Genomic DNA, 72,089 nt, shown 5'->3' with positions numbered 1-72,089 from the left:
CAATTTGAGAGTCAATGAATACAATGAAGTAGAGTTTTGTTTTGTTTTATTCAGTAAGAGTGTGGTAAATAAATCAATAACAACAAAACAATTTATCCAAATAAATAAACAGTAAGAGAATTTTAGCCAGAGAAGAACTCTTAAAGTATTTTTTAAAGGCACATTATTGTAAAGCCATCGCTATTTTTTTCAAATATAGCTATCCCTAACCACGATGCAAAATAAGATCACTGTGTTGCAGGCTCCTCATGAAAGTAGCACCAATGTAAATACTTGGGGAGAAATGTCTATTATATGCCACCATCTCTCTTTTTTTGTCATGAAAAATTTCCCCAGTATTATAATAGTGTGAAGAAAGATCAAACTTATAAATGTCAAAAATGTTTCAAGTGAGTCACAGCACCAATGAGATATACTCATAAAAGCTTCCTGAAGAATGGTTAAAACTGACAGGGCTAGATATACCTTCTGAATTGCTCTTTCCTAGCAGTAACATGTTTGAAAACTCAGCAAGCATCTTTGAGTACGTTTGACTAGATGCCAAATTAACAATGGAAAGAAGGGGTGCCTGGGTGGCTCAGTTGGTTAAGAATCTGACTCCTGATTTTGGCGCAGGTCATGATGTCACAGTGCTGAGATCAAGTCCCGCTTCCGGCTCTATAATTGGTGTGGAGCCTGCTTAAGTTTCTCTCTCTCTCTCTCTCTCTCTCCCTCCCTCCCTCCCTCCACCCCTCCACTGCTCACACATGCGCTCACTCTGTCTCTCAAAATGAATACATAAAGAAATGAATAAATTTAAAAAAAAGAATGGAAAAAGAGAATACTCCCTAACCTGTATCTGGTAATTTTAATTTTCAGTTCTTACATTGTTAAAAATAAAACTTTTAATAAAAAACTAAATTAACTAAAAAAAAAAAAAATAGGAAGCACTGATCTCTTGTTGACTGTCAGTCCTCCTAGCAGCTATAGCAGAAGACTCTAAATCACATGGCCTTTCCTCTCTCAGGAGCGCCATATTCTGTTGCTAGATGGCAATGAGGATTAATATGACATGATTTAGATGAAAAAAGAGAAACCAACAGAAAATGGAGGAAAAATCAGGTGCCAGGGGCAATTTCTGATGAACAAACAAGTTCAATTCAATCACCAGTGAAAAATCAATAAGTGAAAATGGACTGCTAAATCACGCTCTGGTCATTTTAGAATGTCCCCAACAACACTTGGAATCCCTATCCATTATCCCCATCTGTCCAAGTAATCTCTCTCTTCCTCCCCCACTGACTTGGTGCTAAAATACAGTATTTTAAACTGTCTAAAGGCTTACAAAAGTTTTACAGTTCATGTTCCTACATTAGACCTGTACATGCTCTACAAGAATTCTAAAATGTCCAGCACTTCTCCCTTCCATTCAAAAGAAAAAAAAAAATCCTCAAAGCCATTTCTAAACAACATCTGACTTCCTGGCATTTACCTGAGTGCTCAATCCTGAAACATTCTCAAATTCACAAGTAGAACATTTTTACCCTTGCAATTAACCGGAGAATAACCATTTTTTGGTCTATGGATCACTTTACCACTCTTATAAATCCTGGACTCCTTTTCGGAATAATGTTCCTAAATAAATAAACTACATAGAATTAAATACAAATGAAACTATATTGAAATAAAGTTTTGAAAATACTAACAAAATTATATTATTTCTTTATTAATGTCTAAAATAACAAATTCCACTAGTATGCCAAAACTGCAATAATTTTGGAATATTAATGAACATAAACTGTATTTCAAAATATCTGCAGTAAGTGCCTTGTGATATATAACATCTCTGATTTCTATTAGGGTCAAAGTCACAGGCACTGCTGATACTATGACTGCAGTCATATATAATTTTCCCATTCATAATTCATGGACCTCTGTATATGGACCCTTGACCCTTGGGAGTCTATGGATTTCAGATTAAGAATCCCTCTTCTTGAGGCACCTGGGTGCCTCAGTCAATTGAGCTTCCAACTTTGGCTCAGGTCATGATCTCACGGTTCATGAGTTCAAGCCCTGCGTCAGGTTCTGTGCTGAGAGCTCAGGAGAGCTGCTTTGGATTCTATGTCTCCCTCTCTCTCTGCTCCTCTCTCTCTCTGTGTGTCTCTCTCTCTGTCTCTCTCTGTCTCTCTCTCTCAAAAATAAATCAACATTAAGAAACCAAAAAAAAAAAAAAAAAAAGAATCCCTCTTCTTCTCAGAAAAAAAAAAAAAAAATCCCTCTTCTTGTAAGAGAGGCATAATCTGTTACCTAAGAGAGCTACTTTGTGCATTCTTTCCTGGAGAGCTCACAGTGATTTGACTATTATCTGATATTACTCTGCAAATTAATGTCCAAATACTCCCACAAGCTACCTCTTCTCTATAAACATTAATGTCACGTTCTATTTATAGTATCTTTGAAAAAGTCTAGGAAGAGAGACTATCGCTGCTCGGATCCTGTTCTCACTTTGTGGAATATGACCTAATATACCTTGTTTTGTGTGCTTCAGGTGATAATAGGAAAAATATGTTTGTTCATTTTTATTACCTACCTCATGAGCCACTACCCGCATGTATGGAAATTGATTGGCATCATATTATTAGTAACAAGAAGAAGACTAGCAGTTTTCATGCCACACTGCCTATATCTATTATGTGAATGCATTACTATAATTGACACTCTGATCATTTGCGTCTCTTTCTGCATCCTGAAAGTGTCTTTTTAGAAAAATTATCATCTAAAACATTTAAATCTGTGGAGTAAAGAGGCTATAAAATGCCATTCCTTTCACTGCAAGCAGACAACTGTCAAAGTATAATGATGATAGAAATAGCTACATATGTGGCAAATTCATTCCTATGGATGCCTCTATTATTCATGCAGCAATTAATTTTTGCAAAACACTAAATAGAAACATATTAATGGAAAATATCTATGTGAAGCAGCTAGGTAGGGTTATATTAGAGTATGCTGGCTGCACTGGAAATAGAATATGGACAGTCAAGAAAGGCATCCTTGCTTACTCTTTAAAGGAGCTCTTCAGTCATTAACTAGATAACCAGTGCATGATCATTTGATTGTGGAGAGTGAAATTTAAGAATACTTTTATTAAATTGCAACCATGAGATTCTCATAACCAAATAGTCCTTAGTTTTGGTATTTTATTTAGTTTGGGATTCATCACTGAGGAAAAAAAGGTGTGAGAAGTACTTGCCATTCATTCCTTCTCTGCTCCCTTCACCACTTTTTTTTACCTGATAGAAATAAATGAACTATATATTTCCTATAGTTATTTTTAAATTTACTCCATTTTAAATTAAATAAATACCTGTCAGTTTCAAAATTCAAGTGGTTTTATAATCTTTAAAAATACAGTAATTGGGGGTGCCTGGGTGGCTCAGTCGGTTAAGCGTCCGACTCTTGATTTCGGCTCAGGTTATGATCTCACAGATCCTTCCTTGGGCTCTGAGCTGACAGCGCAGAGCCTGCTTAGAAATTTCTCTCCCTCTTTCTCTGTCCCTCCCCTGTTCACATTCCTCTTTTTTTTTCTCTCAAAAATAAATAAATTAATAAATTAAAAATTAAACATACAGTTATATGCCCCACTCCTCACTCACTTTACTAAGTCATTAATCTTAGAAAATAATAATTTGCATTTTTTCAAAGTGATTCTTCTTCTGATGCCTCTCAATTTGTAGCTAACATACAAATACTCCTCATGTTTGAGTTTTTAATATAACATTTCCATAACTGGAATATAAGAATTTAGACCTCTCATATACAGCATTCTCCACTCATACTCATACCTCCCTTCTTCATTCACTTCTGATATAGAAACATCCCAATTTCAAGGATTGGTATTTAGGACAGACAATATTTTAACTTGCCACCACCAAGGATTTAATGTTCAACGAATCAGCATCCATGGCTGTACGATTTTTAATTTCACTGGAAATTAATTTTTTTTTGTTTTCCACTTTTCATCACCAACAGAAACATAAGCCTCTTCTCCATGTTGAGATTAATATATTATATGTATATAATATATATTTATATATAAAATTATTATATATAAATATGCTTATACATATATAATTTATAAACATATAAATATGTATATACATATGTGATTTATTTATTTAAGTGTGTTGGATTTTTTATTTTGTTTTGTCTCCTGAATAATATCCCTCCCAGACTAATTTTCCTCCTATTCCAATGTTCCAGTATGGCTGCTGCTCTCTAGGTATGCTGCTTAGCTGTCATTCTGGAATTTCTCTTCATGTTTCTCCAGAGCATCACCTTTACCTGTAAGGTGTTTTTTATTTTCTGTTTTCTGAATTCAATAGGATGCTCTTTCTTGGTTGTAGAGCTTATCCTCTAGTAGTTAGTGAATTGAGTGAGTTTTGAAGATATTTCATGTGTGAAAAATATAAATATTCTCTCCCTCACACTCATACTGTGACGGCGTATAGAATTCTAGTTTAGAACTTTGGAACAAGAAGTTTTGAAGACTCCACACTAGTGTGTGGATTTACCATATGGAGGTCATTCTAATCCTTTTCCTGATGTGTTTTTATTTCTCAGTAATTTTAAGAGTCTCTTTATCCCCATACCTCTGAAGTTCCATGATGAATTATAACTTCATAATGGAATTTGTTTTCATTAATTGCTTTATGAGACCTTTAATTCTAGAAGCTTACTTTATTTATTTGATAAGTTTTTTAATCTTTTTTTAATGTTTTTTCTTTGTGCAATGACTTTATAGGAGTTCCAATAAATCCTATAAATTCTGTATCCCTCCAATTCTGTGTCTTTTTTTCTTTTGGTGTAATTGGAGATATTTTGTTAAGTATTTCCTCTGAGTCTAATGAATATTTAGTCAATTTTCATATATTTGAATTTAAAAATATATTTTATTTAATATATGACCTGAGTATTTCAATTTTGCTGATTTTTAAATAATTTGAATATTTAAATTTTGCTGATATTAAGGTATCTATGATTTCATGACCTTATCTTAAAGTTTACCAATTTAGTTAGAGTCTAGGTAATTATTTTATATAGCCTTACTATAAAATATACTAATAGGTAATACTTGGCCATGTATATTTTGCACTTAATACCAAAATTATTGATTTTCTTATTAATAAGTTTAAACTATTATATAGGGTGAGTTACTTTCATTGAAAGGAACAATTTACCACTTAAGTATATGGTCATCATTTTATCAGAAATGAGGAGTCTACAGATAGGATGTGGAGATCCTGGAATAACAATAAGCCACATAATAACAGCAAGTGTACATACTGATTTTCTTCTCTCTTGACCCTAATATCTAACCCAGGGAACCCTTCCAACAGACTCCACTGTTACCATCACAATACACATAGAAACGTATGCATATGTGCAAATGTTCATGCAGTATTTTTTTTTAAGACAAAATACAGATATTTTAGAATAATTTCCTTCTTGTTTTTAAAAGTAAATATGAGGCACTTCTGTATTAGTAGAATCAATGTCTGCCAACTGATAAATGGATAAATTAAATGTCTAATATTATTTGATCATAAACGAATAAAGTACTGGCACACAAACAGCATGAATGACCCTTGAGAACATTATACTAAATGAAGGAAAGCCATTACAAAAATACCACATATTGTATGATTTCGTTCACATGAAATGTGTAGAACAGGGAAATGTTTAGAGACAGAGTCAATTAGTGGTTGACTAGGGCTATGGGGCAGAGAGGAAATAGTGGCTGACTGCTAATAGTACAGGGTCTATTTAGGGTGTCATGAAAATATTCTAAAATCGGACTGTAACAGAGGTTACACAACTTTGTAAATATAGTAAAAATCACTGAAGTGTAGACCTCCAGGTGAATATTATGGTATGTAAATTATTTCTCAGTAAAATTTCTTAAAAAGCAAATGTGTTTATTACAAAAAATGAAAAAGTTACACAAGTTCTTCATATGTAGCTCCTTATGCAGTATAGCACTGTCAACATGTTTAAGTATTTATAACTTTCTTTTTAGTCACCTTTTACCTGTGTTCACATTGTGCCAATTCTATATTCTAATTTTACACATTAAACACTAAATTTTTTCCAACTGAGAATGTTTATTAATATAATGTATTGGCTTACTACTCCATGAATTAAACATTTGTCATTTGTCTAACCAATTCAACAGTGTTGGGCATTTGGTGCTTGGCTCTCTATACTGACTACAGAAGATACCCTAGAACTTAAGGGTGTCTAAGACATTCATATGTTCGAGTTCTCTGGAAAGTCACTATGTGAATTCAAGAGTTATCTGACATAGAAATTAAATAGATTTTCCTGAACTTTTATATGCTCAGTTTCTCCATTTTTTAGAATCCATCTTTTTATAGTTATTTCTAGAAAATTTGTTCTCATTTTGCACTTTACAAGTACTTATCAAGTTTATACAAAGCTAATCTGTCACATATGTGTTATTCTTAGTTCTCTGGATGCTTTCTTTTTTAGTTATCAAAAAGGCATTTTAGAATTGTAAAGACAAATCAGACACACAGACACAAAAAATGCTACTGTGGTATTGGCAAAATAAAACACAAATAGATCAATGCAGCAGAACAGAGAACTAGAAATAAAACCAAACAAACATACTTAGCCGACCTTTGACAAAGGAAGAAAGACAATCAAATGGAGAAAGGAAATCTTTTTAACGAATGGAATAATTGGCATCTAGTTAACGTGTAGTTGTAAAACATGAACCTAGTCACTGACCTTACACTTCTGCAAAAATTAACTCAAAATGGATTATAGATTCAAATATAAAATGTAAAATTATAGAACTTCTAGATGATAATATAGGAGAAAATCTAGATGACCTTTGGTTTCACAATGAATTTTTTAGATACAACACCAAGAACATCGTCCAGGAAAGAAAAAATTAATAAGTTGGAATTCATTAAAATTAAAATCTTCTGCTCCACGAAAAATACCATTAAGAGAATGAAAAGACAAAACACTGACTTGAAGAAAATATTTGTAAAACATATATATGATTTAAAAAACACATATCATCAATATACAAAGAACTTAAAACTCAACATTAAAAAAACAAACAATTTGGGGCACCTGGGTGGCTTAGTTGGTAAGTTTCTGACTCGAATGTGGCTCAGGTTATTATATCATGGTTCGTGAAATCAAGCCCCACATCAGGCTTTGTGCTGACAGCAAAGAGCCTGCTTGGGATTCTCTCTCTTCTCTCTCTCAAAATAAATAAATAAGCATTTAAAAAAAATAATAAAAAGTAAAAATCAAAATACAACCCAATGGAAAAGTGGGCAGAAGATCTGAATGGACACTTCAACAAAGAAGACACACAGATAGCAAATAAGCACATTAAAAGATGCTCAACATTATATGTCATTAGGGAATAATCAAAATTACATACCACCACATACCTATCAGAATGAATAAAATCTAAAACATAAAACCAAATTCTGGTGAGGATGTAGACCAACAGGACACATCATCATTGTTGGCAGGAATGCAAAATGGTACACCCACTTTGGAAACTGTTAAGTTTCTTACAAGACTTAACATACTCTTACCTTATAATCCAGCAATCACATTCTTTGGTATTTATCCAAAGGAGCTAAAAACACATCCACACAAAACCTGCATACAAATGTTCATAGCAGTTTTTATAACTGACAAAAATTGGAAGAAACCAAGATGTTTCAATAGGTGAACAGAAACATTTCTCTAACAGAATGTGATTCAAATAAAAAGAAATGGCTGCCATCAAGCCACAGAATGACACAGGGCAACCTTAAATGCATATCATTAACTGAAAGAAATCGGTCTAAAATGCTACATAATTGTATAATTCCAACTATGTTATATTCCGGAAGAGGAAAAACTATAGAGACATTAAAACAAAGAAACAAACAACAAACAAACAAACAAACAAACAAACAACAACAACAACAAAACAGTGGTTGCCATTGCCTGAGATGAGGAAAGTGGTTGGAGGGAGGGATGCATACATGAAGTATAAGGAATAAGGCAGTGAAACTACCAGGTATGATGCTGTAATGGTTGATACATGACATTCATTATACATTTGGCAAAACCTGTAGAACTATACAACAAAAAGTTAAATTTAATCTAAACTATGGATGTTAGTCAATGATAATGTACCAATATTGCTTCATCAATTGTAACATATATACCACATTAATAAAAATGTTAATTAAAGGAGAAACAAGAGAGATGGGGAGAAGGAAGATATTGGAATTCTACACTTTCTGCTCAACTTTTCTGTAACTTTAAAACTGCTCTTAAAAACAGTCTATTGCTGTAGAACCTGGATGGGCTCAATCCGTTAAACATCTGACTTTGGCTCAGGTCATGATCTCGCGGTCCATGAGTTCCAGCCCCGCATCGGGCTCTGTGCTGACAGCTCAGAGCCTGGAACCTGCTTTGGATTCTGTGTCTCCCTCTCTCTCTGCCCCTCCCCTGCTTTTACTCTGTCTATCTCTCTCAAAAATAAATACACATTTAATTTTAAAAAAGTCTATTGTTTTTTAAAAATTGAACAATAAATCAAGTTTTGCACCTAAAATTATTTTTGCAATTTGCCAGACAATTCCTGAAACCTCACAAAGGATTTTTCATTTTGTAAAAAGAGGGGTGCCAAAAATAATTAGGTTTATTTGATATGTTACTATTGATGAGTTTCATGGACAGAGATGTCAATCGGGAGAGAGACTTAGATTCCCATGGATTAAATTATCGCTAAAGTAATATTAATATAGATAAGGTATGCTATATGGGAAGTTCATAGAGATTTGTCATTGTCCTTGCTGTCCATGATATGTTTCTATTTATTAGAATCTTGTGGCTACTTTGCTTATATTAGATGACGTATAGTTTTTTCAGTCATAAATTCAGTTAATTTTAAAATGTTAACCTGGTTGTAACTTCACTTCTTTTATTTAAAATAGCATCATATCATTGGTTTCGAATTTAAAATTCGTATCACTTAACTATGGAGCATTACTAATATATAAATGCTTAGGACCTTTCCAGAATTACAGAATTTCTTTACTTGATAGTCTTTATATATTCTTGGTATATACTAACTATATGGTTGGTATATTTGTGGCACATTATGTCACTATATTGTTATGCTATATCTGAAGTTTTTCTCTGTAAATATGATTGTTTTTTCATTTTTGTAACTGAGATATAATATATATTATTTGTAGGCTTACAAATCATGTTTATAAATATCCAAAATTTGGGGGGTTGATTTTTGTCTTCTTTTGCATACCACAAAAACAATCAAATTTCTTTTTCAGTTGTGTTATTCTTATAATGAATTTTCAACCAATCTTTCAAATTTTGAAAATTATCAGTATTAAGTAAACCACAGCCTTTTAAAATCTTTTATCATCTGCAGATAGTTTTTGTTTTGTTCTGCTGTTGCCCTGAAAGCATTTGTAACTAGCTAGAAGCCAAAATTCTTTACCTTTAATGAAGAACTATGTCAGAAATCCATGGAAAAGGATTTTGCAAGGTAATTTTTGATAGCAGTGTTTATAAAGCTTTATACCCACTTCATTGGACTGAGTCAGAATTTCTAGAACTCCAAATAAGAAATAGATGAGTTCATGAGATGCCAACCCAAGACAGACCATTAAAAAGGATTAATTAAGTAAGGCTGAGTGAATTCATAAGGGATGATTGTGGATTATGTTCGAAATCTTTTTCATGTTTTTTTTTAATGTTTACTTTTGAGAGAAAGAAAGCGCAAGCAGGGAAGGGCAGAGAGGGAGACAGAGTATCCAAGGATCCAAAGCAGGCTCCACGCTGACAGCAGCCAGCCAGTTACAGGGCTCGAACTCCCAAACTGTGAGATCACCACCTGAGCCGAAGTCTGATGCTCAACCAACTGAGCCACCCAGGTGCCTCTTCTTCATGGTCTAATGTGCTAGTTTCCTGGACATATAAGGAATCTCTATACCTTTCCTATTAAGCTATCTATAATTCATAACAGTTTAGTAAATTATGCTTTTGTAAACTGAAATTAAACATTTGTAAATGATATCTTTTTCCTTCTATAATTCAGAAAATCTTACTAAGTATTCCTATTTTTGTGGAAATATGATTATTTGAATAGATTCAATAAGATTCTGTCTTCCCCAATCAACTATCCTAGAAACTCACCAGTGAGAAACCATCATTACCCTGAACTCTTATTTTCTCTGGAGTCACGCTTGATTCACGCTTAAGTTCAAAACTACCCCTCCCAACTTTCTCCTTCTTCTCCACAAAATATTCCTCTCCTTAATCTTCTGGACTCATCTGTAGTTTGTACCCTAGCTTTCTTGCTCCAAATTACATCTCTACTATTCCCAAATCAAACCCATTTTGGCTGGTAATAGTCATATTTCCTGTTAGTAGGACATAAATGGAAACATATGTGACCAAGTCCTTGCCTGGAATATCATATTTGATATGCTCAGTTAATCAGATGTGACCAGATAATTTTAAGAAACTAAGGTTGAATTTTATGAAACCAATGATCACAAAGCCCTCTTGGGAAAACTGCCCTGATACCTGGTTTATAGGATTCCCAGCCATAAAGATGAATAAGGAAGGTCACTTCCTGCCAAGCCTAGGAAACTTGGTACATTTGGGGACTATAAGAATAGAAACATTTATCCAAATTTATAGGTATTTCAGGTGATGGCCAGTTTATGGGAGTTTTTTTATTGCTGCTGTAACAAATTACCATGAATTTTTCAAACAACACAGATCTATTACCTTACAGATCTGTAGTTCAGAAGTCTAAACTGGGTTTTCCCCAGGTGAAAACTAAGGTATCAGCAGGTGTATGTTCCTTTCTGAAGGATCTAGGGGAAAATCCATTTCCTTACCCTTTAGAGCTTCTCAAAGCTGCCCACATTTCTTTATCCTTGGCTGGTGATCACCCTCATCCATCTACAAAGTCAGCAAATAAATGTCAATTTTCTTTCTTTCTTTCTTTCTTTCTTTCTTTCTTTCTTTCTTTCTGTCTGTCTTTTTTCTTAAAGAAAAATAATTATAGTAAAATGTGTATAATATGTAATTTACCAAAATTACCATCTTTAGTGTTAGGTATATTCACATTATTGTTCAACCAATCTCCAGAACAGGTATGAAAACTTTATTACAAGTATGCTTTTTTTTTAAGTTTATTTACTTTGAGAGAGAGGGAGAGAGAGAGTGTGTGCATGCAAGTATGGAAGGGAAGAGAGAGAGGGAGAGAGAGGATCCCAAGCAGGCTCCATGCTGTCCGTGAAAAGCCTGACATAGAACTCAAACTCATGAATGTGAGACCATGACCTGAGCCTAAGTCAAGAGGTAAATGCTTAACTGAATGAGCCATCCAAGCACCCCTACACTCTTACCAAATTTAAAGTATTCAATATAGTATTATCTGTGGATACCAGGTTATACATTAGATTCTCAGAACTTTTTTTAGGACTTCAAGTTGTATTGTCAACTGTTTACCACCATAAAGTTAGTTAATACTTCCTTCACTGCACATAATTACTATTTGTTGTTGTCATTGTGGTTAGGTATTAAAGCTCTACTCTCACAGCATCTTTCAAGTGTATAATACAGTATTGTTAACCATATTTACTATGCTATAACTTAAATCCTCAGAATTTATAACTGGAAGTTTGTAGCATTTGACCAAGATTCCCATTTCCCACACTCCCATTCTATTCTCCAACAATCATTCTATTCTATAAGTTTGTTTTGTTTTTTTTTTTTAGATTCCACATATAAATGAGATCATATGTGATTTGTCATTCTCTGACTTATTTCACTTAGCATAATACCCTAAAGGTTCATCTATGTTGTACAAATGGCAAGATATTCTATTCTATATCTATATCTATTGGTATACATTACATTTTCCTATCCATTTGTCCATCAGTGGACACACAGGTATAAATTTACATTGTTTATTTGACTTTTTCTCCTTTATTTTAAATATCTTACAATTTTATTTGTTAGTTATATCTCAATAAGATAGGGAAAAATATTATTTGGTGAATTTTTAGAATAAAGGATAAAATGTCATGATGCCTGCTACTTACTCTCAAATGATTTAGAAGAAAAAAAAGGAAATTAGAGAGAGAGAGAAGGAAGAAGGGCAGGGGAGAAGAAAAGGACTAAAACCAGAATGCAATCATCAAACATTTACATTAGTTCTATGTCAAAAATAAACAGATATTCATTGTACCATTCTCCTAACTTTTCTATAAATTTTAATTTTTTTAAAAAAAATTGGGGTTTCTCAAAAAATTAAAAATAGAATTTCCCTATGAGCCAGTAATGGCACTACTAGGAATTTATCCAAAGAATACAGGAGTGCTTATTCATAAGGGCACATGTACCCCAATGTTTATACCAGCACTATCAACAATAGCCAAATTATGGAAAGAGCCCAAATATCCATCAACTGGTGAATAGATAAAGAAGATATGGTTTATATATACAATGGAATACTACTTGGCAATGAGAAAGAATGAAATCTTGCCAATTGCAACAATGTGGATGGAACTGGAGGGTATTTTGCTAAGTGAAATAAGTCAGTCAGAGAAAGACAGATATCATATGTTTTCACTCATACATGGAATTTGAGAAACTTAACTGAAAACCATGGAGGAAAATAGTTTCAAACAGAGAAGGAGGCAAGCCATTAGAGACTCTTAAATACATAGAACAAATTGAGGATTGATGGGGGGATAGGGAAGAGGGGGGAATTGGTGATGGGCTTTGAGAGGGCACTTGTTGGGATGAGCACTGGGTGTTGTATGAACATGATGAATCATGGGAATCTTACTCCCAAAACCAAAAGCACACTGTACACACCATATGTTAACTAACTTGACAATAAATTATATTTAAAAAATAAAAATAATAATAATAGCTCATTCTAGTTGTTAAAATTTATAAAATACAAAAAATAAAGATGCCAATAAATATCATAGGAAATTTGAAAAAAAATCAGGGGCAGAGATCATTCTAGATCCCACTGAAATTGAGTGTTGTATAATCTTTTCCAAAGTTATTACATTTTATGTTCTTGATTCATGCCAACTTCACCCAACAATTTTAATACATGAGCTTTTTTTTATAAGAACTTACTTTAAAATTTCAAACTTAGATACACTGGTTTACTATAGGTAAGTGCATTTCAAACCATTTTCAGTTGTGAACATGCTTAAAAAGAAAAAAGATTGTCAACAGAGGAAATAAATATCCTGCATAATAAAGTTAAAAAACCAAATCTGCCATTTATTAGCTATGAGTTTTTGGATAATTTACTCAACATCTCTGGTGGTCAATGTCTTCATCTATGAAGTGGGAATAGTAGACACCTCGGGTTATGGTGAAGATTAAATTAGATAATCCATGTGAAGTGCGTAGCAATTTCTGACACACAGTAAACACTCTAAATAATGATAGCCTATGGCAGAAAAGAATATCTCTAGACAAAAGTCATCCTTCTGCATTCTGCAATTTTCAGAATAAATGTAATTACATCCCTTATACCCAGTTCTTCTTTTTTCTTAATGTAGGCATTTATTGCTATAAGCTTCATTCTTAGAACTGCTTTTGTTTCATCCCCTAAGTTTTGGATGTTATGCTTCCACAGCAATGGCTATTGGATACCTCAGTGGCAAAATCTGCCCATGTCCTCTGTGGCTGCTGAGGCCCATGCTGACAAACACTAGGAAGCCCTTTGCTGTGTGTGAAAGCTTCAGAATCTGTGACTTCTGTGGGGGCTGGTGAGGTGCTCAGGGGCAAAGGTTGCAGGGGGTGTCTGCAGAGCAGGCCACCAGCAATCAGGGTGGTACCCCCTCCATGGCTAATGCTGATAGTTCCTGCCCTTGTTCACAGTTCCTCACTGTCTTCAGACATTTCAGCTAAGTCAATCTCCTCAGCAATCCTTTCTGTGCAGTTACTGATTTTTGCTCAACTGCATTGCTGTAGGTTAATTGTTCTTGTATTATTTCCCTGATTTCATAAAATTGTTTATCTGTGTTTTCTTGAAGCTCTCTGAGCACCTTTAGGACAACTTTTTTGAATGTTTTGTCACATAATTCATGGATCTAAATTTCTATAGAGTCACTTATTGGCAGTTTATTGCCTTCGTTTAGTGGTGTCATGTTTCCCAGTTTCTTCCTGATCCCTGTAGCCTTAAACATGTGTCTGTTAGATACAACTAGACATGAGCAGTGGTGGAATGTCCTGAGGCAGAGTCCCAAGTCCTTGAGGAAGGAATGATGGAGACTTGAGCAGAAGGCAAGTATGGTGATAAATAAGCTAAACATTAAAAGCGTGGGAGCACAAAATCCTGACCTTGACATTTCCAAGACTTTGGGCTTGACAGATCAAGAGCCACAGGTGTGAAACATGCCCTCTCCTCTTCCACCTTTTCCCCAGGGTAACCCCTAGGCTCATTATAATGCATTTGCATTGCAGGTACAGAACCCCCCAATCCCTTCACTTCCTCCCCTGCCAACCATGGAGAAAGGCTGCCATGACAGTTCTGATACAAACCTTATAGGGTCAAAAACTCCCCCTCCCAAACGGTGGGAGGAGTTTCTCAAATGATTAGAGGCAGCCTCCATTGGAGACCAGGCACTGTACTCACAGCTCCTACCAGTCCAGAGAGACCGAACAATAACCAATCCCAAAACAACCGAGGGTCCAGTTCCACCTTGCAGAACCTGCCTGCTATCCCACCTTGAGAGTGTACTTTCATTTTAGTAAAGTCTAGTACAGTGATACAGGACACCAAATGCAGAGGTATGTGGTGGCTCCAGGTTGAAGGGTGTCTGGTGACTTGTTGGCTCAGGCATCTGGAGTCCACAACATGGACAATTGCAGGATCCTTGGTGAGAGCTGTAGGGGGGCTCACAGTAGATACACAGGCTATTGGGGTCTTCAGCAACACCTTCAGGTCCAGATCAGGGCCGTCTGCAATGGTGGCCAGAGATGGTTTGGGGCACACACTTGGCTGTGGGAGCTGGCTGCTGATGTATGGTGGTGGTGGTCAGCTGCCATAATAAGGAATGAGCCCAACTGCGAGTACACAAGCAGCTGCTGGGACATAGGCTGTCCATGTGCACTTGAGTCAGAGCCAGTGATGTGCAGGTGCCTGGGTACAGGGGCTAGCAGCAGGACTACGTAGCATTGAAGACCAGTGACAATAGGGAAACAGGCTCAGAAGCAGCTGTGGGCTACTTGACTCCCCACTTGCAATTGTATGGCTGTAGATGCTAGCCTCCTGCCTGCACACGATGGTCCAGTCAGCATATTGCACATGTACAGCTGCAGAGGCTGGGGCTTCTCTTTAGGTATGGATCCTAGGCTCCAGCAAAAGGTGGGAAGAGACAAGTAGGGAGGGACTCAGGCAGCTAGCATCTGTTAATGCAAAAACCTGTGGCCTGAAAATCTTAGCAGTGAAATCTGCAGAGGATCCCCAGCACTGTACTGGCTTTTTATTTTCCCAGTAGCAAAAGCTGCCAGGGTTCTCTGCAGAGGGGATTGTTGGGGTCCACAAGGAAGTCATCAGTGATGAAAACTTGGGAATCTGTATCATCCACAAAGGCTGTGGCAGTCCTCAGCAGTGAAGGCTGCTGTGAATCTTTGCAGAGCAGACCTCTAGGACCACTGGAAACTATGGTCATTCCCACCACCTGGCTGATATTGATGGTGTGAAATAAGATTCCAAGGTGAAGTAAGCATTGCAAAGACAGTCATTTAAAATGGGGTGGAAGGACATTGAGAAAGCAAGACCTATGCATGTCTCCTGTTTCAATTTTTGGAATACCATGGAATTTGACCTTTGTCCATAACAATTCATCGGTTTCATCTGGGCCACTTTCTGGAACACATCCTTCCACTCTGGACTGAAATAGACACATCTACTAACTAAATAGGCAGTCATGCATTAGATAGGCAGTTTACTCGGTCAGCATCCATCATAATTCCTTAAAAACAAGCTACATAAAACTTGTGGTTTTTGCCTTTATAAACTTACACTCCATTGGCAATTTGGATAGCACCTTCAGTTTCAGTCCACTGAAATTGTAATCCCTAAGACCTCAGATAAATGTTTTTGGTTGCTTTATAGTCCCCTGTTGGTGCACAATAGCCTCTGCCTTTTCCCTTGTTCTTAACCATCTCTAGACATCTCAGCTTTGGGCATGGACGGGAGCTGGGGGAACAGAAGTATATCCTTCATGCAGGGCCCAAAATGTTGGGGAAGCCAGTTGCTCACCACACTCTTCTTTTCCCTGGAGAGCAAGTCTTAGCTCTGAGAAGTGCCTATTTGGGGGATGGAATGATGTAGGCAAAATAAAACTGTTCTCCCTACCCTTTTGTGTGGTTATTTTTAGGATTTTTGCTCCACTGTGTTGCTGAACTTTATTGAGTAGACATTTGAGCTCCCTCAGAGCTATTTTTGTTTTGCATAGTTGTCTAGTTGTTCTTTTGGGGGGGATAGAGGCTGGGTTCTCCCATTCCACCATCTTAGTGACATTCTGTAAATTATTAATTGTACTCTTGAGCTCCCAAGGCCTATTTTCATTCATGAATAGCTGTCTTATTCTTGTTTCTTTCTTTTTCTTTCTTTCTTTCTTTCTTCCTTCCTTCCTTTCTTTTTTTTTTTTGTAGGGGATAAAGGTTAGTATTTTCTATTCCACCATCTCACTGATGTCATACTGCAGTTTTATTTCTTATCACATCATATGACTTGGACACTTTTTCTATTCTTTCTTCTTCCATATGAAAGGAACTTTTGATTATTGGACCAATCTAGATAATCCAAAATAAGCTCACTATTTTATAGTCAGTTGATTAGCAACCTTAATTCCATCTGAAATCCTAATTCCCCTTTCTCATATAAGGCAACAGATTCACAGATTTCAAGGATTATGATGTAAGCATTTTACGGGGAGAAAGGGGCATTATCCTTCCTACCACCCCAGTCATTGGCTTCACTTCTAGGCTTATGAGGCTTTTAAAAGTCCAATCTGACATTTTTTAATGAAAACATCCAGCAAAGCAAATTTATGAAGGTCAATATGGTAAATTACTGTTTATTTCCTTTTGTAAATAATGAAGCCTAATCTAGTGAGGCCATCCTTATTTTGCAATCAAGAATAACCTTTCTTTGAAATTCCTTTTGACCAAAGGATTTTGGATTTTACTCTCCAAAAAAATTTTGTGTTTCAACAGTAAATTATGCATCATCTATAGAATACCCTTCTGTGTTAATGGATTCCATTCCTGTTCATTGTCTTTTGAGATGTTTTGTACTTCCTTTTAAATTACAGGTAATTAATGGATATGTAAATGGTCTTACCTGGTAGAGATTTAGTTGACTTCCACCAATTTTGGTACCTACTGGTAAATTAGACTAGATCTAATTACTTTGTCCAAATTGTCAATCCCTAACAAAGTTTCAATTTTACAAAGTTTCTCTAACACTGTCTACAATCCTCCCAACTTATTTTTCCAGTATTTCTCTTTCCTATCTGACTTGATGTCACAGAGGAGTAAACATGACTGCCCAGATCTCTGTTATGACTCTGGGTTGACTTGGGGCTGGCCATTTTCCTCAGGCTCTGAAGAATTCTTCAAGTTGAAACATAGCTACTTGCTATAAATCTTGAAGGATTCACCATTGCAAAAGACCATGCATGGGCCAGAATCCTTTTTGGACAAGATGTTGTCTGGGCCATAAAGAAGTCTGGCAAAATTCTGGGGCCATTCAAGCAAGAATTAACCAAGACTGTGGTCAAGATCACCAAGAAAACAATTTCGTAACTAAAGAGCTTTAAGAATTAAACTAGTAGTGCTGAATAACCTCTAAGAACCTATTAGAGGGTGGCTCAGTCAGTTAAGCGTCTGACTCTTGATATCAACTCAGGCCATGATCTGGAGGTTTATAGGATTGAGGTTGGCATGGGGCTCTCCTCTGACACGGAGCTTGTTTGGGATTCTCTCTCTCCCTCTCTCTCTGCCCCTCACTCACTTGTTCATGCTCTCCCTCTCTCTGTCTCAAAATAAATACATAAACATTAAAAAAAAACTCTTGGAATCTGCTAGACTAATTAATCTCAGGGTTTAACACCAGATACTTTAAAATAGTCTTATAGTGATATTTCTTTTTCCTTTTAAGCTTCCCTCTTATAAGATGCCTGATTTCTTCAACAAACCTTTGACATGATAAAAGGTCCTCAACTTTGAACCACCCATCAGATAATGAAACTAGTTTTACATAAGAAAAAAAAACACCACCACCAATAAGAATCCTCCAGAGACTATTTCTTATATGTTACTTCACCTCATTCAGAAAGTTTATGATCAACTCAGAATTGTTCATCAATTAACAACATTTGTCTTAAACAAAAGAAAGGGCTGACATATTGAATTCTATTATCTATCCATAAAACTCACAGATCACTTACTTGTTTACATGCCTGTATAAAACTCCAGATTCCCTCTTTTTATTTGAGACATTCCTCATTAAGAATGTTTTTCTAATACTATAACCTAAATAAAATTATCTTCTTAAGTGTTTGCTGTTCTTTTACAATGTAAACCTTGGTTCCTGAGTTCAAACCCCACATCAGGCTCTGTGATGACAGTGAGGAGTCTGCTTGGGATTCTTTCTCTCCCTCTCTCTCTGCCCCTCCCCTGCTCGCTCGCTCTCTCTGTCTCTCTCTCTCAAAATAAGTAAATAGACATAAAAAACTTACAATGTAAACTCTTTACAGCATACTTTTCCATCAATGGATTATTATGTGGTAACATAAATATGATACTGACAAGATGGAAATAATAATAATAATAATGAGGAGGAGGAGGAGGAGGACCATGATGACAATGGTATCTAATACCTATAATTGCTCTTATTTTGTTCCAAACTCTGTTCTCAGTATGTTATATGGAGCCATGATTTAACCTTCATTAGAAGTCCATGAAGTAGATATTATTACTATTTCCCTTTAACCAATGAGAAAACCCAAGATGTTGAGGAACTAGCCCGAAGTCAAAATAGTAAATTGTACAGTCAGGATTCAAACACATGCTGACTTGTTCCAAGGTCTGTGTTCTTAATACTTATGTCAACTACCTTACTGTTAAGCTTCTAAAAATAACTTTTCTTCATCTAGAAATCTCCTTCTACATGATTCTACTCCTTTGAATCCCTGTTATAATTACCTTTAGCTTTATTAAAGTGTTGATACACAATTGCCTACGCATTCTATTCACTGTGGTAGTTTTTAAGGGCACAATGATAGGAATTTTATCCCCAAAATAAAATCCTTCATGATGTTATCTATGTTTCTTAACTTTTACTTTCATGATATAGTTTTATTTCTATCCCATTTAATTTGAAAAAAAAAATATTGTGAATATTATCTCCAGAGCCCACCTGCCTTGGTTTGAATACCTGCTCCAACACTTACCAGTTTTGTGCCACCTTGGGCATATCACTTAATAGGCCCTGACTCCATCCTCTGTAAATGGGCAATGATAATGGGCCCAGTTCCTAGAGTAGGCGCTATACTGAGAAAGGCAATGAATGTAAATCACTTAGTACAGTACTTGGAACATAAAAAGTACTTCATCACTACAATTACATTTTTAAACTCTACTTTTCACTGTAAACTCTTTGAGGTTAGTGATTAGTTTATATTCCTCTCTATATTCCATTTTTAAGACAGCAACTTAAACTTACTTCATGGTCAATGTTTTTTTACAAAAAACAAAATTATTTAGGTCCATTTGACTGACAGCACAGAGCAAATTTCTTTTTGTCTTACTTAAATATTGTATGATTTCCACCATTTTTTCATATGCCCACATTACCTTGTACAACACCCTGGTGTTTATTACTTATTTAATTACTTGAAAAAACTCAGGTTTTCCTGAAAATTTGATGATTTCAGTGTGCACAACCTCTTCTAGATTTTACAAAGATATATAATATAATTTCATATATGTATAAATATATATAATGCTGGTCCAGGCATAGTGATGCCCGCTGTCTGTACTTCATAGGTTTGTTAGCATAATGAAATTTGATAATGCATGTGAAAACACTTTATAGACTACTATATCTAAAATTTGATGTATTACCGATATTTAAATCATTAATGTGTAAGGATGAGGATGAAATAGAATTGAATTGAACCACATCTGGGTATCTTCTTCACCTGGATGTCTAATACCCCAAAGATTTCACAAAATTGGAATATTCTTCCCAACTAAGCAGTTCATATGCCTAGCTTAAACTATAAAATGTACAGCAAAAAATAGCTCTTCTCAATCTACCCTTACCTAACTCCGAGTCCTATAAATGTCTTTTAAATGTATTAGCTCTTTTTACTTCCTTTTTTCTAAAACTCAAGTTTTTACTGCTATCTTGATCTTTAAATTTAAGTCACTATCTGTTATGGAAGAGAATTTAGCTCTCCTCTAACTTCCACCTCTGACATGGTCACACGTGCCCATTTCCCAAAATCTATAGGATTTTGATTGAATTAATATTTGGCATTTTCATTATAAATGATACATATTGCTTAAAGTTCAGCCACAGAGTGTTATTATTCTATTTCTTTACTTTTATCTGGAGTTAATAATATCTTTTACTTTAATATTCTATGTGCCTGTCATTGATTCTTAGTCCAGCCTTAGAACTAAACTCTAACTCTTCTTAATACATTTAAACACAGAAATCAATATAACAGGTTTTGTTTTTGTTGTTCAATATCTGTCCTGGAACCATTGGACCTGCTATTCCATTCTAGATTAATGTTCTCCAGGCATCTGTAATAGATGTATTTTAGGATTTTGTTCACTACTAGCCTGGAAATTCTCTTCATCTTGCCTGATTGAATCCATTGTTTTCTGAAGCTCAAGCTTTCCTTCCTTTTGGTTTATTCCCTCATTTACATATTGTAGAAGGTCCTAAAATAAAGGCTTGAATTTAAGGGATCTGGAGATTTTGAATGGCTGAATAAGCTTTTAAACCAGTATAGCAATCTGGGGCACCTGGGTGGCTCAGTTGGTTAAGCGCCCGACTTTGTCTCAGGTCATAAGCTCATTGTTCCTGAGTTTGAGCCCCGCAACGGGCTCTGTGCTGATAGCTCAGAGCCTCAAGCCTGCTTCCGATTCTGTGTCTGCCTCTCTCTCTGCCTTCCCCCACTCATGCTCTCTCTCTTAAAAACATATAATAAACATTAAAAAAATAAAAATAAATAAACTGGTATAGTAATCTGTGTCTAATCAGAAGATAGAAACTACCTATAAGTTAAACAGGAGAAGTTAAAGATAAAACTCTCAGAGAAGAAGATATAAGAAAACTTTATATCGTACCATGGGAATGAGGGAGAATACCTTAGAAGGACAAACTTAAAAGGGGGTTGGACCTTTTTAGAGAATGTACAGTTCAACCCACTGGATAGCTAAAAAGTTTGTGGATTTGGCCAGGCTGGTCTTGGTCTGTAGTCACAAGGCAAGCGATAGATAAACTGTCTGTGTGAGATAGAGAGCAGACAATCAGCAACTGGTGGTGTAGGAATGCACTGAGGCACAGAGGGGTTATACTTTTTCTATAGCTCCGTATTGTCGGCTTGCTTTTTACTAGAATTTGTTAGATACTGAAACTCCTGGATTGATTTTCTGATTTTCTTATTATTTCTCTCTCAAGTCCAATGGATTTTGTTGCTTTAGTTATGTTTTCTTGCACATTTCTCAAGTATATTTTCATACTCTGACTTTCAGTGCTGAAATATAAACTCCATGAAGTTAGACATCTTCAGTTCTTTTGTTCACTAGTGTATTCCAATTGCTGAGAATAGTCTGTGCCATAATAAGAGTGTAATAAATATTTATTGAGTACTTGTTGAATAAATGCTGAATCTTGTATTTTTGGTTTTGCCATTTTCCGTTGCCAGTATTTCTTTTTTATTATATGAATTTCCCTCTTATAAATACTGTCCTTGCTGCTGGGACACATTACCTTCCATTTCTTGTGCATCATTAATCATGTAACTTAAGTTCATTTCTGCCCTCTACATTGATTATTTCCTCCAAATTCCTTCTTTTCATAACATTTTTGTCTGTGTTCTGTTACATTTGATGTTTCCTAAAGTAACTGATAATCCTTGGCTGGCAATGAAGCCTGCTGGAAGTTCAGTGGGCAAGAGAGGGCTTATAGGCAGATAGAATTCACTCTAAGTTAATATGTTAAGGAGACTGAGGGCAAGGGAGAGCAATACTGCTGTAGAAGAAGAAAGAGAATATACTGAGGTAGGCTGTGTAAGTCACATTTCCTAATATAGCTTTACAATATGTTACTGAGCTTGGCTTTATAAATAATGTGGGTCTTTAATTTGAATTCTGCTACATTTTTTATATGTAACTTTCTCGGTGGGGGAAACTGGTAAGATTAATTTTTAGGAAAATCCTTAGATTCTATTATCCTAAGATCATTTAATGACTCTATTATCCTAAGATCACTGAAACATTTCCTAATAACACCTAATACAACCCAAAAAAATGAAAAGAAATTTTTGCACATTTGTAGCCACATTACTGAAGGTGAGTAGCCAGGGTTTGGCAACCTAAGGGTGCTATTGAGGGAACAGAGGGTGTATATATATATACACACACATACACATGACATTCAGATTAAATTTCTGGGCTGGGATACATATTTTCAAGTCATAAACGTAGATGTTACATTGTTATAGGCTGAATGTTCATGTCTCCCCAAAATTCATATGTTAAATCCTAATGCCCAATGTGATTGTGTATGGAGGTAAGGCTTTGGGAGGTGATTAGGTCATGAAGGAAAGCCCTTATGAATAGGATTAGTGCCCTTACAAAACAAACTCCAGATAGCTACTTTGCCCTTCCTCATGATGTAAGGACACAGTTGGTAAACTATGATAAAGAAGACTAAGCTGTCTCTGAACTAGAAAGCAGGGCCTCACACAACACTAAATATGTTAGTGCCTTGATCTTAGACTTCTCAGCTTCCAGAACTATAAGAAATAAATTTCTGTTGTTTACAAACCCCCTGTCTACAGCAGCCAAATAGACTAAGACACATATTATGCATTGGAAATAAAGTGTGATTCCCAGACAGTGTCTAGCAGAATGGGTAAATATAGATGTCTTTCAAAAAGAGAGGGAGTACAGTTGGGTAAGCAGGTTTCTTTCAACAAAGGATGAGTTAAGTTTTGAGCAAGGTGAATTTGAGGCCCTTTGTAACACCCAAGTGCATATGTCTAAAAGTTGGATAAAAATAGGGAAGAAAATCTATGAACTAGAGACACCCAGTAAAGCCTCATTAGCATAGAGACAAGGACATCACCTCCTTCAGGAAATTATTTTGGGTCTCTTTATGTCAATGTAAATATTTTCTTTTCTCCTGTCCTAGTTAACTTATTTATGTGTCTGTTAGGAAAGACATCACATGATGTAATTGTTTATATCTATCTATATATATATCTATACACACACACACACACACATATAATCACTAAATTTAGAATTTCTCATGAAAATAGAATATTTTTCTGTAGTTTTTATCACTTTTGTATGTGTTTCTGAATATTATGTGTTTAAATTGTCTCATGTAATAGTAAATTGAGTGAAAGACTAAAATTGCAAATAATCCAACTTTCCATAGGTTGTTTACTATGCAACTTATTTGAATAGCATGAGCAATATTCCCTTGAGAAACTTGTAGGGTCTATCTTTATTCCAGCGATCAAAAGTGTTATTTAGCATAATATTACCTTCTAGTTTATTATGTTTACTCTAAGAAAAAGATAATCATTACAAATTTACAATAAATTTGATCTCATTTAAATATCTTAAGTAAATGATAGTACTGTTTTGCACAGTTAATGATATTAAATAGAAACTACATAAAACACTTAGTATTCATATCATAGATTACTTCTGCATTAGTTACCTGTTGTTTCTATAAGAAATTACCACAAACTTAATGGCTCAAAACAATGCATATGTATTATATCACAGTTCTAAAGCTCATATATCCCAAGGTATTCTAATGCAGCTGAAATCAAAGGTTAGAAAAGCTACATTCCTTTTGGAAGCACTAATGGAGAATTCATTTCCTTGCCTTTTCTCGATTCTAGAACTTTCTGGCTCATGGCTGTTTCCTCCATCTGCAATGCACATCACTCTAGAATCAGCTTTCTTTATCACTTTATTTTTTCTTCTCCAGCCTTCCTGCCTCCCTTTTACAATGACATTTGTGATTCCATTAGGCCCAACTGGATAATCCAGGATATTCCTCTGACTTGAAGATACTTAATTTTTGTTTTGTTCTGTTTTAAATTTTTATTTATTTATTTTGAGAGAGAGAAAGAGAGAGAGAGAGAGAGAGAGAGAATCCCAAGCAAGTTCCACTCTATCAGCACAGAGCCCAACATGGGGCTCGATCCTGTGAACCATGAGATCATGAGCTGAGCTGAAATCAAAAGGGTTAGACACTCAAGCAACTACGCCACCCAGGCATTCCGATCTCTATTTTAATCACATATGCAAAGTCCCTTTTGTCATATAAAGTAACATATTCAGATCTGGGGTTAGGATGTGGACAATTTGGAAGGGGAGCATAATGTCTTTTTAAACTACATTTTAGTCATTTAATTTAGGCAAAATTCAATTTTAACTAAATTATCTAGATATTCTTTTACCTTCATAATTCTTAGAGGTAGACACCTAGAGACCCAGACCAGATATGAAGGGAAGGCCCAATGATGCAATTTTTCATTGCTCCTTATTCTTAACACTTTATACCAACAACTTTACTGATAAAAAATAAAGTACAAAGATAGTAATGGATTGAGTACTTTCTCTTTAGTTTTTAGCATGACTCAAGTATGTATTCTTTAAAACTATACTATGAAGTTAGTGTATGTCAGACTTAGTGCTGGGGTTGAGAATGCAAATATAAAAGACGTATTCGACGTATTCGAGATACACATCACCAAATGAAAAATGAAAAATTTAGACCAAAGTTATGCTGCAATGTAATTAATATTATAAGTATGAACAAGGTCATCTGTTAGCCTATTAGTCATGTTTTTGCTTCTTTCTTTTCATTTTGAATCTTTGTTTTCAGTAAGCTGAATATTTTGTTTTGATACTAACATTTGTTTAAATGTTTCCTATAGAAAACTCTTCTTTATATAAAAATGATATGTTTAAATAGTAAAAACTATTTACCTTAGCATAAAACATATCTGCCTCTTATTCACTAGCTGCATGTGTGAATTATTACAATCATCTTCTATTGTGCATCATCAGTGCTACCCTTGAGATAACAGTAGCTCATAGAGTTAAATATCTAGGACAGATTAAGAAAGCAGGAGAACTCCTACAGGGAAATTTAACAGCTTATGTGTACCTAACTCTCACAATCAACTCAGATGATTGTTGTGTTCCAACCAACTGTACATTTGGCCTAACTGCTCAACACCTGTCCTACTTTCAGCCACCCCTGCTGAGTGTGTCCATGCTTGAACCACTCCACAGATTAATTATTGCAATTCCTTAATGTCTTGTCTCCAAAAACAAGCTTTAAGGATAGTGCAAACTTATACAAATTCAAGCATTACAGTGAAGTAGCTAAAATATATAAACAAATGCACTGAAAATCTAAATGCTCATTTACAATCTAATAAGCCATATAGCAGCACCTTCTATTGTGATTATCAGTTAGGATTATTTGATGGCAAGAAGCAGAAACTTGTTCTACCCAAATCAAGCAAAATGTATTCTACTGGAAAGATATTTGGAACACAGAATCCAATGGATGCTAGAAAATCAGACTTAAAATTATAGACATTAAGATATCTCTAGAATCAAAAAAAATAGAAACAAAATAACATCCCCTTAGCAAGATGATTATGGTCAATTTTATAGCCTTGGCATGACTGAAAATTCTATCTGTTTTAATTCTCATTTGCCTTCTGCTCATGATCCAATTTTCAACAAGTGACAGTATATTAGTCTAGCCTAGGAAATATGCCATTGGTTGGTGGACATTGGTTAGTGGACATGGGGGAAAAAGAAAAAAAATTTAAATGAAATTGGGCATGATAAGAAGTGGAATACAGACATGGAAAAAATTATTACATATTCACCACAGACAATGCATATTTCTGTTTTCAGTATTACTCTCCACTTAGATAAAAGAAAGATTCTATTTGTCTGTGGCAGTAAGTTATGCTTCATTATTTATGTAGTATTTGTAAGTTTTAAGATACCCTAGCATGACTTCCAGTTTAAACTTAGAGATGTAATGAACTAAAAAAGAAGTTTTCACACTTGTAAAAAAAAAACTGGACACATAAAAAATGATTTACAGGTGTGTATGTGTGTAAAACCATCAAATATTGGATGTCACAAGACAAGTGGTCATCCCAAAGACATACACTTGCAAGGAGAGATAGGTGCCAAGCACTTGCTTACCTGTAGAAGGAACCACTGGGCACCATATAATTTTATGGGAACATTAAACTAGAAATTTTGAGATTATGAGCTAGAAATAGAGAAATCTCCTGGGTGATACAATAACGGGAAAATTCCCATTCTTTTGTGTTTTTTGTGTCTGTGTGTATGTGTGTGTGTGTGTGTGTATGAGTTGTTATTGTTTAGAACTCTAACAGGCTCTCACAGATATGAAGATCCAGCTCTCACAGGATGATGAAGAATCCTGATGGGCACCTGGGTGGCTCAATCAGTTGAGCATCCGACTTCCACTAGGGTCATGATCTCACAGTTCCTGAGTTAGAGCCCCCCTTTGGACTCTGCACTGACAGCTCAGAGCAGGGAGCCTGCTTCGGATTCTGTGTCTCCCTCTCTCTCTGCCCCTCCTCCACTCACGCTCTGTCTCTCCATGTCTCTCAAAAATAAACATTAAAAAAATTAAAAAAAAAAAAAAAAAAGAATCCTGAGAAAGCTCATCTAGCAAGGATAAAGAATGCAGACCAAGAACCTTCTTCCTGACCAAACAAAGGGCGAGTCTGCAGGGGGGAAGACTAGAGCCCGAGAAAACATACAAAAATCCATCTCGGTTGGAGAACGGGGACTCCCCCCAGTCACAGTCTCCCTGGGTTTTGGCTTATTAAGGCTGCCATAACAAAATACCATAGACTGTAAAATAAATTTAAATAAATAAGTTTTATTGTCTCACACTTCTAGAGGCTACAATTCTGAGATCAAAATGCCAGAAAAAAACAGTTTCTTCTGAGGCCTCTCTCCTTGGCCGTAGATGGCTACCTTTTTTTGTTATGTCCTCACATGGTCTTTTCTTGGTTTACATGTATCCCTGGTTTCTCTTTGTGTGTACATATTTCCTTTTCATAATGAGGCACTAGTCAGATTGCATTAAGCCCACCCTAACAGCCTGATTTTTAGCTTAACCACATTTTTAAAGGTCCAGTGTCCAAATACGGTCATATTCTGAGATACTGGAGTTTAGGGCTTCGACATATGAATTTGGGGTAGGGGAGAGGAGACACGTAATTCAGCTCATAACACTGTGTTATCTAAGAGAAGAATTAAAGAATTATCTTCTTAATCTGCAAAGAAGAGTACCCCAAGGACCAAGACAGAACTGGAGGACAACCAATGCAGCTGAAAAAGGAAATGGGGAGAAGAAAACCAGTCTACCTATGGATGAAGGACAGATACATTTGTGAAGGTCATACTCCCAAGACATAGGCCCACTGTGTACCCCAAAGACTAAGACTTACTCAGCACATTAGCATATGCTTCCCTGCCCTACACTCTACCTCTGTACTAAGACATCTATAGTAATAATACCAGTGGACTACAGCTGGGAAATCTGTAGGAGACAGATTCTCTCTGAGGAACATTCAGATAGGTGAGCCTTGAAGCCAAGAAAAGGGAAAAAACAAGGTCTGACCCTTCTTGGTAGTGCCCCCCAGCAACAACATACTTCAAACACAGCACAACTTCTGACTAGATTAAGATATACGCTCACTTTACAGGCCTATTACCTCAGTATCTATTGCCCTATATAATATGCCCAGCTTTCAACAAAATATTACAAAGGATAACAAAAGGCAAGGGGGAGAAAACAATCTGAAAACACAAGGCAATTATCAGAACCAGACTCAGATATAACAGGATGTTGATATTATAAGACAGATTTTAAGATAACTATAATTAGCATGTTGAAGGCTTTAATGGAAAAGATGTTCAAGTGTGCTAGACCAGATAGGTTATTTCAACACAAAGATGGAAACCATTAGCAATAATAAAATAGAAATACTAGAAATTAAAAACACAGTAACAGATGGAGAAAGACTAATACCATAGGATTTCACTTAGGTGGAATCTAAAAAATAAGACAAATGGGGCACCTGGGTGGCTCAGTCAGTTAAGCATCCGACTTGGGCTCAGGTCATGATCTCATGGATTGTGGGTTCAAGCCCACTTTGGGCTCTGTTCTGACAGCTCAGAGCCTGGAGCCTGCTTTGGATTCTGTGTCTCCCTCTCTCTCTGCTCCCCCACCCCCACTTTGTGCTCTCTCTCTCAAAAATAAACATATATGTTTTTTTAAAGGACAAATGAACAATCAAAAAAAAAAAGCAGAAACAGACCCACAAATATAGAAAACACTTACCATAGTGAAGGGAGTGAGATATGGGCAAAATGGGTGAAGAGGAGTGGGAAATACAGGCTTCCAGTTATGGAATTAATAAGTCATGGCAATAAAAGGTACAGCATAGGGAATATAGTGAACAGTATTGTAATAGTATGCTATCCTAACAGTATGGTATGGTAGCTGCACCTACAGTGAGCATTGCATAAGTATAAATTCGTTGAATTACTATGTTATGCACCTGAAACTAGTGTAACATTGTATGTCAACTATACTTGAATAAAATCAATATATATGTGTATATATATACACTTACATACATATATAGTATAAACATATACTGTTTGTGTATATATACATACACACACACACACACACACACACACACACACATATACAGTAACAGAAATGAAAAATACCTTTGATGGGCTCATTAGGAGACTCAAACAGCCAAAGAAAGTATAAGTGAACTTGGGGCACCTGGATGGCTCAGTTGCTTAAGCATCTGACTCTTGGTTTCCACTCAGTTAATGATCTCAGCCCCATGTTGGGCTCTGCCCTGACAGTGTAGAGCCTGCTTAGGATTCTCTTTCTCTTTCTCTTTCTCTTTCTCTTTCTCTTTCTCTTTCTCTTTCTCTCTCTCTCTCTCTCTGCCTCTCCCTCTCTCTCTCTCAAAAATAAATAAACCTAGGGGCGCCTGGGTGGCTCAGTCGGTTAAGCATCTGACTTTGGCTCCGGTCATGATCTTGCGGTCCGTGGGTTCGAGCCCCACATCGGGCTCTGTGCTGACAGCTCAGAGCCTGGAGCCTGTTTCAGATTCTGTGTCTCCCTCTTTCTCTGACCCTCTCCTGTTCATGCTCTCTCTCTGTCTCAAAAATAAATAAATGTTAAAAGAAAATTTTTTTAAATAAATAAATAAATAAATAAACCGTAGAAAGAGAAAGTATAAGTGAACTTGAAAATAGGGCAATAGAAATTATACAAATTGAGATGCAAAGAGGAAGAAAAGAGTCAGAAAAACAGATACAAAGCATACTTGTCCTGTGATATATCAAACAGTGTAGCACATGTGTAACTGTAATATCAGAAGGAAAGGAAAGTGAGAACAGAGCAAAGTAAGTATTTGAAAAAAATAATGGCTTTAAAATTTCCAAAATTAGTGACAGATACCTAACTATGCACCCAAGTCATCCCAAAGACACCAAACCACAGAGAACATCAGAGAGAATAAGCACTAATACAACAAACAAACTAGGCATATCATATTCAAACTGAAACATAAAAAAAAAATTTTTTTGAAGGCAACCTGTGTGGGTTGGAGTTAGGGAGGACACCTCATATGCAATGGAAAAAAGGTAAGAATTACAACAGACTTTTCATTAGAAACCATGCAAAAAGGAGACAAAAGAGTGAGATCTTTAAAGTTTTTAAAGAAAACAAACCTACCAACCCAGAATTCTATATCTAGAAAAATTATTCTTAAAGATGAAGAGGATTCGAGCCCCGCGTCAGGCTCTGGGCTGATGGCTCAGAGCCTGGAGCCTGTTTCCGATTCTGTGTCTCCCTCTCTCTCTGCCCCTCCCCTGCTCATGCTCTGTCTCTCTCTGTCCCAAAAATAAATAAACGTTGAAAAAAAAAAAAAAAAGATGAAGAGGAAACAGACTTTCTCAGGGGAGGGAAAAGAAACTGTTAAGAGTTTATAGCCAATGGAACTATCCTATAAGATAGTTTATAAGAAGTTGTTCAGGCAGACGTGATAAAATAAGGTCATAAACTTACATTACACACAAAAAAATATAGAGCATCAAGATTGAATAAATGGATGAAGCAATTTTTTTATCTTATTATAATTGCTCTGAAAGTTACCTGACTACTGAGGGCAGTAACAGCACAATGTGTGTGTGTGTGTGTGTGTGTGTGTGTGTGTGTGTGTGTGTTCAGTGACAGAAAGAATTTATAACTAGAACCTAAATTCCAATGCTGTGACTACCTACCAGTATCTTTAAAATGCCAACAATGGGAATGCATTTCCTTGACTTGATTAATTAATATAAATTTATAATTTGCTTTGGATTGATTTTGAAAGCTTTATCCCATTAGTTCCTTCCCATAGCATGTTCTCATTCTCATTAGCTCTTTGACAATGTGCTTTTGCAAGTGTAACACTCTCAAAACAACACATTCCCACTTGGACACAGTGAACATTCTTAGACAAGCCATAATTAACAGAGAGGGTTTCTTAGGAAGCAACTCCTTGAATTTCTATATAATGCTTAGTAAGAGCAGTTTAGTCATTTCTATCAATCAGATGGATACAACAGTATTAATAATATGCAAAAAAAAAAAGCCTTATTGAATAAAATTATAAAATGGGGCATGATACAATACAGGTTTGAAATATAGTTTGATTATTACATTGATCATTTGGAAAGGGTTGAAGTCCCTCTTTTCTATCCAATTAGCATAAATCTTGATTAATTGCACTTTATTGAAAACATAATTATAAAGTAATTAGGAAAACTTAAAATGTCATTAACTTTGTCCTCCATGGATTTAGCAGCCCAGTAAGACTCATCTTAAAATTTGAAATTTCCCTTTAAAATCAGCCAACATATAAAAGAAAGTAAAACTTGCACATACAATCAGTGGTCTTTGTTCTTTTCTTAAAATCATTTCCCTAAAAGAATCTTGTTTATTGGTTTTTCAGATTTTCATGATTTTCCCATTGCCAGTTCTCTTTTAAATTTTATTAGAGTTCCATTAGACATCTGACCTGAATTTTTTCTCACATTACTGTAAGTTTACTATATACAGGAATTTTTCATTATATTCCTATATTTATAGTACATATGAATATATAGTTTATGTAATAGTATATACAAATATTATCATTTTATATAACCTAAAATATTAATATAAATTAGCACCATGATAGTACATATAAATATATGACATATGTAAATATATGGTAAAAATAAATATATAGTATTTATAGTATATATTATATACACTGTGTGTGTGTATATACATATATATGTGTGTGTATATATATATATACACACACATATATATGTATATATATATATAGGTCTGTATATATATTTGCTGTGGAATTACTGTACTAAAGAGGATATGTTTGTAACCATTGATAAAAAAATTAAACCACTGATATAAAAACTTGTAGAATATGCTGGATCTGATTTCAAGTTTGGGGCTCTCTTGCTTTGCTTTTTTCTCCTTAATTTTAATTTATTCATCTTTTTATAGAAAGGAAAGAGAATTCCAAATAAAATTTGCTATGAAACTCTAAGGAAAAAACTAAGACAGTTTTTCTTTTACCACTGTCTTAATTTGTGGAAATTAATGGTGTCAGACTTAATGGTTTTTTTTAATGTTTCTTAATTTTTGATAGAGAGAAAGATTGAGCATGAGCAGGGAGAGGAGCAGAAAGAGAGGGAGACACAGAATGCGAAACAGGCTCCAGGCTCCAAGCTGTCAACACAGAGCCCAACACAGGGCTGAACCCATGAACTGTGAGATCATGACCTGAGCCCAAGTCTGACACTTAACCAACTGAGCCACCCAGGCATCCCTATGATATCAGACTAATTTAAGGATTGTCATTAAAGGCCTTTGCTTTGCTTCTATTCTCCAAAAATTACCAAAACTACCCAAAATAATGAAAAACAGGACAAAAGATTATCTTTGTTGAAACAAGTAAATTATCATAACAAACTGGAATCTGTGATATTATCTGCCAAATAATTCAAATATGGACAAAAGAAAGGGACATGCTGAGAAAAGGCAGTATCTTCTTGTGCAATTGTAGAAAATAGATGCATTTTTCTCATAGGTGTTGCAGTTTTAAAGAGCCTAGAGTGTCAAGATCAACATCTGGGAACATGCTAGACATAACTAGGTGCTTCCACACACATATTACACAATACAAAACTATCTACAACATTCTTGCATGGTATTTCTATGTTTGTGGCAAAGTTTACTGAGGTATGGAAAGAGAAGATTTAGTTTTCAAAATATAAACATCTTTATCTTTTTTTTTTATATATAATCCATTTTGGAATATATAAACATATTTTTTAATTTTTTTTTATTTATTTATTTTTGACAGAGAGAGAGAGAAAAACAGAGCATGAGCAGGGGAGGGGCAGAGAGAGGGGGACACAGAATCTGAAGCAGGCTCCAGGCTCTGAGCTGTCAGAACAGAGCCCGATGCGGGGCTTGGACTCATGAACCACGAGATCATGACCTGAGCCGAAGTCTGATGCTCAACTGATTGAGCCACCCAGGCGCCCGGGAATATATAAACATGTTTTATTCACCTTTTTAGCTTCATGCTGCTTCTCTGCTTTTACCCAATTTCATTAATTCTGTTTCCTCGAGTTTTGTGCTATTCTTTGCCCCAGATTCCCTTTTAATATGCAAATAATGCATTCCTTCAAATGTGTGCCATTTACTTCAGACCCTCTTCTATGTCTGCTCTTGTGGCATTCTCTGCAATAATCGCAATAATCATTTGTAGATTGTGTCAGGATAAAATGATCCCTACCATTTTTTAGTATCTACTATATACCAATAATTAAAATATCTTAATATTTTAATCCTCATAATAGTCTTAGAGGGTATTTATTTTTATCTCAAATTATAGAAATAAGTGAGAGGTCAGAGAATACCCTATCCAAGGTCACAAAGTCATTAATTGGAGGAGACTGATATTAATTCTGTCTAAACATCATGCCTGCACTTTTTCTATTACACTTATCTGCCTGACTCCAGGTCATCAAAGAACAGTGAGACTATATTCAATCCCTCTTTTTTAATAAGGCATCGAAGTATGTAAATCATTTTGGAGTGATACACATCAAAAGTAGTTAAAGTAGTTGCCGTACTCAATGGGGTAAATGTCAATTATCTGTATGTTTCATTTAGGTAGAAGAGCTCTTCCTCTGACAATAGCAGATGAAAGAAGGGTCTCTACATTTTATTGTCGGTTTGCTTCAGCTTTAGTGCACGTTTTTGATCTTTGACAAACAATCCATTATTTGGTTCATTTTTATTTACTACTAAAGCTTTTTGTCTATGTTAAAATATTAAGCATTTAAAAACTCATGGTAATTTGCTTTACACCAAAATATCTCCAAGTTTTCATCTTAAAGTAACATCATTAAAATTGCTACAGCATTGTATGCTCTCAGACTGGAATTAATTTTGGCACAGGCTCAGAAACACTTTTGTTTCTGATTGATCTTGAAAGGTATTTTGGTTTTGGCTTTACAAAGTCCTTCCTGGCATACGTTTTGTCTTCCTAATAAGATTCATCTCAGCCAGGCTTTCAAGCTACTAAAAAATCCTTCTGTAGGCAGTTTTTGTTTAAATTAACCCACATTTAAATTACATTTCATCTCTTAAAACTAAGATTCAAGATTCTCTGCAATATTAGATAAAAGGTGTTTTTCCTCTTACGCCATTTGTTCTGTCAATATTTGAAATGGTTAATTTTTTATCACAGGAGTTAAATAGTATATAGTGACTTTGCTTTGCAATTCTATTATTTTCATTCTTTCTCTTAATTTTCCTTTCCCCATCCACTTTATACTTTAGCATTAGAAGCAATGTATGTCGATCTAATCAACCATGCCAAAAATGACAATAATTGAAAAAGTAACTGCTGAAGTTAAGGAAAAGATTGGAGAGTGCTAGATATTTTGAAAAAGGGATTTAAGCTAAATAAATAGGCTGATGTAGTTTCATTTCTAGCACTTTCTTCAACATTTTCCAGAATCCATTTCATTGTTACTTGATATTAGCATTTAAAAATATTTTCAGTGAAAACAATTACAATTGTATAGAAGACATCAAAACCAAATTTTATCTACTTAGGACATAACCAAGATTCTAATTGGCAGTGTTGGAGAGACACACTGATTTTCAGCATTATGAGCTGATATTATTAATTTCCTTGGAGGTTTGGCCACAATTCAGAGTTACATCTCAATCTAAATAGTAAGTGCCTGTCTATCAGTGGAGCTATGTGAGGCATTAGGAAATAGTAGTATGTTCATGAAATTTGAAGTCATATATACCCGCCTTTAAATCATGACTTGCCGTCCATTTGACCTTGACCTTTTTATATAAACTCTAAGATCCTCAGGTTTTTCACCTATAAAATAAAATGCTAGTATCTATTTTGAAAAATCTTTTAAAAACTCAATCAGGTTTTTAGATAAATGGAAGCTACCATTCCTATAATTTGCTTAGCTAACAATCTTTGCATTTCTATTAAAGGAAAAGAAAGAAAAGGAAAGAAATGAAAAGAAAGAGCAAAGAAAGGAAGAAAAGAGAAGGGAAAGGATTTCCAAAATGCTAAACTCTTAATAAATTTTAAGATCATTCAAGTTTTTTAACCACTATTTTATAATATCACTTTCAACACAGCAGATGCATCATTTTTTCTTGGTGAGTAAAAAAATGTTTGGCAGACAAAATATATACCTACATTTAGCAATATTTCTAGAGGACAAACTACGTTTGGACACTGCTATTTGTGTGATATAACAGTTCACAAGGCACCCCGGCTCCTTCCGTATTAAGTGTGAGCCAGTTGTATTACGTTGAGTTGGGTACATCTGCTTCAACAAGTATAACACCAAGCCAGCGCCAAACAAATTTCTCACATGTTGACATCATTGCTCAAAGAGTAAATAAAAGTAGATGGTCAAGGCAAACACTGTTGATAATGACCTACTAAATCATGAAAAACTGAATAGGTATTGCTACAGGATTTGTGAGTTAAGACTGATATGGTGTTTTGTTTTGAATTTTGAATTCCGTCAAGTGTAGTGCCAAAAATATAGCATAGAAACTTCTCAACTCACAAACTTAAAGTTAAAAACTTCATAAATATAAGCAGTACTCCAGAGCAAAGCCTTCTGCCATTTTGCCAACAGATAAAAGAAGTTGTAACAGAAAAATTTAGTCATGTTCATTCATTATGTTTTTTTTGTACTTTGTGCTAATTGTTAATGTGAAATATATCTTACTTTATGTACTAAATAATGGAAACACTGAAAGTGCCTATTACAATGATGCATAGATTATAATGGGAAATGGAGATTCATATAAGGTGTTATGTTTATCATTGATTTCTTGAGAAATTTTCAGCAGGTTTTGTCTCTCCAACTTCGATCCAGAAGCAAAGCTTTCCCTTTTTGCCACCAACACCCAAGATGTACAAGTTTTCTACTCTGTTAGATGGCTTGTTCAGTCTCGTTACTGTTATACAGTACATTGTCTACAGGTGATAGGCTTTGAAGGGAAGGGTTTGAGCAAGATGGCTTTAACCTTCCTCATTCCTAAGATGACCTAAACTGCTTCCTAACTGTAGACTTCTGACCTTCCTTTTCTTAGAAAATTTACAACTGTCAATTCTTTCTTTACTCCTTTGAGATGTAAAATTTCTCCCAGCCTCTTGCTAGCTTTACAACTCAGGAATGTCTTTCTCAAGGACTGGAGCCATCTCCTTAAAATATGATCAAGAAAGATAGTGTCCCTACCTCCCAGTCTCTGCAAGAGGGGAGGGTCCTAACTTCGGTAAGTGCCAGTTAGTAAACGTGGATGTCCTGACCACATTGACCAAACTTTCCCCTAATGTCTTTCAGTACCTTTCTACCAGTTCACGTCAGTGCTTAAAACTCTTTTATTTCAGCAGAGGTGAGTTCAATCTCTCTCCTTTATTGCAACAGTCTTTACTCCTATTTCAAAAGTTTTGAATAAAATCTCTCTTACCTGTTTATCATGTCTGGTGCAACCGGACAGGTTATCCAGCCTCTAACACTGTGACGGTCCGTATTTCAAACTCCATGTTTTCTAAATGTACTAGTTGGGAGTTGATAGTGTTTTCTGAAATGTAATCAGAGACAGAGGTTAAAGCTGAGACATTCTCCTCACAAGCTACCTGTTATTTTTAATTAAAGGTTCTTCTCTCAGAATTTCTCCATTTCACTTAGACTTTTCTTCTTTCATTTCAAACCAAAATTTGGCTGGCTCCAGAAATTGACCCTAATCTTTTCAGGTATGAATCCCAATCTCCTCTCTGGCCCATGGTAAGTAACTCCCCCTCCTACTCCCCCACTACAGTTTTCCAAGGGATTGAATAATCCCTATTGGAGTCAAATTGGAGATATGACACTGCCCTGAGAGTACAAGAGAAAAAGCCATGGGAACTGCAAACAAAGATAATACTTTGAGATATAAAACTCCCCTTAAAGGAGGCGAGAGCCTCACTGTGATAAGAAAATGAGTATTATCCAGTATAGTAGGAAATATTTTAAAAGACAAAGGAAAAGTAAGCAATTGTGTCAGGTATAATCCTTAGCATTCAGTGATAATTATCAAGAGATGAGGAAAAAGCTTCTAGTTTACTCCATTGAGTACTCCAGCTCCAACAATCTTTTAACCCCCAGAACTGGGAACAGCAACACCATGACCTTCCCATTTCACTGGTCCACACAGGCTTCTTGTCTTTATTTCCTACATTACCAAACCTTAAATCCCTGATTATCATAATCATCACTCCCTTGAAATTATCATAAACTCTCCTGTTTATTTATCACTCTGTCCTCTCCTAACAAAATCAATTCTGGTTAAAGCAAACTCCTTGCTGCTTTTTTACCTGCACCCACCTAGGTGAACTGTTTGGATGAAAACTCATAACCATGCAAATTGGTCGTACTTTAAATTCATGATTATTAACCTCAGGTGAGCCCTCACTGCTCCACAGCTGTCCTACCATATTTTCCTAGTCCTTTAACTTTCCCATTCTTTTTTCCAGATCAGTGCCTCTCAAACTTTAATCTTGGTATCAATCACTTGGGTTTCGTGTTAAAAACAGATTCTGATTCAGTAGATCTAGGGTGAAGTCTGAAAATCTGCATTTTAGACGATGAATATGCTGCTGATTTGGGGCTCCCATGCCAAGAAGTCTTTCAGGAAAACTTCTCTTCTGCAAGCCATTAATGTCTCTTCCTTCTTATCACCTTAACTTGGTCTCGTCCATATTTCACTGAGAATCAGATGGAACTTATTTCTTCTTTTTTAATTTTTTTTTGTTTTTGTATTTATTTTTGAGACAGAGAGAAACAGAGCATGAGCAGGGGAGGGGAAGAGAGAGAGGGAGACACAGAATCCAAAGCAGGCTCCAGACTCTGAGCTGTCAGCACAGAGCCTGATGTGGGACTCGAACTCACAGACTATGAGACCATGACCTGAGCTGAAGTTGGACGTTTAACCGACTGAGCCACCCAGGTGCCCCGATGAAACTTATTACTGTAGAACTATCAACCTAGTTGCATCTGTATTCACATTCTATTTTTCCTCCTCAGGAATTAACCTTTATACTACTATTTTTGAGGCTAAACCCACCAATTGCTGGATCCATTTCATGGACTCTGGGCCAGTGTTTCAGTAATTCACCTCTTTTATCCCTTTATCATTAATTTGTTCACTATATGCACAGAATCATTCTTAAATACATTTGAAAATTCTTTTTACATGTATTTATTTTTGATAGGCAGAGAGACAGAGCACAAGTGGTGAGGGGCAGAGAGAGAAGGAGACACAGAATCTGAAGCAGGCTCCAGGCTGTGAGTGGTCAGCACAGAGCCCGACGTGGGGCTGGAACTCACAGACCTCAAGATCATGACCTGAGCCAAAGTCGGACACTTAACCAACTGAGCCATCCAGGCGCCCCATTCTTAAATACATTTAAACATGAGACATCCCACTTGGAAAAAAAAAAAACCTCTTTCTGAATCCCACAGTCTCACTAGTGACTACCCATTCCTCTGTTCCCCCTTTAGAGAAAAAGTCCTCGAAAAAGCTGCCTGTATACTTTTTCTAATTCTTCTGCTTCCCTTTTTTTATTGAAATATAATTGACATACAATATCCTATTGGCTTCAGGTGTACATAGTAGTGATTCAATATGTTTAAACATTATGAAACAATTCCCATGATAAGCCTAGTTACCATCTGTCACCATACAAAGTTATTACAATGTTATTGACTACATTCCCTGTGCTGTGCATTACATCTCCATGACTTATTTATTTTGCAATGGGAAGTTTTTACCTCTTAATCCCCTTTACCTATTTCACCTGCCCCCTCAACCCCTCCCCTTTCTGATAACAAAGGGCAACCCAGCTAAAATAAAGATTACATCACACTAAAAAGCTTTTGAATAGAAAAGGAAACCTCCATCTTCTTTTGAACCACTCAAGCATCTTTTACACAATTACAAATGACAGCCAAATTGCTAAATCAGATGACGAAGTTTTAGTACTTAATTTACTTGGCCTATGATAGCATTTGATACAATTGATAGCTCCCTCCTCCAATTTCTTCAGTTTCTGGGAACAACATTCTTGTTCTTCTGTCCTTCTTTCTCTCGCTCATTCTCATTCTTTCTCATCTCTGCAACCTTCAAATCAATAATTCTCAACATTAGCTACACTCAAAAATTACCTATGGATTTTTTTAAACAGATATATGAGCCTTGTCTCCAAGGAATCTGGTATAATTGGTTTGGCATGGTACCTGTGTTAAGGCAGTTGTTTCATCTCCCCAGGTGTTTCTATCATGCAGCCAGAATTGAGAACCAGTGCCTGGCCTCAATTTGGACCTCTTCATCTAGATTGGCTCCTTGGGGATGCCATCTTGGAAAAAAACAAAAACAAAAAACAAAACTGGGGGTGCAAGGGAGTCAGACATCAGGAGAACTGATTTACCAAATAAAAACATGAGAGACATTTGAAGGGTTGAAAACCCCACAAAATTATCACAAGTATTAAGTTTACATTAGTCTGTTATCTTGGCAGAAAGATGACAACGTTCTCCAATTGTTATATTCATAAGAATCATGCATATGTTCAGATATCAGTATATCATAATTCAGGGATTATTCTTTCTGTTTTGAAGTCCAGGTTTGTGAGCAGTATTCAAAATTTTAGTATTTTCAGGACGAGAGACAAATAAATCTTAGTTTGCTTTAATCTCAGAAAGTAAAATGTTTATTTTCAACTGTTATGTGAAATGCTTAATTATAATGGAAGCAGAGAAAAGTGTCTGTTTTTCTTTAAGTCTCAAAACTTTAAATATTATCTATATATAAGATGCCCAATCTGTCCCTCCAATATAGACAACTCTAAACTCCTGACCTACAGGTCCTGCTGCCTACTCACCATCTACCACTGAATGTCTAACTGTCATTCTAAATTTCACATGTCCAAAACTAGTATCTGCCCCAATCTATTTTTCTGTGGTTGTCCCTAAATCAATAAATGCAACTCCATGTTTCCAATTGCTCAGGCTAAAAATGTTGGGGTTGTCTTTAACAGCTCTCATTTTCTCATATCCCACATCTAATTCATGAGAAAAGTCTTATTGGTTTAATTTTTTTCAAATATGAGCAAAATCCTATCCCTTCTCACCACCTTTACTGCCACTACCTTGTTTAACACTACATCATCTCTCACCTAAATTAAGAATTCATGTGCCTCCTTTGTTTCTACCTACTCCTGTCCCTGCTCCCTCAAGACTATTTTCAAAGAATAACAGAGCAATAGTTTTAAAATACAAATCAGATCCTATTTTTCTTTTGCTTATATAACTTTCAGTTTAAATACCTTCTTATCTCAGAGCAATCATGGGGTTTATTTCTTACCCATCTTCCCCACTCTTCCCATTGTTCTTTCCAGTAATGTGCCTGTTTGATGTTCCTTAATCACCCTGAGCACACTCCTATTGTACTTTTATAGTCAATGTTCTCTCCAGCTAAATACTCAAGATATACACACGGTTTACCCTGTCAACTCCTTCAAATCTTTGTTTCAATGTCACCTTCTCCACAAGGCCTTTCTTGAGAAATATATTTAAAAATCACAACCCATTCCCCGCCCCCCTCACCCGCTGTCATCATCATTCTTCCTCATTTTCTCCATAGCATGCATCATCATTTGATAAGTCATTTTTAAATTTGTTTCTTTTTTGTCTCTCTCCATTGCCCACACTGGAAAGGAAGCTCCATTGAGGGAAGGGACTGTGATTTGTCAATGCCAGAATAGAACCTACATCACTAACTGGTACAGTGTAGGGTCTCAATAAGTGTTTATTAAATGAGTGAATACAATGAGGGAAGATTAGTCCCAACCTCAAATACTATGAGCCCATATAAATCCACAAGAAGGAGCCGTTCTGTTTGTTTTGACTTATTTTGTTTGCTTTACTGAATTGAACTGCCATGTACAAGGCAATATGAAGAATACTTAAATCAGTGATCTTCTCCCCCTGAATTCAATCTTAGCCTTAATACCATAGGCAAATCATTTATCTTTTACAAACCACGCAATCAACCCCTTTCCTCCCACCCTTTCTCCATCATACATATAGAAACACAGAGCCCTCAATATTTTTGGCAGAGACTTACAATGAATAATCAGATACAGAAGAATATACTGCAAAGAAAAGCAAATACCAATGTCTGGAGGTTTCTTCCCCTCCGTGTTCCTTCATTTACAAACACCCAACATGCTAATTATGAAGGGCGTTATATGCCATCCCATTTAACATTGTCCTAAAAACTCTTTCTTTGGTTATTCATTCGAAATGTTCATTAGGCACAAAAGGGTTGGAAATCCTATGGCCCACCCTATCTGGTTTCTCTTGGTGATTCTGGGACTCCTGTGTTAGAGGTGTGCTGCTGTTCTATGCTGTGCTTGTGTTGGCAAAACTTATCTATGTAATGGAACGTTTGCCTGGGCACGGAGCTAAGGGGGACATAGTTTTGCTGTTGAAGAAACAAAGGGAAAACATTGGAGAAATATCAGGGTTTATGTTGAGGCCAATAATCCCTGTGGTCTGCCTGTCTGATTTAAACTTGCCTCAGGGGTGCCTGGGTGGCCCAGTGGGTTGAGCGTCTGACTTCAGCTCAAGTCACGATCTCACAGTTTGTGAGTTCGGCCTGCGTTGGGCTCTGTGCTGATAGCTCAGAGTCTGAAGACTCTTCAGATTCTGTGCCGCCCTCTCTCTCTGCCACAAAATATATTAACAAATATATTAAATATATTATATTAACAAATATATTAACAAATATATTAAATATATTATATTAACAAATATAATAAATATATTAACAAAAATAAATAAATGTTATTTTTTTTTTTAATTTAAACTTGTCTCAACAGAGCTAGAGCAACGCTGATGCCATCATACATGCTGAGTCAAAGAAAAATTTGTACTGCTTGGCCAAAAATTTTTCCTGGGGGTGTGGTAGCAGTTGGCTCCATTGGTGATGGAGTTTCCAACTATAAAGTAAAAAATCTGAATGGGCAGAAGGAGGCAGCTCTTGCTTATCTCGTGCTCTGGGACAAGCAAAAGGGGGCGGAGTGTGCCACTGTCTTCCCAAGAAGGTGATTTCTTTTGCTGCATTAGAGCCTGCTCCACTTCCTGAAGGTGAGGAAAATCAAGCTCATCGATATTGCAGCCCACAGTACCTTCTGTTATGCCCATGTGGTTAGCCGGCATCATGTGGCCTCCTAGAGAAATCAAAAGACTAACATGGTTGTTCTGTTAAAACTATCCCTCTTCTCTGTTTTATTTAGCCTGTCAGGCTCTTTATTTTATCCTTGTTTCTCATGCATGTGGATATATTTCCATTTATCTAAGAGAGATTTCAGGGTCATTAAAATTCATCTTTTGAAGGTCACAAACCTGCACTGTCAAATTTTAAGTTATGAAGGAGTCAGCCTTTAACCTTTCTAATAGATATCCCATAAAATCTATAATGGCATATAGTAGAGAGGAAATGCTTTATTCAGCTATATCTTTGAAAAGCAATAATCACTGCTAGCGCCGTTGCTATTCCATCACGAGAGATCTTTTTCTAGGAGTGACTAATTCTATCTAGTAATTTAAATATGGCTCATATTCAAAATAACTGACAAAGATTAAGTAAATGCTATGAAACATTTTGTAAAATATTTATTTTTTGTTCTAATCAGAGTCTGAGTGTATGTTCATCAAATATTAAAATAAAACACAACAAAAGATATCACCATTCTCTGATGTGGATCCATCTATATTCCTACAAGCATTTTGTGCAGAAATTAAAAATATATATATACATATACATGAAAAGCAAATGCAACTGAACACCTAGCATCATTCCGGCAGCCAAAAAAAGCCATATGTATGTGCTATTGAAATTAGAAAATTATATTTTAACTTCTAATGTATGTTTAAACATAGCTAACACATGAGAAACCAGCTGGGTTTATTACAGGTCCAGAACCTTTGGAATTAAACAGTGTGTGCTAAAAAAGGAATCTAATCATGCAGAGACAGGTTTTTTTTTTCTTTAACCTTATTTAGTAATATTTAATTTCCAACAAATACAGATTGCCAGCTGTTAACATCCTCTTACTGCAAATAGAGGATAAGAAATTTAATGCCAATAGTTTTCTGTTTATGACTATTGCCCATAAATTACACACTGGTTATGGTTGAGTATTTGTTTGTATTTTTTTCCACTTGAAATTTATTTCAAATATGACAAACTGTCTAATTCCCTGTGAAATGGCATTCTCAATAGCTTGAGAAACTACTTAGCTTCTTTAAATACCCTCTGGAATCTCGATAACTAAGTAAAACTAGACTTGGGATATTAAGATAGGAGAGAATTTATGACTCTTCAAACATACCATCTTATTCCATTCTGGTCAAATCTAAACTAGAAAATTTTGAGACAGTAAGAGGGAGATATTTTTTTAAGTTAATTATCACATTAACAATATGTTTTATATAATTTAGATAAATAAAAGGAATGTTATCATTAATTAATTTGAGACAACAGCTTAAAACAAGAACTGACTTAGGGAGGAAAAAAAAAGAATGAATAGCCATCTTAGACAAAATCAAGATGTTGTAAGTTATTAGCCTGTAAATTTCTTCAGTTGCAAAAATTTACTATATTTTGTGTGGAATTTCATAGTAAATAATGTTAATTATAATATCACATATTAGAAGACTTATTATCCTAATTAAATAAACTATTGAACCAATGGCAACAAGTGTCCACTTCTCTTAGTGGACTTGAAGAAAAAAAACACTGGATATGAGATACTTCTGATGTCTCTTTTAGTTGTGGGAAAGATAGAACAATGGAGAACTAAATTTTATCTGAAAAGGGGTGGGGGTGGGAGTAGAGGATTATTAGGTGATGAAGACACTACTCAATTATTAATAATATACATCATTTTTTAGACTCCACCAAAAGTCTGCTAGAACTGATACATGAATTCAGAAAAATCTCAGGATACAAAATCAATGTACAGAAATCAGTTGCATTCTTATACACTAATAATGAAGCCACAGAATGACAAATAAAGAAACTGATCCCATTCACAATTGCATCAAGAAGCATAAAATACCTAGGAATAAACCTAACCAAAGATGTACAAGATCTGTATGCTGAAAACCATAGAAAGCTTATGGAGGAAATTGAAGAAGACATAAAGAAATGGAAAAACATTCCATGCTCATGGATCAGAAAAATAAATATTGTTAAAATGTCAATATTACCCAAAGCTATCTACACATTCAATGCAATCCCAATCGAAATTGCACCAGCATTCTTCTCGAAGCTAGAACAAGCAATCCTAAAATTTGTATGGAACCACAAAAGACCCCGAATAGCCAAAGTAATTTTGAAGAAGACCAAAGCAGGAGGCATCACAATCCCAGACTTTAGCCTCTACTACAAAGCTGTAATCATCAAGACAGCATGGTATTGGCACAAAAACAGACACACAGACCAATGGAATAGAATAGAAACCCCAGAATTAGACCCACAAAAGTATGGCCAACTAATCTTTGACAAAGCAGGAAAGAATATCCAATGGAAAAAAAGACAGTCTCTTTAACAAATGGTGCTGGGAGAACTGGACAGCAACATGCAGAAGGCTGAAACTAGACCACTTTCTTACACCATTCACAAAAATAAACTCAAAATGCTTAAAGGACCTGAATGTGAGACAGGAAACCACCAAAACCCTAGAGGAGAAAGCAGGAAAAAACCTCTCTGACGTCAGCTGCAGCAATTTCTTACTTGATACATCCCCAAAGGCAAGGGAATTAAAAGCAAAAATGAACTATTGGGACCTCATGAAGATAAAAAGCTTCTGCACTGCAAAGGAAACAATCAACAAAACTAAAAGGCAACCAATGGAATGGGAAAAGATATTTGCAAATGACACATCACACAAAGGGCTAGTATCCAAAATCTATAAAGAGCTCACAAACTCCACACCCGAAATACAAATAATCCAGTGAAGAAATGGGCAGAAAACATGAATAGACACTTCTCTAAAGAAGACATCCAAATGGCCAACAGGCACAGGAGAAGACGCTCAACGTCACTCCTCATCAGGGAAATACAAATCAAAACCACACTGAGATACCACCTCATGCCAGTCAGAGTGGCTAAAATGAACAAATCAGGAGACTATAACTGCTAAAGAGGATGTGGAGAAATAGGAACCCCCGTGCACGTTGGTGGGTATGCAAACTGGTGCAGCCACTCCGGGAAACAGTGTGGAGGTTCCTCAAAAAATTAAAAATACATCTACCCTATGACCCAGTAATAGCATTGCTAGGAATTTACCCAAGGGATACAGGAATGCTGATGCATAGGGGCACTTGTACCCCAATGTTTATAGCAGCACTTTCAACAATAGCCAAATTATGGAAAGAGCCTAAATGCCCATCAACTGATGAATGGATAAAGAAATTGTGGTTTATATACACAATGGAGTACTACGTGGCAATGAGAAAGAATGAAATATGGCCTCTTGCAGCAACGTGGATGGAACTGGAGTGTTATGCTAAGTGAAATAAATCATACAGAGAAAGACAGATACCATATGTTTTCACTGTCATGTGGATCCTGAGAAACTTAACAGAAGACCATGGGGGAGGGGAAGAAAATTAAAAAAAAAAAAAAAAGGTTAGAGAGGGAGGGAGCCAAAACATAAGAGACTCTTAAAAACTGAGAACAAACTGAGGGTTGATGGGGGGTGGGAGGGAGGGGAGGATGGGTGATGGGTATTGAGCAGGGCACCTGTTGGGATGAACACTGAGTGTTGTATGGAAAACAATTTGACAATAAATTTCATATTAAAAAAATAATAATATAAATCATTTTTATTCTTTTTGATGAAGGATAAAATATCCTAAGTGATATTTATCTCAGTAAGAAAAGTTCAGCAATATAATTGTAAAATACAATGTGACAGCTTGAGAGAATTGATCTTAATATATTGTAAAATTAAACATATGTCAAAACATTTAGGGACAGCAGTCCATATCAGCCAGCATTCATTCAGAACCAAAAGGAATGATGTAGAATAAGACAGCCACAGAGTGATGCAACCTAACATGATTTTAGAAGCTGGATTAACCGTCTCAGTTCAGCTGTTTCTTCTTAACCTAGTGTTGATGGTAAAGTCACTGGACAGGCAATTGGAAGGAAATGTGTGGGAGAGCATTGACACCTGGAGACCCAGGGAACAAGCTAGAACTGTATACATCTCATTAGAATGCATGATGGCGTCTAGTGGTACTCCTGTCTCACACACATCATGATTTTGAGAAGTGCAAGGAAGAAATTCCATGGGAACTCAGTTGTTGCCCAGATCAACAAGGTGAGTCAGCAGATCCACAAAAACATGGATGATCTACTTTAATCTTCCAAGAATAACGATGGCCACACTTTCACTTCTGTCTATCAAATCTCACAGTTTTGCCTTGTGGCCAAACATCCAAGAAAGGGAATTCTGGGAAACACTGTTCAATTTAGCCAAATTGACACAATAGAGAATTACCACACTGACAAATAGAAATCTCAGTAAGAATTGCAACTATCTAAAGAAATTTTCACCTTAAAATTCTCTCTGCCTCATCCTGCCCAATTCCTTTACTACAGAATTGGAATCTATTGTGAGATTCAGATCACAATTGTGGATTGAAATAGTTTTTAGATCATTAGTTAATTTGATTATAATGAGTTCAAAGGTCTTTATTAGCCCTTAGAGGTTCCAAACCACCAGGATAGAAGGCTCAATACTTGTGTACTCTTTGAGTATAGTCTCAACCAAAAAGTCCCTTGTTTCCTGTCTCTTTTTTCAGAGAATCAAGATTCAAATGTTGGCTTTGCTAGTATTTTATGAAAAAAAAAATTAAGAAAGAGAGAAGCCTATTTTTAGGTGGCAAATATATTTATTAGCCTTAGCCTTTTGCTTTTCCCTTGGATATTATTTTCTTTTTGTTGTTTTCCTGTTGGTGTCTACTTTTTTTATTTCCTTCCACAAAGAAAAGAAAAATAAGAAAAGCTAACAACTACAGAATCTTTCCACAATGTAGCCATCCTTAATATGGTCTAACTATATCATACTTTTCTCTCATAAAGATCCAAATCTATCTCCATTCCTAAGAAGACCAACAACTTTTAGCTGATGTATTCTCATCTTTTCCCAACTACCAGTAAGGTCTCCACTGCGGTCTCCTATTTTAACAAAACTCTATTTTAGATTGCTTCACTGACTGAACTCGCATCTTTATCCTGTTGTAGACTTCTGAACAAATGAAACAAAGACAGATTTGCCTCAGAGAGAATCATCATAGGGAGAGAGTAATTTCTTTTTTCCTTCTCACTATGCAGCAGCCGGCACTCAGGGCTATAAATGAGGATGGTTCCGCTGAGCAGCATGTGCCCAAGACAGCAGGTCTGTACCAACTGGGCAGGATGAACTGACCCACTGCTCCCATTAGGGCCAAATGGCTTTCTACCAAGACACCATTATGGGTGAGCCGAGATTCTTTCCAAGGTCACTTCATGCTATTGACGCACTTGGAAAAGGGATTTGGAATACTTAAATTTGTTCAGTCTACTCTCTCATTAAAAAGACAAGGTGGCGAAGGTGAATTCACATCAAGGTTACCAATGAATCTCATAATGAGACATGAAAATCCCACTTCTTTTCTCTAATAAGCAATTTGAACTGAAAGAATTCTGCAGTTAATATGAACTGAAAAATTATAGATCCTAGGAAACTTTTCCAAGGGAGCTAACCTGTAGCCTTCTGCCTCAAGAAATGCCTGCCAATGTTATACCAGATGCCCACAAATGTGCAGCGATAATACAGAGGCTGAATCAGGTTAAAATGACAAGGAAAGTTTCATGGACTTTTTGTTTTGAAAGAATAGAAAAACCTGTGCTAGTGGACAAATTCAGAAATTAATTTCCTTTTTATACTAATAATTGATTCAAATAAAGTAGGAACATTTTATGGTAACTTTTGAAAAAAAAAAGAATTATATACTAATTTTATAAAAATATATTCTGGGAATAATTTATTTTCATGTCATCATTTTATGTGCATTACAAGGGAAGCCATTTTTCTAGGATCTTAATCTATTTTTCTTGAACCTTCCATTGAACATTTTTCTTATTCTCAATATTTTCTTCTAGTATACATCTTTTTTCCTTTCCTTTATGTATCAATATTTCTTCATTCTATTTTGATAGCCCTGTGGATGAATTTTACCTCTTAGAATATATATATATATATATATATATATATATATATACACACACACATACACACACACACATATATATGTATGTATATATATTTTACCTCTTGGAATATATATATATATATGTGTATATATATGTATATATATGTATTTTACATATATATGTATTTTATATATATGTATTTGCATATATATGTATTTTGCATATATATGTATTTTACATATATATGTATGTATATGTATTGTACCTCTTAGAATATATATACTATATATATACATTGCCAATATATATATAGTATATATATTGCCAATACTGAAGGCATTCTCTCATTTTAGTACACGTCAAGGCCTGCTATTGTATGACAATTTCCTTTCCCTCCTGTTCCCTATTTCCAACATATAAGACAGCCATTCTGGCACAGGTATAAAATTAGCTTTGCTCAATGGATTTCTTGTCATGCATGTGCACAAAGCTTCATTTCCCTTCAATTTAGATCTTTGTTTTCCTCTGGTGACTCATTTTGCTGCATCTGTGTTTATTCTATAACCTGTGGATAAGGCATGTTTCTCTGGCTGAGAGCTGGCTAAGCATTGCAGTTGGCTGCCATGTGTTAGCAATTCCTGAATGCAGTGCAGTGATACTCTGTCTACTGCATCAGATCTCACTGCTCTTTATACATTTCCTATGTGGCAATCCGCTTAGATCCTGTTTGTTTATCTCAGGCTTTGTTGTTGCTGCTGTTGTTGATTTACTTAGTATATCACAGATGCTTTTGTTACATTTCCTGGTAGTAAATAAACACAAGTCTTACAGATTCTGCTGATCTATGCCTGATATTTAGCTTTGGTTGATGCTTGGCTCCTGTTTGAATGTTAAATGTGTAATCACAATTCTTTGTTCTCTGTTCTAAAATTTACTCTATACATTTTGGGTCTTTCTCACATAACAATGCAAACCCATTCCAGCCACAAGCATTGTCATAAACAGCTCACAGGCTATTGTTTACAAATATGTTTGTCATTCATGGATTTGTACTCAAATGTATGTGAGTTTTCCTTCTAAGTTACTGGATTATTTAGGCTATTTTATAAATTAGTGCAGTCTTTTCTTCCTACTTCTTAAGACATGGATCTTGCTTCTTGAGTTTATTTGGTTAAGGTGTGGGCTAAGTTAGAGAGAGGGGAAATGAGCTTATGCAATAAAAGTTTGCACAGGGAAAATTTACAGAATATTTTGGAATTTGCTTAAATCTTAATGTCCCTTGTGTTTGAGACAGGAAAGATATTTCAAAGTAATTAGATTTAATTTTTGTATTTAAGCATAGGCAGTTACTAATAACACCTTTCAAATACAAAGAGGGAGATTTACTATCAATTCATGCAGACTGTTTAACAAATAACTCTCTTTCTTGGCAAAGCTATTTGATTCTCAAATAAAACAGGTGATCACAAATTCCTTAGAATTTCATTCCTTAGAAATACCTAAAAACAATTGTAAGGGAGGAAAATTGCTTCATTTGTGAAACTGGGGAATTGGTCCAGTCCCATTGTGACCCTTGTTCCAACTTCAAGTTTTGTCCATCCTATCATATGAATAATAACACTTTTTTTGAAATCCTACTGTGTCAGAATCATGGTCCTTCCTTCTGTAGCAGGTGATGCTAAACACTATCCTGAACAGATTGAAAAGAAGTCCAAAGTGGCTTTAATATTCTATCAGTATTCTAGTGCTGCTGCCGCAAAGCGCCACAAACTGAGTAGTCTAAAACATCAGAAATGTATGTTTTCACAGTTCTCCAAGCTGGATACAAAGAATCAAGGTATTGGCAGGACAATACTATTTCCAAAATTTCTAGGAGAGGATCCTTCCTTGCTTCTTTCTGCTTCTGGTAGTGCCAGGTATTCCTTAATTTATGGCAGGATAACTTTTGTCCCTGCCTCCATAGTCACATGACCATCTTCCCTCCGGTTTATCTGTCTTTGTCTTCACATGATGTCTTTTTTGTGTGCCTGTGTCTCTGCCCAAATTCCCCACTTCTTGTAAGGATACCAGTCATCCTGGAGTAAAGGCCCACCATACTCAAATATAACCTCATCTTAACGAATGACATTTGTAACAAGTCTATTTCCAAATAGGGCACTTTCAGAACTACTGAGGGTTAGAATTTCAACACATCTTGCAGAGGATACGATTCAACTCATAGCAAACAGTAAGAAGTTGATTTCTTGCTAAGGTAGTGGTCTGGATAGGTAAACAGTTTCGCAGAGTCATTCTGTGTGCAGTCATTCAAGATCCAGATTGATAAAAGCTCCATCATCCTCAAAACATGGTTTCCAGGGTCATCCTCAAAGTTATTGCCATGTGAGACATCAGAAGTGATAAAGGACATAAAGGACAAGAGAGGAAGTTTTTATAGGCCTTATGTGGAAGTGGCACCTTTAACTCCTGCTCATATTCCATTGACTAGAATGATAAAGAAGCCTGGAAAATATGGTCTACCTGTATGTACCAGAGGAAAAGAAGAATATGGAATTTTTTTTGAGCAAAAAAGAATTTCTGCCACTCCTCTATACAATGGGACTTTAAGGTATTTTATGACAGAAGAGGGATGTTTTTCTAGATGATTGGGCTTCCTGTGCCTTCTGGTTTCTGTAGAGCTACCTTGGTTTATGCCTTCTGTCTCAGAAAAAAATTTTAATTACATTTCCTTTCCCTCTCCAAAGTGAACTGATTTGGATAATAATTTATATGGCCATCGTATCGATGAGAATAAAGTCCCATGGATAAGTAAATTCCAAATACACACCTTTTTAGTAAAAGAATATATCAATATGCCAATTGAAAACAATAATTCACCTTGCTGTCCTCCTCAAGGAAAAACATGTAATTTAATATGTTTCCAATCCTACAAGAATGATACCTGGAAATATTCTGGATCATATGTCTTTAGCATCCCATAAACCAGAATGATTGAAAAGGTGTTTAAGACATTTTAATAAAGTATAAGTATATACCTGTCCAGAAAGTATGCCCTTTAAAAATGTAATTTCTAACTGATCTGAGAAAAATAGATTTGGAGGCACCTGTATGATAGTCTTATCTGTACTGAAGTATATCTTGGGCACATTCCAAATGAAAGTTTTTGATGAGTGATCATTGTAATGAATATACAATCCAGGGAAGGGTTGCCTAACAGAGATCTGGTACCAGGCCCCTGAACTATGGTAATTCTGCTTATCTGAGATGAATGGAGCTTTCCTTTGCTTGTAAAAGTGCATGCTAAAATATTCTCAAGACTGTCCTTGAGATTTATTCACTCTTCTTGGAATTCCTCATCAAAATGAAATGTTCCATTCACTGTAGGTACTAGATTTAAGAAACAAAGTACCCTCCCATTTTTTAAATTAGTCAAGATATGAAGAGAACTTGAACTCAAAAGAACTCATTTATCTTCTGCTACACCTCTACGGAGTGTTTCCACGGCCCATCTGTCAATCCCTTGGTATAAAGAACTCACAAACTCTGAAATTTGAAGTTTAATTCTCTTGTAGATAATTCAAGGAAGGTTGCTAAAATCGTTATAATGGGTAATAAGATTTAACTTAGCTTTTATAGAAGAGCCAGTTAAAGTAATCAAATCTATATATACACTCATGCCTTTTATAAGCAGTAACTTACAAAAGGATTCAAGTCGATATGTGAAAGGCATGAATGAGAATGTGTTATCCATTAAACATTTTACCAAGGTCAATGCATTTTTTTTTATCACAATCTTCTTTCTCAGCAGTTACATGTGAAGGTTTAGAGTTATCACACATTCTTGCCAATATCTGTCAACTCACAATGAAATACTGCTGAATGGCTTTGGACTATTCAGTGGCCACAAACAGAATATTTCTGAATGTCCTTCTGAGTTTTATACAAGCCTCCTTGGGTATTATGCTGGAAGAAAAATATTTCTCCAATCTCACTATTGCCTGAAAATTCAAAATAGTTTGACGATCCTTGATGGCTAGCTTATGAAAATGGAGACAACATTTTGCAACATAATAATGATGCTCTCAATGGTTTCAAATATAACACACTCAAAAATAACTCTTCAATTACAATCATAAATATATTACTACTTAATATCTTATAAATTTGGATCATAAAAATATGCTCAATATACATGCCACAGTTTTTCCTTTAGAGAGCACTTAGACAAGTTCTTGACTATAATAGGAAGTTAGGAAGGAAGGAAGGAAGGAAGGAAGGAAGGAAGGAAGGAAGGAAGGAAGGACAAAAGGAAGGAAGGAAGGAAGGAAGGAAGGAAGGAAGGAAGGAAAGAAGGAAGGAAGGAAAGAAGGAAAGAAGGAAGAAAAGGCAGAGAGAAAGCATGATTAATTGATGGTAACACTAGGTTTTATACATTTGCTCTTAGCACTGTGTAAAAAGCTAGATTATTACACCAGAATTTGTATCAACAATTTGGCTGACATATGCTTCATATATACTGTAATGGCAATTAACATTTCTTCCAGTGGCATAATTTTCAAGAATTTTTGGGTCATCTAGATGGATAATTAGTACTTGATATTAATAGAGATATTTATAATCCAGATATTAATAATTACAACAGTCACTTATTTAATAATCACTTCATTTTGCACAAGTCTCCAGATTTTCTGAGCACATACTTTGAAAGAATACTTTAGGAAATAAATTTATCATTTTTAGTAGCTTAAGTAACTCTCACTGAGGTGGATTTTTTTTAAGGATGTAAATAGAGTCAATTAAGATGTGCAGAATGAGTAATGTGTATGATTTGAGTTCCAATGAAGCATGAAAATAAAGCAGTGTTGGACATTTGTTAGATAAATATCTCACAAGCAGATTTTAGATGCCTTATATTTTTTAAAAGAAAACACATTATTAAATGAAGAGTAAAAAGAAAGCCTGTTTACAAGACTTTGAGGAAAGTGTATCACCTTCAAAACCTTCTTTTCAGATCCTCTAAGAATCACTATTGAATTTTGGACACTAAGATCTCATGAACAAAATTGGTTATACATTTCATCCTGTTTAGGTTGTTTTTCAATTGTGCTACAGAAAATATTTTCAATCTCCTCTCCAGCTATTCCTGCCTAAATCCACCATTCCCTTATATATATTCTGCCTAACAAAAACAAAATCATTTTTTTTTAATTTTTAGGTTTATTTATTTATTTTGAGAGAGACACAGACAGCATGAGTGGGGGAGGGTCAGAGAGAGAGAGAGAATCCCAAGCAGGCTCCTCACTGTCAGAACTGAGCTGGAAGCGGGGCTCGAGTTCATGAAACCATGAGGTCATGCATGACCTGAGCCCAAACCGAGAGTGGGAGGCTTAACTGACATTTATTTTTAACTCAGCCCTCATCAGTACTAAAATTGTGTTATCGTCCCTGATTGGGAAGCTGTTTGGTGTTATAGTATTATTCGTATTGTGATGACAGGAACACAGCTGATATTTGTTAAACACCATTACTGTGAGGTGCTATGCTGGGTGCATAAGTGTGTGGAGAAAGGATCCTGGGTTTTCTTAGTCAGAAACACTCGGATTTCACAGTCAGAAATTCGTTTACTTCATTTGTATATGGTCTGAGTAAATCCCTGAGTTTTTCTGAGACCGTTTTCTGTGAACTGCAGTTTCCTCATCTTTAATGTATTTAAAATTTCATATAGATTTGAATGTCTGAAGAATAAACGAAGTGATATCCTTAAAATACTGTGCAGAAGGTAAACACTCAAGTATTAGTTCCAGTTCTGCTCTTGTGTGTTTTATTCATTTCTTTTCTGTTCATGATTACATTGCAGAAGTTTATAGATTTTTCTATCTACCCACTATATTTTTATAAGAACTCATGGAGAACCAGAGGGTGTTCATTCTATTTCAAGGACTTTACTATCAAAGAAATGTCTACATTCTCTCCTAAATTGCTGCTACTGTGCTTCCGTGGTTTACATTCAATATGTTTTATGGTTTTTTGTTTTTTGTTTTTTTTTAATTTTGTGCTTTCCGGAATCCATTTGCTGCTTCATAGTATGAATTTTGTTCATACTGCGTTTTGTCTGTGCTCTGGATCATTCTGAATAGAGCACTTTTTTTGGTGCTCGCTCATTTTCTATTTATTCATACGTTTTAGGTCATCTGATGTTTTGAAAGAAAATCCTGTGCCTTCCTAGTTCATCTCTTCTATAATTGCTCATATGTGCTACTGATTTCCCTGACCACTCAGAAAACATGTTTTGATTTTGTTCTAGTTCTTTCTGTAGTGTTCAAGTTGTAGTTACTTTTTAGAACATTTTTTTCATGGAAGAATACAGTAAACATTTGGGAGCATTGTACAATGTTCTTAAGGACTACATATATAAGGTGTGTTATGCAGTGAAGACCATCTTGGTATATATGTTTGCTGTCACAAACATCTGAAGTAAATACCTCTGAAGCTAAATTTCTGTACATTTTTAAGGAAGTTGCGTGTCAGTTGAGAAAGTTCTCTTTCATTAAAGATACCTACCTCACTTTATATGTTTTTCAAATACAATTTTTCTAGTTTGTCCTTTTAATCCTTGGTTATTTTGCTTTTGCTGTTTTTGTGATTTGTTTTAATTAATGTAATGTTTTTTTTTATTCAAGCCTATCAATTTTTTGTTACTTTATAACCTTAGAAAATTGGGAATGTTTTCCTCACTTCCGATTATGTAAGTATTCATCAAGAATATAATTCTTCTAATAATATCATGTCTTCATTGTTAAAAATTATTTAAATGTTTAATCTACCCAGGACTTATTTTGGTGTTTAGAATTAAGTGGAGGGGCGCCTGGGTGGCTCAGTCAGTTAGATGTCTGACTTACGCTCAGGTCATGATCTCATGGTTCACGAGTTTGGGCACCATGTTGGGCCGTGTGCTGACAGCTCAGAGCCTGGAGCCTGCTTCGGATTCTGTCTCCCTTTCTCCCTGCCCCTTCCCCGCTCTTGCTGTCTCTCTCTCTTAAAAATAAATAAAAAATATTTTAAAAAATTAGAATTAAGTGGAATCCTAGCTTTCTATGTATCAATAAAAGCATTTACTGTCTTTAATTTTCACACTGATTTCAAATGCAGTTTTTAACAAGTGTGTTTGTGCACGTACCTATACATTTGTTTGTATAAACATACATCCGTTTTCAGAATTTCTGTGTTCTGTTTATCCATTTCTTCTTGTGCCAATTTTATGTCATTTAATTTTCATAGTTTTATCACTGTATGTGTGTGTTGTGTGTGTGTGTGTAGGATTACACATCACCCTCATTACCATTCATTGTCAAATTTGTCTTTATTATTTTCCTCTTGTTTTTAATTTTTGAGATACACGTTTAAATGAAAAATTTGAAAAGGTTTTCATTTAGCTATTTGAGAACATTGATATTTTTACAACATAAGATTTTACCTTATTTTTTTGATTTCTTCAAGTTCTCAGATTCAGTTTTTCTTCATATAGTCTTTGTGTAAGTTAATTTTATTCCTTTTTTTGTATGATGTCTTTTAAAATTCTATTTTCTCAGGGTTTACTTGTTATTATATAGTAACAATGGACCTGTGAACACATGCAAGTGTTTTACAGGTTATCAGGAATCTGAATCCAGAGTCAAACTCTTAACAGCTATGAGAAAAGTTATGTTGCCTTTCTTTGCTCTGATGTAGCTCTATAGCATTTTAAAAGAGCTTTATCTAAATAGCAAACACTTAACCAGCAACTACTTCTAAGTTTTTGCTACTATTTCAATTCAAACTCACAGAAATCAGAACAAAAACCAAAACAAACAAAAAGCCTAAACATATTTACTGGCTGTATGAATCTCAGCAGACTACTAAGCTTTCCATGCCTCAGACTTTTCATCTCGAAAAGGGGCTTTTAAAAATTACATAATCTTAGTTTTTATTGTGAAGATTAAAAGGATCATCAAGCAAACATTTAGTGGCATGTTAATAAATGTTAATTTTGTCATTGATATTTTCATTAATAGTTTTAAGAAAGCCATAGGCCATTTACATTGTCTACTGAATTGTCCATTTGAATTAATTTCTTTTATTTCAAAAGTTAGAAACCCAACGCTCATTATCTCCAATCCTAAATTCCTAGAGAAGGGGATCAGTAACAGCTTTATTAAGATATTTTTGTATTATGTCCAGATGAGAAGGATCATAAATCAACCTAGCAGTTGTTACTGTAACCATACTCTATATAGGCTTTTAAAATTACATATATATAATTTATATGTATAATGTATTTATTATTTTCAGATATTTTACACCTTTTTAATTGTTTTCTCTGAGTTTACAATGTGCCTTTTTTCTAAAGGCACAACATGTTGAATGCTTAATTTAATTATCTTGACATAAGCATTTAAAGCTACAGTTTTTATTTTTCTGAATACGGCTATTCAGGCAACACATACGTGTAGATATGGAGAGTTCTCAATAGCATTGTCACATAAATAAAATGAAACTGAAGATTTTAGTTCTTTCTAATTTTGTTTAATGTTTATTTATTTTTGGGAGAGACAGTGTGTAACAGGGGAAGGACAGAGAGAGGGGGAAACACAGAATCCAAACCAGGATCCAGGCTCTGAGCTGTCAGCCCAGAGAATGATGTGGGGTGCTCAACCTTGTGAACCACAAAATCATGACCTGAGCCAAAGTCGGATGCTGAATCAACTGAGCCACTCAGGCGCCCCACAGATTTAATTTTCTTTTTGAAGGAAGAGGTATTTAGAAAAATAGTCTTTAAAATTCTTAACTTATTTAAAAATAATCGCTTATTTTGGGGTGCCTGGGTGGCTCAGTTGGTTAAGCCTCCGACTTGGGCTCAGGTCATGATCTTGCAGTTCATGGGTTCAAGCCCCATGTTGGGCTCTGTGCTGACAGCTCAGAGCCTGATGCCTGCTTAGGATTTTGTGTCTCCCTCTCTCTCTGCCCCTTCCCCACTCACACCTTGTCTCTCACTCTCTCTCTCAAAAATAAACATTAAAAATTTTTAAAAATACTTATTTCAAACTTTATTGGATTTCTATCAGAGATTTTGTCCACAGTATCAATTTCTGAAAATGTATTGAGATATTGTGGCATGATCAATTATTTTGCAATGTTCCATCTACAAACATGTATTTTTTAATTAATTTCAATGTTTTTAATTAAAAAGATTTTACTTTTAAAATTGTGTTCTGAATTCTAGCTCTTCTATCATTTTTCTAAGAATCCTTTGAATTTGAGACTTGCAATCATAGGACAATTCTACTAAACTCCCTTATCCTTGTGTTTTCTCCCTTTGAAGGAAGTGTCGTCATTTTTAACCTGATAACATATGTTTTAAATGGCCGTTTCCCAGCCTACACAGAAAATGGCCATTATACACTGCATTATGTCCACTGCATGACATCTGAACCTATAAGCTTTCTGTGCTTGTATAAAAGATAAAAATAATAAATGGCTATAGGTTTTGAGTCTTAAAAATTTGTCAAACATTTTGTTAATCCTCACATATTTTTCCTAACAACACGTTGAAGTCCATGTTAGAGTCACCATTTCGCAAGTGGGGGAACCACAACTTACAGAAACTAAGTAATTAATAAGTAGCAGATCCTTTATTGAAAACTAGGTCTGACAATAAATTCCATAATCCTATCCATAATAAAAATATAATTTAATGTTGACAAGCAGAATATAACAATAAGTAAGAGGTAAAACTCAGTATTATGAGTAATAATGTGCACTAGTTCCATAATTTTAACAAGTATGTTTATATTCATCTCCAGTCTAGCAATTCAGCTTTGGCTCAGAAAACAAACAAACAAACAAACAAAAAAAAAATGAAAACATGTAGTAGCTAATTCTATATTCTATCTTTTCCAAAAATTAAACTCAAAAATTTTAAATGGATAATCTTGCCCAAGGGAAAATACTGTTGATATCCTGGACTAATTTTAGTATTTTCTTCACCATAAGTTTTTAGTTACTATAAAGTCTAAAATTATAAATGCTCAAGTGAAGAATTCAGCCTCTGCTTAATTTAACAGTTCCTCAAGGATACCTCTGTTTTCCTCAAATATTAGTTTTCCAGTTGGTGGTCTATGAAAATCATTCTAAATTATTCAGTATTATATGATTTAATATTTCAGTGATTTTGCGATTTAATATTTTCTTCAGTTAAAAGTTATAAATGGCAATCAACTAATAAACTGTTGAAGTGCTTTTAGACAGATATTGACATTCTAAGCTATTTGTCCAGAGGCGCCTGGGTGGCTCAGTCAGTTGAGCGTCCGACTGTGGCTCTGGTCATGATCTCACAGTTTGTGAGCTCAAGTCCCTCATCAGGCTCTATGCTGACAGCCTGGAGCCTGCTTTGCATTCTGTGTCTCATTCTCTCTCTGCCCCTCCCCCACTTGTGCTCTGTCTCACTCTCTCAAAAATAAATAAAAAATGTAAAAAAAAAAATTGTTTAAAAAGCTATTTGTCCAATTATAAATAATGCTTGTCTAGCTCACACTCTATAGATATTGTACCCTGTATTTTTTGTTTATATCATTGCTTTTTCTCTCTCACAATCTTTCTTTTCTTTTACCTCTTCTCTTTCTATTCTTCCTTAATTGGAATTCTAAGGAAATGAAGGATATAGTTATACTTTGATGTCATTACTGAGCAAAGTGTTATGTCTTCTATTATCTACTTTTAAAACCAAGTAAGTGGAAGTTGGTATTTCTCTTTACAAAAGGAATTCAAAACAGGAGGTATCAATAAATGGCATTTTCTGCAAAACACTGGTTTTCCAGGACACTAAGTCTAGCCCTCATCTCTATCAATGAATAAGTCATTAATATCCATTTTCTTATACCCTCCTTTTTGTATTTTAAGTCTATTTTGATGCAAATTTATACAAACTCGACTGAATTTTAGCAAAGAATTTTTGTGTTCTTCAGAATTCTTCCAACTGTTTCACCTGTGCTGTAGATGAAAATTATATATTTTTTTAAAAAAAAATTTTTTTTTTCAACGTTTATTTATTTTTGGGACAGAGAGAGACAGAGCATGAACGGGGGAGGGGCAGAGAGAGAGGGAGACACAGAATCGGAAACAGGCTCCAGGCTCTGAGCCATCAGCCCAGAGCCTGATGCGGGGCTCGAACTCACAGACCGCGAGATCGTGACCTGGCTGAAGTCGGACGCTTAACCGACTGCGCCACCCAGGCGCCCCGAAAATTATATATTTTGCACCATTGTAGTCATCAAATTCTTTTCTGTTCTGTATAGGTAAATTTCAACTTGATACGGAAAACTGCTGAAAAGAAGCACAGAATACAAAATTTCTTTATATAAGGCTTCGATTGGTGATACAATTTCTTCCCTGGTTCAAGACCTTTATGATGTCAGTTTTGCTCCTCTTCTCTTCCTGTATCATTGAAAGTTATCTTTCATTGTAAAAATTGTTTACAGTTAGCCTCAGGAGATACTCTAATAATTTTTAATACTAAAGGTATGCCAGGAGACATTGTTACCCAGGTAACAAGGTATGAGGTAAGCTTCCATTGTTATGTGAAAAATATTTCTTTTTACTCTCCCTTATCTTTTTCCCTCAAATGCACTACAAATTTCCTTTGTATCACATCATGATAGAGCAGCTTCTTTGATGCAATTGATAGAATAAACTAAAAATCTTTTATATTTGAAGATAGCTTTTGCCTAAATTCAGCTAAAATAGTATTTCTCTATTAAATAACACTTTAGAGGGTTTAAATTAAAATATTTAATATGTACGCTTCTATTTTATTTTGTAATTGTAACTATATTGCTCATTATAGAGATCATACTAAAATATTAAAATTATAGAACTTTTGAAATGTTTTCTTATATACTTTTAATAGAATGACTTTATTATAATGTTATTTCTACACCCAGAAATTCTGCCTTTTAGAATGATTGTATATTTATAACCAAAGCTTAATGCAGGCATATGGCTGAAACCTGTGTAAAAGCTATTTAAGTTTAAAAATTAATTGAATAACTTTATTAGCTATATTACTAAAATTCCAAGGAAACGACAAATAAGGTGATTTTTTAACTTATTTATTTCTATTTTTTTTCCAATTGGCTAATATGTCAAATTATTCAGTAGAGAAGGATGTACATATTTCATACACATATATGTATAAAACATAAAGCTGTGGATCTCATTTTTCTTTCTATAATATGGATTTTTATTTGTGTGCTACTACATAGGTATGGTAAATTTCAGATTATGCATAATTTCTTGCTCACTACTTGTAACTTATCCTTTTCTGCTGAGTTACAACACACCAGAGTGTATGATTATGCATGCCCACTTGAGTTGTCCTTGGATATCCTATAAACCTTTTGGGGACATCAAAGTCACCCAATCACTTATTCTAAAGCTCTTTCAGAACTAAATCCTTTCCCCACAATCAACTGAACAGGTACATTGGACACTACTTGAAAATCCCCTAGAAAATTGAATGAATTGGACCTATGCGTGGTTTTGTTTGCTGATATTCAAATTGGTAGTGGGGGATGTCTTTCAGGGATTCACTGAAGTGGCAATGTACCATGGCAGAAATAGATTGCTCATTTGCTTGATGGATGGGCATAGAAAAGCAAACAGTGTATGGAAGATTTCCCCAAAGGTCGCTGCTTCTTATGGCTCTGGAGTGTGAATGGAGGAATCACTTTGTCTGGCTGTTAAGTGATTTGGCTGCTAAACTGAAAGCAGTAATAGCTAATGCTGGGCAAGAGATTCAGAGATGCCCTGCATACTCTGCTTATGCTCTCTCAACCATGAAAGAACCCACTGCACCAAATTTACATTTCTGTAATTTAAATTTACATTTCTATAATGACAATATGGCATTGATTAAGTCTCCTCAAAAATGCAAAGTTTTCTATTAAATGTCTAAAAATAAACATCTCCATACCATAATGATAGTTTGATGTCCTCCTGTTTAGTTTGGCTTCACGCTGAAAGTTTCAAGTCATTTTTTTATGAAAGTTCTGGCACAAATCTATAATGATTCTTGGTTACTGACTAAGCAATCAATGTTCTTCATGAGGGCAATTTAATGTACTAGTCATAGTAGTGATATCACTTGGCTCAGGTGTGTTTGCTTGGAATATATAGACTCTATTTTGGATTTAAACAAACTGATTATAATATAGATCTGTTCTATCAGATCCTAATTACTCAGGAACTGTGGCAATGTGTGCTTTATACTGCAAAAATGGAGTTATCCATCAGTCTATCATTCCATCTGTCTCTTTTAAATTTGAAACATTAGAAAGATAAACTCTGTCTCATCTTTTCATCCCATTCTAGTCAACATTTGATTTAGCAATCTTAGATCTCTTGAGAGGAAAAGGTTTCATGACTTCATTAATTATATAAAGTAATTGATTTTTTTCTATTCAAATATGTTAATTTTCCTCAAATCATCTAAAATTTTATCTCTACTACATAACCTTCCCTTTTTCTGCTAATGAGTTCATCAATACCACTACCCTCTAAAAACGAATCATTGCTTAGTATTTGCCCTGAAGAAATTTGTGCACACCTCATAATACCATATATTTTATTGAATACATGGTCCCCAGATTTCCTAGTATTCAAATCATGCATATGCATACATTTTAGGCACTAAAGTAACCGGTAATTTACAGGTGTAATTTTACTTAGTTAGATCTTATACATGACAGCTCTGTGTATTTGAGAGTAGGAAACACATTGATAGCTACCTTTATTTACAGTTAATGTATTCCAATAAGTCCAGTAGTGGAAGCCAGTAATACCTCACCTATATGTATCAATAAAAGATGATGATAGTAGATTTTATACTTTATTAAATAGTAGACTATTTTTTAAAAATAGTGTCCTATAAAGAGAGAAAAGCACTATTGTCTTCTTTAAAAATGCACTTTGTGAAGAGATTGAACTAAGATCTTTTTTAAATACCTATAAATTTTAAGAAAAAATATACTGGGCATAAGAAAATTAATGCTTTTTACTTTAGGGTAGTGTGTGTGTGTGTGTGTGTGTGTGTGTGTGTGTATGTGAGATTCACTGAAAAATTAACCAGGTGCATACCCATTATTATCTAGATATTTTATCCTTGAGTTTCAAATCCACTTGTTGAAATACAAAGAGACATATTTTTAGTTTGTGCTTTACTGAAAACTATCCTGTGGAACTTCAACTTACAAAACTATAATCTAATGTGTGAAACCAGTGTAGCCTATATTGATAGAAAAAAGTATATACACAGTGAAGAATTCAAATTAAATTAAGGTAAACTGTAAACTCTTGAGTGACAAGGAGAGCGCCTTCAATATCTTTGTAAGTCTTGTATTCCTGAAATATTTATCATCATTATTTTGTGTTACACATAATAAGCACTAATAAATATTTCAGGAACAGATATCATTTCGGACAAGACTATGTATTTTTCTTCACAATAGACCATGAAATAATAAAACTACATGGAAAGGTTAAAACAATTAGCTGAATATACCACAAAACAAACTCTATTTGAAGAAGAGGTTTTGAGAAGGCTGTATACCATTGGTATACATATTTCATACAGGAAATGGGATCACAGGTCTCTGCTCCAATTCATTTTCCCAAAACAGGAAATAAGTCCTTATCCTCTCAGCCTGAGAAACCAGATCCATTATTTACTAGGTATTGACCCAAATATATATTCTCTACTTCTTTTTTGTCTTGGGGAATTATTGTATAGCATGAAGATAAGCACTGACTAATTCTTTTAAGAAGACTTTCTCAAGGAAATAAAAATCTTCCTGAATCCACCTATGTAAAATTCCTATTACATAACTGTAAATTGAGCAACATCCACCTATGCTATTTTTCAAATGCATACAGAATGACAGGAAAGGAATTAAATGAAATTCTGTGGAATCATTTAGCTACTTCAGAACTCAAATCTATAAGTGATAGAAGGCCAATTCCAATTAGTACCTAAGGCAGACTTTTCCAGACTCTTTTCAGCAGACTTACCCATAAAGGAGAGTAGTTAAAAGGAAATAATGGACCAGATTTTCACCATTGAGAGAGAGAAAGAGAGTGCCTTGTATCTGGGCCAAGCGTTTGCTTTGAGACTGTTGGTAACTTGCCACTCCATAAGGTGGGAAAAATAGTCTCTGCCAAGAAATGGTCACAGCATTATGTTACAAACCTCTCACTGGAAAGAGCTAGAATCAATGAGAGATTGGCCCTAGGGCTAAGGATTACTCTCATCCTTCATATTCATACAACTAAACTGTGCAGAACCCTTCTTTATTTAGCTCTGTGTGACATTAAACATAGATCTTGAAAACTTTAATCTTTAGGCATGATAGGAAGGGACAGTCAAAGAAACATTCAGACCGACTAAAGTATTTGACAGACTCAGAGACTTCATAGTCAGCAGGCAACTTGCTCTGCCAAAAATCAAATGAATCAAAGAACCTGCCAAGGAACCAGAGAGTGGGAAGGGAGTGTGCAGGCAGCCATCACAGAGCCCAAGTCTGCTCCTAGAAAATCTGTTCAAGAGCTTGGCATCTGGGGATTAGCCTGGCAGATGCCAAGTGTTTGGCTACAGCTGTTAGTTTGGGGGGATAAGCTGAAGTACACAAGAGTGAAAGGGAACAGTGGTCAAGAACACAGCAATGCCAAACAGGTCTTCTGAATGCAAAGTGATTTGTTTTCTTGCTGTCGTAATATTCAACCACTTTTGAGTGGAGGAGGTTAGGCTTCTCTGAGTGGTTAGGATGCACAGTGGGAAAACGATTAACCAATGCATAAAACTGAAGCAAATTCTGCAATACTCTTTGTAAATATAATTCTTGATGTTTTGGCAAATCCAAAAGTGTGTACCAGGCAAAGATAGTTTGAGTATCCTCTTTCTATTCCCTCCCTCATCACAAAGGCACCAGCTGACTTAATCCCAACCTATAGCAATCCAGGGACCGACCCCCTAACGTGTGCCGTTTGCATTTTTGCTCCTAAATTAAGCTTCAAACGATAAACCTTTTCTCTTATGTCATCCATTTCCTCAACACTAATCTTTCATAAATTTTATTCTGACACATCTATTTCCCGCTTTAAAATTGTTACAAGAGTAAAGTATAATATCGTTATTATTGGGGGGTTTATGTTAGCAAAGGCATATTCTATTTCTGGGTCAGGTAACACCCTTGACATGTGGAGGTAAATATAATAAAGTATGGAATTATTAAAAGTAAAATAATCAGCTCTCTAATGTTTAAAACAATGAAGACCAAATTCAGACCCCTTTTGGAAACCCTTAATAATATGGGAGCTTAAAATGTGTGGCAGCTTTTATCGAATTCTTACTGCCAGACTGTCCTTCATTACATACTATGTAGTCTGTTAATAATCTGAGTACCTTGGAGACTTTAGCACTTTGGACTCTTCTTTTAATATGTGGTTAAGGTGACTACTGAAATAAAGAGTTCAGGAAAAACTGAGCTAACAGGAAGAAGATAAAGTCCAAAGGCAGATAGACTTGTCTAGCCTGATCAAAGGCTGCTCACATGTATCATTTATAAGTATCATAATCAGAAACCTTCCCATAAGGTCTTGGGAAGAGAGTTACTCTTTTCTCCATAATGCTGCTTGTATTTGAGCTATACCTAAGACCAGTGTTTCTTTTTAATAAAAGTGCATTTAATCAATGCCTGTTAGTTTATGTCCATAATTTTTTAGGCTGACCCCAAATTATCCAATCAGGTGCTTGCTCTTTTGGCTATTGCCAAAGGCAAACTTACTTCTGAAGAAATGAAAATTTAAATGAATGCAGTATTTGGGGAAGTTTAGATTGTCTAGAATGAGGAAAGGGAACCAAGTCCATGGGAAGATTAAAATAATTATAGTCTTCATCTCTTCAACTCAAATAATAATAATAATAATAATTAATAATATACTATGTACCTAGAATGCACCAAGCACTAGGAATACCAAAATGGATAAGGAACTTCTCTTCTTTGGTGTAATAAGTACTATTTTTGTTATAATTATAAGAAGAAGAAGAACCCTGCACAAATACTTGCAAAGCATTTTTTCCAGTTTTATTGAGAAATAATTGACATGCATCACTGTGTAAGTTTAAGGCACACAGCATTGTTGGTTTGATTTACAAATATTGTGAAATGATTACCACAATAGGTTCAGCTAACACCCATCTTCTCATATAGAGAAAATAAAATGAAAAGAAAGAAGAAAATTTAAAAAGGAACAAAATTTTCTCCTTGTGAAGAGAAATCAAGATTTGCTCTTGACAACTTTCCTATACAACATACAGCAGTGTTAGCTATAGTCATCATGTTGTACATTCCATCCCTAGTACTTATAACAGGAAGTTTGAACATTTTGACTCTCTTCCTCCAATTTCTCCTTCCCCCATTTAACCCTTCTGGTAACCATAGGCCTGATCTCTTTTTCTACGAGTCTGGTTGTATATTTTTGTTTGTTTGTTTGTTTGATTGTTTTTAAGATTTCACATATAACTGAAATCATATAATATTCACCTTTCTCTGTCTGACTTATTTCACTTAGTACAATAACTTCAGGGTCTTTCCATGCTACAAATGGTAGGATTTCCTTATTTCTTATGGCTGAATATATGTCACAACTTCTTATCCATTCATTCACTGGTGAACAATTAGTTGTTTCCATGTCTTTGCTTTTGTAACCAATGGTGCTATAAACCTAGGGGTGCAGATATATTCTTGAGTTAGTGTTTATGTTTCCTTTAGATATAGCCCCAGGAGTCGAATCCCTGGATCATATAGTAGTTCTACTTTTAATTTTTTGAGGATCCTCCATACTATTTTCCATAGTGGCTGTACCAATTTACAATTACACCAACAGTGCACAAGGGTTTTCTTTTCTCTACATTCACACCAGCATTTGTTCTGTCTTTTTGATGACAGCCATTCTAACAGGCCTGAGATGATATCTCATTGTGGTTTCCATTTGCATTTCTCTAATGACTAGTGACCTTGAGCATCTTTTCATATACTTACTGGTTTTTCATGTATTTTCTTTGCAAAAATGTTTATTCAGGTCCTTTGTTCATTTTTAATGTGTTTTCGGTTGTTTTTTCTGTCATGGACTTAAATGAGTTCTTTATATATTTTGAATATTAACCCCTTATCAATACATAGTTTGCAAATGTTTTTTTCTCAGGTTGTCTTTTCACATTGTTGATGGTTTCTGTTGCTGTGCAAACCTTCTTTTACCTTGATGTAGTCCCACTCGTGTATTTTGATTTTTGTTGCTTGTGCTTTACGTGTCATATCCTGAAATGCATTACGAAGATCCCTGTCAAGGAGTTTTATTACTGTTTTCTTCTAGGATTTTCATGCTTTCAGGTCTTAACCTATTTAAGTCTTTATTTCAAGTTAACTTTTTTAAGTGGTGTAAAGACATGGGACCAGTCTTATTCTTTTACATATAAATATCCAATTTTCTCAGCACTATTATTGAAGGGACTATCTTTTCTCCAACCTTTGTCACCATCTTGGTGATGTCACTCTTGCAAACACTTTTAAGTGTGGTATCCCATTTGATGCTTACAGGTATCCAACAGTGTGGATATCAATTCCATTTATTCTGACATCAAATTCTATAAATCTATTTTATTGATGAACATGCATTATAAATTTTGTTCAGCCTTACTACAACAGTAGCATACAAAAAAGGGTTTTTATGACAGTGATTTAGGTGTTTTATCCTCAATTTGGTTGTAATTCTGCATTTAAAGTGTTTCTTTTGATGCCATATTAATGTTGCGATCTCAATTTATTCAACATTTTAAAAGCAGCAATATTTTAGAAAAAATAATCTGTGATATTCTCTTTCTTCTCTATCTCTTTATTTGTTTCTCTCCCTCTCTCCCTCTTTCTCTGTCTCCCTCCCTCTCCCTCTCTCTCTCTCTCCCCCTCTCCCTTTCTCTATGGCGCTCTCTTGCCCATTCCGTCACCATTTCCCTCTTCCTCTCTGTCTTTTTTTTTTTTTTTGCCAAGCATTTGACATTTATCTAAATGCTCTGAAATATTCATCTGTCGGGGGAGATTAGAAGTTGTTACAGAACTAAAACATAGAAAAAGCTGAGCTAATATTCCACTTCTGGCATATGAAGGCAGGACTTTGAAATAGGAAAATAGAATATTATCTTGAAAAAGGAATGCCAAAGTTTGAGTTTGCCAAAGTTCAAGCCTAGAGGATCTGGTTCACAGAGCCCTTGAAAAAAATAACTCATTTACCTCTAATAATAAATCAAGGAAACCTACAGCTTAATGGTAGAGGCAGATAAAAAATTACGACATAAACTGTGATCATTACAAATATCAACAGTTGTTATAGCATAGGTTCTAGTTATTCAGAATAGACATTGGCCATAGTTCAGTAGCAGTTCTACAGTCCCCTGCTAATTCAAAATTAATCTTTTGTTTTGGATAATGGAGATATCCAGTGGGAATTCACAGAAAGGACTGGTTGTTTGGGTGCTTAGCAATATTGGGGATTTCAGAGCAATGGACTTACTAAACTGTATGAAATTATTTCAGTATTTTACCAGCTGGTTAGAACTCAATGTCATGTACCATTTGAAGTGAGAAAATAAATAATACATAATAAATGAATCAGATAACCTATTGTTTGGGTAAAAACAAAAACAATGTAGAAACAGCATAAGAGAGACTAATCAAGAGTTACTTTTTTAAGTTTATTTATTTATTTAAAGAGAGCACACATGCAATCATGTGTGTGAGCAGGGTAAAGAGAGAGGAAGAGAGAGAATCCCAAGCAGGCTCCAAGCTCAGTGCAGAGCCGGACATGGGACTCAGTCCCTCAACCATGAAATCATGACCTAAGCTGAAATCAAGAGTTGGATGCTTAACTGACTGAGCCAACCAGGCACCCCAGTCAAGGGCCATTTTTGATTTGAGGCTCCTTAGGTTGGTGACATTTGAATTGAAAGCTGGATGATAAGGAAAGAGCACTGGAAAGATATTAGGAAGATATTCTAGGTGATGTGACCAGCAAATACACTATGTAATTTTAAAATAAAGTCAGTAGATACATTCATAATTCTGTAAACACTTACCAACTAATAGGAAAATGCTATATGGTGAAGATGCCAGAGTGAAAGAAATGGGTGACAGCCAAGAGAATAAGGGGAGCTGTCAATAGGAGGAAGTGTAAATAATTATAGTTAAAAGTTTAAAACACTATGGAATTTGACGGGAAACTCTTAATTTCTCAATGTGGGTCACTAATTATAATAAAAAAAATAGGATTTTCAAGAGTTATGGGTGAATCAGATGCCTGGTTTCCAGGGTGCCAAGTATGAGCCTTTTAAAGTATGAGTATGTTCAACTATGAGATTAAGTATTTGCAACTATTTGGTTCATAACATCTTGTATCTGTGCTCTTGAGTACTTTACTATGACTGTGAATCTGATTGTGGCCATGCAGTTTGCTTTGGCCAAACAAATGTGATGCAAGCAAAGACTATAAAAATGCTTGCATATTGGGGCTTACTTTCTCTTGATGCTTTGAAAACCTAAGATCAGTATATGGAGAAGTTCAGCCAGGCTACAGAAAGAGAAGAAACCATTTACAGCAAAGAGGCCCAGCAGAGACCCTCAGACCAAGAACCCACCTACCACAGGCTCTACTTGAGCAAGTCCAGCCATGAAGAAGCACCCAGTCAATGTACTGAACATGAGAAATGTAATGTTTGCTATCATAAATTACTAAGTGTTGTGGTGGTTTTAACACAGCAAAAATTGACTAATACTAGGGCAAAGGAGAGGAGAAATGTTGAGTAGCAAGTATCTGACATAAAAGTGAAATATACTGTGAAAAAAAATAAAAATTGTTATAAGCCTGGGCCCTTAGGTAGTAACTATATCAATAACAAGAAAAACTGCCAAAAATTTAATTCACTCCAATTCCAATTCAAGGAAAATAAAATACAAAGTATGAGTTCTACACCAGATATGGTTCTAAGTACTAGCGTATAAAAACAACTATCCCTTCCCTCAAGCAGTTCAGAGATTTAGGATGTAGGAGGTGGGATGGGATGGGGTGGTAATGCCTGTGTTGTTTATGAATTATTGCAGCCGTATGTCAGTTCCCAGGCACCAGGATTCCCCAACTGTAAGTTTTGAAAGCTATGAAGCAAATCACATTTCTCTTTTCTCTTCTAAAAATACATTTTGTCCCACAAATTAGTTATACTTTATTAGTTTATATACAAATATTTTTAAATATTAAAAATATATTCTTCCCAGATTTTAGGAAAAGACAATCTTTGAAAATCATTTGTGAGTGACTTTAGAGTGTGATGACTGAAACCATTATACCTATACTTACAGGTGTACTAACCCTCCTTCCACCGCTCTCTCCCCTGCCCATAGTTTTCCCTGTGCAGTACAAGACTGACCCAGAGAATGAGTATATCTTCCTCACTTATTCAGTCTTATAAAGTGGACAGTGGAACAGAATAAGAAAGCTGTGAAGGGGGAAAAAAAAAAAAAGAAAGCTGTGAAGGGTAAAATACTTTATAACAAATATAACCTGGCAATATTTTTTACCTTTCTTTTGAAAGCCATTTTTTACTATTCTCTTCCACACAAACAATAAACTCTTGTACTACTCAGACATGTTCTTCTCTATACAAAAAATCCAAACAGATCCCTCTTTGAAGTCCTACAAAGGCATATCAAGATCTGGGATCACTTAAAATCCGAAGAAGGGAAACAGAAAGCCCTATTCCCCAGAGTTTGACTTTTCTCACCTGTGGTGTCAACTACCCAAATGGAGGCACCACTATGAGTCCTTAATACTGCTCCTTTCCATATCTTGCATTCCCTTCCTGTGCTCTCCATTCCTTCCCCAAATTATTATTTGCAGATAGCTGATCCCATTTGAAACTTTTTCTTTCAACAAAGGTCTTGTTTATGCCATAGCAGTAGGTTTTTACTTTGGTGGATTAAATACAACATAGGAATTTGCATTTCTCATAGAATTCAATAAAAGATTAAACTCATACACATGTGTCTCTATTTCCCTAGCTGCATTTCTCTGGGGATTGCAAGTGTTTGTGTATTCTTGTTATAGTCTTCAGGCTCATGAGAATTCATGATCTATCCTGAAGATGGGACTAAAAATGAAAGATTACCTCAAATGTTTTGGCATAGAATATTTTGAAGTGAACATTCCTGTAGGATGGAGAAGGAAGATATTGATAATAAATATGATCTGCAGGCATTTTTATAAATAAATAAATTCTAAACATGCTGCCTCTCTGTCTTTTCTCCTTATCTCATTGGGTATTCCCAATTCTTAAGTTCACAGAATCAGAATATCACCAAATCCTCTGAGCTCTTCAGTGTGGTGACTTACTGAATCCTATATATCTTCAATTTCATTATAAATATTTAAAGTCATATCCATATCACTCTTCCCACCCATTCCCATTTTTTTACAAGGACAATTTTTTTTTAAATATGCACAAATAATTTGAGGCAAAACACTCTTGTTTAATATCTATGCTATTCACAACATTTTACCCTGGGCCTAACACCATGCCCAGCATACCACAGGCCATTAATAAGTCCTTACTAATGATTGTATCATCCTGGGTAGCCTAGAAAGATGGCAGAATAGGAGGATCCTAAGCTCACCTTGTCTCACAGATACACGTAAATAACAGCTACACTGGTGTAACTCACCCAGAAAATGAACCAAAGACTGGCAGAACAGACTCTACAGTTAACCATAGAGAGGAGGCCACATCTAAAAGAGGAGGAGGGGTAGAGTCCTGGTTGGGAAACAAACTAACCTGCAAAATTAACCACTTATAGAAGGGACACTGCAGACATGAAGAAAGGAGAGGGGGCGCCTGGGTGGCTCAGTCAGTTGAACGTCCAGCTTCGGCTTAGGTCATGATCTCTCGGTTGGTGATTCAAGCCCCACGTTGGGCTCTATGCTGACGTCTCAGAGCCTGGAGCCTGCTTTGGATTCTGTGTCTCCCTCTCTCTCTGCCCCTCCCCCACTTGTGCTCTGTCTCTGCCTCTCAAAACTGAATAAACGTTAAAAATTTTAAAAAAAGAAAGAAAGAAGGAAGAGGGACAAAACCCACACCAAGCACCCAAGACACAGGGACCTAGGAAGATGAGTCCCACAACATTTGGCTTTGAATATCACAGGGGCTCAACTCAATGAGTTTTATAACCAGTGGGGCTTAACACAGGGAACTTTAAAAATCAGTGGATTTGATTCTGGGAGAGCCAGAAGGCTATAGAAAACAGATCCTGTGGCACCTGGGTGGCTCAGTCAATTAAGCTTCTGACTTCAGCTGAGGTCATGATCTCACAGTTCATGAGTTCGAGCTCCACATTGGGGTCTGTACTAACTGCTCAGAGCCTGGAGTCTGTTAAGATTCTGTTTCCCTCTCTCTCTGCCTCTCCCCCACTCGCTCTTACTCTTGCTCTTGCTCTTTCTCTCAAAAGTAAATAAACATAAATTTTTTTTAATAAAAGAA

Source organism: Leopardus geoffroyi, chromosome B1 (genome assembly GCF_018350155.1).
Source record: "Leopardus geoffroyi isolate Oge1 chromosome B1, O.geoffroyi_Oge1_pat1.0, whole genome shotgun sequence".
In the NCBI taxonomy this organism is placed as follows: domain Eukaryota; kingdom Metazoa; phylum Chordata; class Mammalia; order Carnivora; family Felidae; genus Leopardus; species Leopardus geoffroyi.
The sequence above is the reverse complement of the archived record's forward strand: the minus strand, read 5'-3'. Positions refer to the sequence as shown.